Raw genomic sequence first — 72,089 nt, 5'->3', positions numbered from 1 at the left:
AATAAAATTGTAGCAACCGATAAGTTTTCCCACTGGAAAATGTTGTTCCCTGAAATTTGTACTATCCGCCAAAAAAATTATGCTAAGCGACATACTTAAAAATATTATTGTCGTAACCAACAGAACGTTTTTTCAAGTCTCTATTTTTTGTGACCATGTCAATGTTTTAAGCGCCATTTAACATTGTATCAAGCGCCAATGTCGTGACCGCAAAAATGTACTAAGCGACTAAAACTTCTTATCTGGTTAAAATTTCGTTTTTGTAATGATGTCAAGTTTTTATTCTAAAAATCCCTTTCGAAATCTGTTCCTTCCAATAAAATACACGAAAAAATAAATAAATGAGACGTTTTTTTCGTTTCCTGAACAATTTTAAAAATGTCGCTTAATACCATCAGGTCGAAATCAAAAACAAAGCAAATCTAAGATTTCGGGTATCTGAAAAACAAAAAACATAAGAGTTTAGTTTCATATTTTTTCAAAAATCAGGAACAATATTGGATCAATTTAATGAAAAACTGCATGTGCAGTTTTTTTCCATGTCGAACGTTTCCAGCAAATTTCTTCCAACTTTTGCAATAAAGCACCATACATAGCTTTCTTGTCGTCTCAAGTCTTAATAGAATTTCTTCTAATATTATGAATTATGAATTTCGCATTGTAGTTGTCGCTTAAAATTATTTGTGGAACTTCTACAAATTCATTCGGGATAGTTGATAGATTTTTTCAAGTCCCACTTTATTGAGTTTCATTTAAAGTTTTTAGTAGCTTAAGTGTAATGCATTAGAAACTCATTTTTTGGGTTAAGAAAGTAATGTCGATTTAAGATTTCAACACTAGGTATAATTATTATCTTCTTTTATGTTCTCGCTTCTCGATTCTTTACAATATTTTCTCATTAAACTTATCGGTCATACATTTTTTTTCCAAACGATAGAATAACTGAGTAATAGTAAGCTCAGTTATACCATTAAAAAACGTTTGTTTACGTGTTCGTTTTGCCTTTCAAGTTTTAACCGTTTTTTTTTCTTTATTCTTCAAATGCTTCAAAGTTAAATTTGTTTACCACTAAATTTATATTTTTTGGAAAATTTCTCTGAAGTTGTGATTTTTTCTAAAAAAAAAAAAGAAAAACTAAAATGTAGCTCGTAAAATTAACCGTTTTTCATGAAAACTTATTCGTTTGGGAAAAAAACATCCATATCTACATGCTTTTAGGTTTTAGAATACCTCTATACTCAATTTTACCTAATTGACAAAATAATTGTATAAGGTTTTTTACTATCTAGAGTAGAGAGTTTTCTTTATCTAATCATCATATTTTCAGATTAATGATATTGACTACGTATTTATCTTCTTTTAACATAGACTTGGAGGTCAAAACATCATATTTTTTATTTTCCAAACTTTCCAAAAAATTTACAAAAATTGTGGCTGATTACCTTTAATTTCGATTTGTGTCAGGAGTCGTCGTCGTAGCCAAAAAATTCTCGACTTGCTTTTCTTTCTTCATTTTAATGGAGTAATAAAGATTTGTTAGCCGTAATCTCTATGCTTTATAACTTTCTTGCAAGTCTTTGATCTATAAATACTTTTGTAGTCCCTTATAAATGCCTTTAACTAGGTTTTGCTCTCTTTTCTTGAAAATAAATATAAGTCAGCTGTCGAGGCCTTGAACTTGAACCCCATTCTAAGTAAGATTTCTGTTGCTTTCTTCCTCCTCGGGCAGATTGCTTGAGATCATTAAATGCCTTTATTGAGTTTTCGGACTTTTTTTTTTCTTGTCCCAAAATTTGGAACCCTGGTAGTTGTACATGTAAATTTCTTCACTGAATTTCGTATTCAAATAAGCATTTTTAACATCAAAGCAGAGCACATGTAAACGTCTCAAATGTGCATCTACAAGAAGAATTATTGTTTTACCACTGGTGGTCTCATCATAATCTTCACTGTAAAACGTAGGTAAAACGAATTTCGCCTGCAAAGTAGTTTGAAATAGTAAGACAGACCAACCTTGAGCGTGTCACAATTCCTTGCTCTTTGGGAATAAAATTACAAAACTGCACAAGGTATGCGCTTTGGCCCCAAAATATTTGCATTTTATTAACGTTTTATCTTCATTTGAGTCAACTAGTAACCTAATAAAAATACAAATTTTGCTGCTATATTTCGGTACAAAAAAAAAAAATTAATAAGCCAACCACTTGAAGCAGAAGTGGTTTTCAAAGACATATTTCTTAAAACAGTTTGGCCATTTGCTACAAATTGAATTTTTATTTGAGAGAACTCAAAAATAAGTGCATCGTAGTACTTATCCAAAAATAGAAACCAATTCCCAATTTATTTTTTCTTTAAACTGAATAAGTGCTCAATATTTTAATTGAACAATCATGTACCTACAACATTCCATGGCTCGTGCCAAATATCTTGCATCTTATATAAGACCCTTCTCAATTGCCTTAAATTGACACATCACTAAAACGACATTCTCACTTTCAAAAACCCCCGAAAAAACAATTACATCTGAACCTAATCGCTCTTTAAATAAGACCCTCAACCGTCTCCTTCTAGAAACCAAAAGCCCCTCCATCATCAATTCGTTTTAGTTTTCATTCATTTCTAGAAATAAGAAAGTGAGATAGGGGTAAGAAAATCCGCTCCCTAGTCTGCTCCTTTTTTTCGAAAACACCCTTCTATCCAAAAAATTAACATCTGCTTACAGATAAAATCTAAATCAATGTCGTGATCCCACAAAGAATAGTTATAAAGCCTTTTGTAAATAAAATAGAAACTGAGAAAAAAAAGGATTCAAATCCACTCTCCCTTTTTTTCAATCTTAAAGGTTTTGATTTTTTTTTTATCAAGAGTAAGACACAAGTTCTTCGCACTTTCTTAAAGTAGATTCTTAAGAGGATTTAATATATTAGCACCCTTTCCTTCCTTTTTCGAAATCGTAATAACTCACTTCTTGAAGATGTCAATTTAGTCCTTTTTTTTTTGTTATTGACAAAATATTTACAATCCAATTCAACAACAAGGACAATTCAAGGGGGTAAAGAGAGTGTGCCAAGTCCATTATATCAAGTCCATATAAAGAAGAAATAGATGCATAACCCTCAAATTAGGTAATAAAAAATGAAAACATACCAAAAAGGATAACACCACACATGTGAATCCTTATGAATAAAAAAATAGGTAACAAAATATCTACATGTGATGTAGATATATTTGCATGGTGTTCTGGTCAGTCTATAAACATTCAAATATATGAAAAAAAGGACGATTTTGAGTGTGAATTTGAATTCTAGGATCATCACAGGATCATTCTCTCTGTGATTTTGGTCAATGCAGATATCGAAATTCTCCTTTTGAATGCGGAACATCTGTTTTTTTTTTTTTCTTATTCCTTTCCATATTCGACATTATACATTTTCCCATATGGAAATAGGACACGTTTCGTCCTTTTTTTTTTGGACAGAAGTACGTGATGATTCTTCAGCATCATATGCAGAATAACTGGCACCATTCAAATGACCATTTGAATATTCGATGAATGTGTGTATATTTTTTTTGAATTTCAAAGATTTTTGAATAAAAATTATTATTCATGTCCTTTTTTTGGGCAAAAGTATACAAAAAAAAAAAGGATAAGAATATTTGCAAACGTTAGTTTCACACCTTTTGAACATCATCCATTTGAATAAAACCAATCGAATGTATTCAGGGGTGGAATTGAAAATTTGTTTTTCATCTGCCAAATACATATATGATATCCTGAGAAAGGATAACAAACACTTTCTATGTATGTGTTTTTTTTTGAATTGCAAAAATTCAATATGATTATTTATGCATTCGTTTGGTGTGTCAAAATGAAAATAAATATCCTTTTCATCACCCCACACTCTAGCACAGTTCTTCAAGGACTCGTCATAGTCCATCGTCGTCAGCCGGTTTCAACCTCTTCTATACTCAATCAAAACATGAAAACTCACTTTTCCCTCTAAAGTGCTTGTTGGAGGTAAACGGAAACATATGCATACCAAGCACGCATATATATTCTAGTAGCAGCAGAGTCCTTTTGATGTATAAATACGAAATGTTTTCTTTGAATTTTTGTTTTCTTTTATTTTCGTCCTGAATTTTTTTTTCTGTTTGGTTATTCGATTGTGGTAACCATTGGACTATGAAATTGACCAATTTCCATTGCAATATCACGAATATTGAGAGGGTTTTTTTTTTTGCTATTTTATGAATAATGTCCATTAGGCAACAAGGATTTTTTTTTCAAGGAGTATTGAGGTGTATCCTTTTCCCACATTTTGCATAAAATTTTAATTTTACCATAAACCTTTTGAAAAAAAGGTTGAAAAATCGAAGCAATAATGTGATCTGCATAGGAAATAAATATTTGCACGTGTCCTTGATCCTTTTTTCACCCATTTTTCCCCCTCGAAACTACTTTTAACATCGATTTTTTTTTTCTTTTCTTTCAATTTCAGTTTCTGATGATGGAGATAGTGTTGGTAACACAAGTGACCGTTGCCGATCACCTTTAAGCCCACCAAGACACCATCATCCTGAAGATGATAATACCGAAGCTCTCAATCTTACCAGCGACAATTCTCGACACAGTGCAACTCCACCTCCATCAGCGATGACCATGACCACAACTCCCACATCATCCCTTCAGATTCCTAATCTTCAAGCAGGACTTGTACCAAATGCATTAGGTTCGCTCATGATGCAGAATCCTCTGCTGGCTGGAGCCGGTCTCAATACGATCTCTCCACAGGACTTTAGTGCTTTCCAGCAGGCTCTGCAAGCACAACAAGTTGCTCTCCAACAGCAATTCCAAAGTTACATGGAACTTATTCGTAGTGGTTCGGTGGGATTGCCTAAGGATGACCCAGCAGTTGCAACTCAAATTGCTGCCGCCCAGTTTCTCCTTCAGAATCGAGTTCAAGCTTTGACACAAGCCGCACAACAGTTGCAAGCTTTGCAGAAGCAACAACAACATCAAACTCAAACACAGCAACAACAACACAATGATATCCATCAACACATACAGCAAATTCCAAATATGCCAACGACAATCAAGTCTCACCACATAACATCCACCTCGACACCGACCCATCGCAGTCCTATGAATAGCCCAGCGAGTAGTCCTCTGCATCAGCAGAATACACCGATCGGTGTTGGAAGTGGAGGAGGTTATGTTGGAAGCAATCAAGTGACTCCACCGAACAGTGGGAGTTTGAAAGTTGGAGGTATCTTAACACCCAGCACACCAAGTGGCGCCCCACAAACCCCTCAAATGCCAAAACACATGACTGTCAATCAGCAGCGAGCAGCTGGTGAGCCCTCACCTGAAGAAACCACCGATTTGGAGGAGTTGGAACAATTCGCAAAGACATTTAAACAACGGCGGATAAAACTGGGATTCACACAGGGAGATGTAGGCTTGGCAATGGGCAAGTTGTATGGCAATGATTTCTCACAAACCACCATATCGCGTTTTGAGGCTTTGAATTTGAGCTTTAAGAATATGTGCAAGCTGAAGCCGTTGTTGCAGAAATGGCTTGAAGATGCCGATCGAACTATTTCAGCTACTGGAGGGTGAGTTTAGATTCTTAGAATTTATTTTTAACCTCGATTTTTGTGATTTTGATTTTTGATCGAACAGGTTTGATAACGGTTAATTATTTTTTCTTACAGAGTTTTTGATCCAGCAGCACTTCAAACGACAGTCACAACTCCCGAAATTATGGGTCGCCGTAGAAAGAAGCGAACTTCTATTGAAACCTCGATTCGAGGAGCTCTCGAAAAAGCTTTTGTCCTTAATCCTAAACCAACGAGTGAAGAGATTAGTCAGTTAGCTGATAGGCTTTGTATGGAGAAAGAAGTTGTTCGTGTGTGGTTTTGTAATCGTCGGCAGAAAGAGAAACGTATTAATCCAGCAATGGATAGTCCGACGGGGGCAAATGGTGGCAGTGAGTCACCTTATATGATGATGCACTAAAGACGAAAACTATTGATTAGTGAATGACTGTTGCAATCGAATGAAGAAAGGGGTTGTTGTACACCCTTCTTTGCCTATCTTTAAAAAAAAAAAAAAACATGTACAGGTGAGTTGAAGTATTTGTTTTATTTATGTATAAATTAAAAACATTAAAATAAAAATTAATAATTAAAATATTTTTTTTAAATTAAAATTAATAATTTTGTTTCTATTTTTTTTTCTTCCAGGTAACTAGACACACATCAAACCTAAAATAGAATTAAAACTTTAAAAAATAACAGTAAAAAAACCTACTAAAATTAATTAAGTCAGTGTAAAATGTATAATTAAGTAAGTAAATTACTATAAGAATTATTTAAAACAAAAAAATTAATACTATTAACTTTTATATGTTTATTTTTACTCATTTTCTGAGTTGAATAAAAAAAAGACAAACTGAAACCCAAGAAAAAAGAAAAAAAACAACTACTTAACATAATTAATAAATTTTAAACAAAGTTTAATAATTAAAAAAATTAATAAATAATTTCTTTATAATAATTTGTTTTCCTAAAAAAATTGGTGTACCTCTGAAACTGATCTACTTAAAGTTTAAAATTTATTTTTTCAATTCTTTTTGTTTTTGTAAATGATTTCTTGTTTAATGTAATAGCTGTTGTGTCCAAAATGTAAATGTTTAAACTGATTAATAATCCAGTCAAATAAGGGTTTAACCTCGGAATGAATGTTAGTAGAAATTTTTTTTGCTCAATATCTTCCTTTTGTCATTCTATAACATATCTCAAAAGTCTAGAAAAATCTCATGTCCGCTTGTCGCGATTTCAAGGTCAAATCGCGAAATGGAGATTTTCAAAATTAGCAAAAATAGGCTATGGTATTATATACACATATGATACATTATTTCAAGGTATTTTTTAATGCTGATTCCAAAAAATCTAAAATCAAGACAATCTGACGTCTCTGAAAAAAGTTATACCTGTTTTTCATCTGTCAACTCATATTATTATAACAGTTGCAAACTTACTGCCGAAAAACCCTTAAAAGTTATGGTAGATGAACCAAATTTTGCATGAAGATTTTAGAATCCATAATTATTAAAAATCAAAACTATCCATTACAAAAAATATATATACCTACGAAATAATGGTATTTTTTTATGAAGGGGCAAATTTTAGGATATGCACTAAAGAAGATTCTTGTTCATCTTAGGAATAAGTGCTAATAGGCTAATTTTTTCATTTTAATCTTTGTTTGGATATTCTTTAACTACCCTCAAAAATCTAAAAAAAATCTCATGTCCGCAAGTCCTAATTTTCTTGGTTGAAAATAAGGTGCAGATTTTAAAAATTTAATAAGAAAAGTTTAAATTTTTATATGTATACCCACATAAGCGACATGATTTAAAGGTATTTTTTAACACTTATTCCAACAAAACTCACAAACAAGTCAGTCTGACCATCCCTGAAAAGTAATGCACCTTATTCATGTTGATCTGACACAAATATCTGAAGTGCAGTTTTTCAATTTTTTAAAATCTGCACCTTATCTTTAAACCAAGAAAATTAGGACTTGCGGACATGAGATTTTTTTTAGATTTTTGAGGGTAGTTAAAGAATATCCAAACAAAGATTAAAATGAAAAAATTAGCCTATTAGCACTTATTCCTAAGATGAACAAGAATCTTCTTTAGTGCATATCCTAAAATTTGCCCCTTCATAAAAAAATACCATTATTTCGTAGGTATATATATTTTTTGTAATGGATAGTTTTGATTTTTAATAGTTATGGATTCTAAAATCTTCATGCAAAATTTGGTTCATCTACCATAACTTTTAAGGGTTTTTCGGCAGTAAGTTTGCAACTGTTATAATAATATGAGTTGACAGATGAAAAACAGGTATAACTTTTTTCAGAGACGTCAGATTGTCTTGATTTTAGATTTTTTGGAATCAGCATTAAAAAATACCTTGAAATAATGTATCATATGTGTATATAATACCATAGCCTATTTTTACTAATTTTGAAAATCTCCATTTCCCGATTTGACCTTGAAATCGCGACAAGCGGACATGAGATTTTTCTAGACTTTTGAGATATGTTATAGAATGGCAAAAGGAAAATATTGAGCAAAAAAAATTTCTACTAACATTCATTCCGAGATTTACCCCTTTTTTCTCCTTATTTGACTGTATTATAAGAATAATTAATTAGTTTTTATTTTATTGTATTTTTTTTTGTAAAAGTATTAAGATTAAGATATTATTGTATAGTAATGAATACTGTGATAATAAATAATGATTAATGAAAAAAAAAAAATAAATAAATAGTAATTGGAAAAATTAATAAAAAATAAAAAAAGTCAAAAATTGATAAAAAAAAAAGTTTGGGTTTTAATTTCGAGATATTCGAAAAATTGGATTTTATATGCAAATAAAGAATGATAAATGGTAAGTTAAATATTATATTTTGTTTTTTAAGGTTCATGTATTTTTTCAAGGGTTAATATACCCTTTAATATGATGAACACAGTACGAGCTTTAGGAAAATAGTCGAGGAATTGAAAGGAGATATGTACCGATGAATATTACTTATAAAATTATGAGCTTTAAAATGGGATAGAAAAACAAAAACCTGTTAAGTGTTATAAACAGAGAAAAAATAAGATGGTGTCCACTTTAAATCCCCCTCTCTTGATTTACATTTGATATCAAGTTTCATGATCTCGAGTGGTAGATCACATAAGTCGATATTGGGACAGTAACATCCTGTTGACAAAATTTCATGGAGACATTAAACGACACCAAAAATTCTAAAGCTTTTGGGAAAATTCAAATGCTATAATTTATTATCTAAATTATATTTTTTTAAGAAAATTGCCCTTCCCGCCTAACCGGAGGGAGATAGACACTCCCTCCTATAGTAAAAATTTATTGTATTTAACCCCTCTATAAAAAACCGATATTCATTCTTGGTTGCTAAGTTATCGTACTTTCCCCTCAAATGTTTCTTTTTTACTTGAGTAAAACTGAAAATGCGAAAAAAATATAGGTTCAAATGGCCATACTTCGGTTAGCTTTCAATGAAAAAAAAAAAATAATAAACACAGCATTTTGAAGGAAATTTAATCTCCTTTCTCTTATTAGAGCAATGTTAATGTCTATCTCAGCCCAAAAAAGGAACACAGCCAAAAATGTAAAATATTTTTTTTATGATTGTTTTGACTGTTTTGGTAAGGAATTTTTTTTTATCAATTTTTAAAAAACATAATTTGTATAGGAAATTTAATTCTCTACAAAAAGTGTTAAGGACAATGTCTCAAAATTTTGCTTCGTTTACGAGATATATTGAAAAAACCAAAAAGGGGGCTTTTGCACCCCTATCTTCAGTTTTCACTCTCTCATTTAATAGCACTCCGTGGTTTTATGTTCTTTTATGACCCATTGAACGATTGCTGCAATAAAACCCGTGAACGTCTTAGTTCCTTTCTAAAAGACATAATCAATAGCCTATAAGGAAAAAGGCAAAGCTTTTATACTATATTCTATATGTATCGCAACACCAATGTAGTTCGAATTGAAGAGAGTATAGCACAAAGTATGCGGGATTTTTTTCTACAGCGAACTTGCATTAAAAAAAAAACTCAAAATACGAGTTTCAAAAGGACACAACTTAAAAGGTTACAAGACATATTGGTGAAATGATGAAGCTGAAGCATTTGTAGGTACCTACTATATGGGTACAAAAAAAAAAAAAAATAATAAAATAAAATTCGTTTTTTTTTTAAATAAAATAAAATCTGAAATCAAATTACCCTCCAAAACAAGTATGCAGTTTTGATTGATATATTAACATGCATTTTTAGAAAAAAAAATTTCAAAATCGTTCAAGCCGTTTTTTAAAAAACTAATTTTTTATAAATAATTTTTTGGAAAAAAAGTTTTAAAATAAAATTGGTATGCCATTTTGTAGAAATTACTAATCAACATCTAAAAACAAAATTTCAAAAAAATTCAATGTCCCAAAAAAATTCAATGTCCCGTTTTCGAAAATTTGATTTTTCAAAAAAAAAATTTCAAATTTTTTTTTAAAAATCCAAAAATTATTTTTTTTGGAAATTTTATTTTTGGCTTAGACTAAAATCATATAAATGCTTCTTTACAAAAAGTTTCGTTGCAATCGAATAAGCACTTTCGGAGATAATCGGATTTGAAAAAAAAAACGGTTCTATGGCAGGTACCGTTAATAATGATTTTCAAAAAAAAAAATTTTTATTAGAAGATAGGCCTTATGGGGGAAAACTTACATTTGAATTTTTTAAACAAAATCGTTGGAGCCGTTTTTGAGCAATTTCAATTTTACTAAAATCGGTATATGACAAGTATTTTTGGTCCAAAAAAATTAATTCCAAAAACCCCTCTGTAGAGTCGCCAAATAATACCACATACCAAGTTTGACATCAATCGGTTCATCCGTTTAGGCTGTAGCTTCGTTTACAGACAGACAGACTGACAGACAGACAGACAGACAGACAGACGGACTTCCGGGACCCAATTTTTTGGCATTCTCTACCATCGTAATTTCATGGAAAAATGCTATCTCAACTTTTTTTTTTGTACAAATGCATAACTTGATATATAGAACCTACATATATCGCAAGTAAAAATTAAGCATGGGCAAGAATTATGGAAACACCTAAATGTCAAATATCCAAAGATTGAAATAAGATATCGACATAAATTAAATGCAGTTACAAAGGTTTGTGTTTTATATAAAAATTAAATTATTAGCGAGGTTTTTAAGTGTAGTATTAGAATTTAAATTTCTATTGAAATGGGTCAGGGGATGTCAAAGTAGCATTTTCTTAAATCCCCCATAAACGACGTCATTATTACAGAAAAGTTCTCAGTTTGAGTGCTGCATAGCTTTTAAGATTCAAATAGGTTCTAACAAATATAGCAAATATACAAACAAGTTGTAAAAGAAATTTGTTCTGGGCGGGATTTTGCACAATTTAAAAAAATCTGATTTTTTGCGAAAATGTGCATTTTTCGGAGCCTTCCCGATTTCCTTTTTTCCATTGACGACTCAAAAAAGGGGATCAGATCAGGTTCTAGAGACCAGTTATGAGCAGTTGGTAGTGAAATGAAAAAGATTAAGTCAATTTAGATGGGTTCTAACGCGTCATAAAATATCGATTTTCGTAAAAAACGAGCAATCTTCAGAGGCTTCCCGATTTTTATTTTTCCATTGTCGAATAAAAAAAAAGTATCAGAATATGTTCAGAAGACCATAAGGCATAAACCATGCGTTGCACGCAGTGATCTGAAAGAAAAGTTCAAAAATGCTCCACTCTATTATCCATCATCTTCTCAAGAACTGCAGCAATTTTTATTCCTTTTTCAGGATAGACTTTGGGCCCTTTTATAACTGTTGTCCATTTATTTAAATTATCACAGTTATAAAAAAAAATTAATGCACAGGTATTATATCATTGTTTATTTATTTTGCAATGTCTAAGCGTTGCGGTTGAACGAAATCCCACTGCTACCGAAATGTTTTATAGATTTTATAGTTTTAAAATTTATTGAAATTTGACAACCGCAATAAGTTGTATGTCGTGTTAAATATTTTTAGTCTTATGAGACTGTGGCGTATGAGTAACTTTTTCGTTAAAAATAAGGTTGGATTGTCAGAATGTCAAGGGAATCATAACCCTCCCATGTAACTGCTTCACACTTTTGATCCACCTGTGGGGTTCGCAGGGTTGACTTCAGAAATCGGGGGCAAGTCTCCCGGTTTTGTATTGTTCCATTTCTGAGGCCAACTGAGGCTGGTGTTTTTATATTTCCTTGTAGCGGGCATTTTTATAATGTAGTCTTCCTCGGATCTTCTTGCCTGAAATTTAAAGTCCTCATCGAAATTTAGAGCCCACTTAAAAAAACTATTCCTATTGTCAAAAAATACCTTGAACTTTTCGCAAACCTGATAATCAACCTGAAAATGAGTAATAGCTCCTATCAATTAATTCTGACTTAAAAAGATCCCAACATAATCTGCTTATTTACATAATCATGACGGATTGCAATTTCTTTTCTTATAGTTATCTTACCTCCAAACCGTATGCAAAAGAATAAGATATGAATTTACCTTTTGTTCTAACAAATTGAAGACTTGCATGTTGTCAAAACCATTTGATTAATTAGAAAAACTATTCAAAACGTTACAATGTATCATTTTTCTTTACAAAAACACAATACAAGATCAACCTGGCAAATGTTTCTGTTTTAAATGAATGCATTTTATGCAATTTTTATCGTGATCTTTTAAGTTCTTATTCTCTCCCCACTAACTTTATCACAACTTTTAAATCAATCCAACAAAAGATAGAATTACAAATGACATAAAAGGGAGCTTACTCCATATTCAGTGTGACCAGATTAATAGATTTTTCTTGTTCTCTTTTAAATTCGTTAAAGAATTTCTAACCTATTTTTTTTTTTTAAATAGTAAAATTCATTTTGTCAAAGCTGGTCACACTACCACCACATAACCTTCAAAAAGAAATGGCGCCTTCATTTGTTTATAGCTCGTCTCCGTCTTGGGAGAGCCTCGCCGTCGTCGTCGCGCTGCGCGTCAACATAATTAATCCGCCTTCACTTAGAACGCGCACTTTATAGACCTCCTTAGCATATACAGATACACTGATCTGATACTCTATGAATATGATAGCCATTAGCGGATGCATCTCTGAACTTGATAAGTGTGACGAATGAGACACAGAGGCTTAGCGCGCTTTCATCTGTAGCCGAGGGTGGAAATTAACCCGAATCGAGTGAGTTTTTGCAAAAAGGCAGCCGCGCGAGTATAGTAGTTAAAACCCATAAAACAGCAATCCAACAACAACAACAACAAAAGTATAAAGAACAATCAGACAAAAAAGTTTTTAATATACTTCCATGGAAATTAAAGCGACACCGCAATTCAAATAAAATAAAGAATACAAAAAAAAGCAAAAAAAATTAATAACGAAACATGCAAAATTGAAATTAATTCATGGAATCTTTTATATGCGGGCGGGTAAGGAGCCAAGAAGAAACTACAAATACAAAGTCTAGAAATGGAAATATACAATACAACTGTGCGAGTTTGGATATGGAGCTGGGAGAGCCAAAGGGAACACAGTCAGTCTGGGCAATTAAAATCATCAGAGTGGATGATTTAAGAAGGAAAACGTGCAGATTGGCATCTAAACTTATGAATGTGTATAGCTATAGCTTTAAAACACACACAAGACTCGAATTCAAATTTATATTATTTATCATCTTATGCAGTGTGGAGCCGTCATGAAGATTCAGACCGATAGATGGCGGCAGTGGAGGTGAATTGACATTTCCTTAATGCATATTCAGCGCAGAGATAATAATATTTTTTTAATGCACTTATATGAATCGCTATCGCAATTGTTTTAAATTGTTTTCTTGTTTTTCTTCATTTTTGTCTGTTTTGTTTAAGAAATTGAGGAAAATAAATTATAGTAATAGAGTCTTGATGCGTTTACAACTTAATTTGTATGCTTCCTTTCAGAAACGGTAGGAGAGTCATTAATCTACACAGTTAGTCATATGCATTTTTAGAATGTTTTTTTTAAATCATTTAAAAAAAAAATAAAAATAAAAATAAAGAAAGTATACCTACATTTTTTTAGAAACTATTAATAAACACCTAAAACCAAAGTTTCAAAAAAATTCAATTTTTGATTTAAAAAAAAAATTACCTAGTTATTTTAAAAATCCCAAAAATTATTTTTTTCAAAATTTAGGTTTTGATTTATGGTAAGACAATAAAAACGCTTTTCCATACTAAAAATCGTTAAAATTGAATCAGTTATTTCAGATTTACTTAGAAATAAAAAAACGGTTCTATGGAAGCACGGGTAACTACCTGATAATGATTTTGAAAAAAAAAAATTCATTTAAAGATACGTATTGTCTATAAACTAATACCTACTTGAATTTTGTATTCAAGTCGTCGGAGCCGTTTTTGAGAAAATTAAGCTCTTCCTAAATTGATAAATGAAAGGTATCGTTATTTTTGGTCCAACAAAATTAGGTAAATAAAAAAACTGCTCTATCCAGTCTTCCAAAACTGCTGCCTACCAAGTTTGAAGTGGATCGGACCATCCGTTTACACTTTAGCTCCTTAAAGAGACTAACAGACTTCTTGACAGAATGTTATAAAGAGGCTCCCACAAACAATGGTGATGTTCGTAGTATCTTCTCAAACAAGTGCATCAACAACAGCTACTTTCCGCTGATATGGAAAACTGCAAAAATCGTGGCGATTTTTAAGAAAGGTGCTGGAAATATGATCTCCAATTACAGGCCAATCTCTCTTCTCATCAATCTTGGTGAGCTTGAATGCTGTGACACTACAGAAGCTAAAGAAGTTTTGCAGTGATAATAACATTATCCCTGGTATGCTGCCTTGAAATTTACTTTAACGAACTCCTGCGATTCCAAAATCTCTCTCCTTTGGTCTTAAGACAAGCCTATGCCTTTCATTGCGTCTAACCCTTATTGAAAAGAAAAACCGGATTACGGCAACCAAAAAAACTCTTGACTTGATCTAAAAGCAGCTTCTGTGACCAGTTATTGCCCACAGATTTCCGGTTTGGTGCACCATTTCCAAGACAGCCATAAATGGATTTCAAGTGTTTGAGAGAAAAATACTGAGAAAGTGTACCGGACATTTCTTCTGACGTCTTCCAAAAAAGAGGCTCTAAATTTGTCTTAATTTTTTTTTTTCGATTGGTTAAACCGATTTTGATTATTAATTTGTATTTAAAAGCTGATACTTCCAAAGTGGTCCTATTTAAATTTGGTCCAGTTTTGTTTAAGGCGTCCAGTGGAAAAAAGTCAAAAAATATGATCTTCTAAAACGGGTTTTGAAAAATGCAAAAATATAGCCAGACTGCTTACTAGATGAACTGTAATTTTTTTTTTTTGTAAAATGCACCTACAGCAAGCTATACAGGGTGATTCAGAAGTAATGTGCCAAAAAGCTAGAGGCCCTTACAGCTAGAATCCTTAGGCGGCGGGCGCCCCAGACATATGTAGTTAAAAAAATTCTCAGCTAAGTTTTCAAGTGTTATCAATGCAGAAGTTGATCAATTCAGGGTAAATCCAATACTGTGTCACTTTGTTGTATCCTCATTTAAGACTGAATGTTTAAAAAAATAATAGACGAATGGTTAATGATTTATAAATTAATTTATCTACAAGTCCAGCCACGTAAAAACCAAAAATAAAGGGGTTTCTTAGAAAAAAGTAGTTTTGGTTTTTTTGTTAATTTCTCGAAAATGACAAGATATTTTTGGATCCAGTTTTCTGTTTTTATTTAAAAACAAATAAGAGCATCGAATTTTAAAAACTTAATTAGTACTTAATTATATAAAATTTTGAAAAAAAAATTGGTTTGAAATTTTTTTTTTCAATTTTTTTTTTTCAAAATTTTAACTTTGAAAATTAATTTTTCAAAAACTATGCAATAAAATGGCTTGATTTAAAATTTTTGTAAAAGACTAGGTTTTTGGATTTACAAAAAGGTATAACACCATATTGTAGGTATAGTTGATGATTTTTTATAATTTTTTTTTCCAAATTAGGTCAATTTTTTTTTTTTAATTGCCCCTCCCTGTTAAACGAGGGGGAATAGATCCCCCATACAATTTTTTTCTTGTCTCGACCCAACCTGCACGCTCTAGCTTTTTGGCACATTACTCCTGAATCACCTCTTAAAGGTAACATGTCAAAAGTAGGCCATTTAGTGATGATCTACGAAGCGCTGCACCACGGAGTTAAATTGCTCCAAATAAACCGGTTTTTAATTGGATACTCTTTAGAAGAGTAAGCTTAATATATTTTATTGGTATTTTTTGCACTCGAAAGCCTTCGATCGTTTTAATAATTGGTTAAGTAAGTAACGGTTTATTTCTCCCAAAAACAGCTTATTTTCAAACTTTAGCATCATTTTTGATTCACGTGCATTCATCAAAAAAAGTTAGGTTATAAAGTGGGAAATACGACCTTTCCAAAAAGGTATCATTCATCGGCGTCCACCCGCGTCCCTGCTGGCTATCACTGTTTGTTTCAAGCCTTATAACAAACAATTTGTATGAAAAACGCACTTTGTGACAAAAACTTATAACCGAAATAAAAAATGTTTTTATACACTATTTACTTGCCATGAGACTAAAAAATAATGCTAAAAGAAAAGATCATAAAAATCAGGCTGTTTTGAATTGTTTTCCATGCTTTGCACTTATTCAACGCACTGTGCGTCGTCCATGAGAAAATTACAATATTATAGGTTTGGATCTATAGAAATTGGTTTCTTTTTGTTTGATAAAAATGATTATTTACAATAATTTGGAATTAAAATTCACCACAAATACGAATTATTAGTAAAATTTTCTAGTAATTTTGAATTTTTTATTTTCTGAATGCCATAGTATAGATGGAGGGTATCGATTTTAGGTTCTAAATCTTTTTCTATTACAAAAAAAAAAAACACTTTTGTATAATTTCAAATTTATGTTTCATAATTTCTGCAAGAAACAACAAAATTGTAAATAAACAATACATTTATCTTACTCATGCTACCGATATATTATTTTCCAATCCAAAACGAAAACGAATATTCCTTTTATGTCGCCAAAAGTTTTTCTTTGATTTTTCTTAAAATCACATTTTAGTAGGTAGGCCCTCTCTGGCTTTCCACCACTCGTTCCTATAATATAACTTTGACCATAATTTCTCAAATGACAGAATCCAATTCCAAAATTCATGTAAATAACCCTCCTATAATCCCATTTCTGTTTGCGTATTGAAAGCCATTATTTAGAGACTAATACAAAAACTAGCTTTAGCCATTGGATTAGGTTGCAAAATTGGTTTCCATGTATTTGTTAGAGGTATATGGTGATAGAGTTGATGGGTTTGGGTGGTATAGATACACTTACTCTCTTTCTCTTATATTCCTTTTACACAAAAAATATCTCTGCACCTCTTGGGATAAGCAAATTGCACAAGGACACACAACACCGAGCATTTTCTATAAAAGATATATACGCAAAATCACAATCCATAAATATTCATAGTCACATTATTCTAAAAATGCCATTTCCGGACTATCCTGATATACATACATATATATGTGAATATCCTTTCCAAGTCCAACAGCAGGTAGAATTCCCATTCTTTTGTGGGGGTGGGATTGAATCCGAAAAGAAAGTCCGTCGAATGGACATAAATTTACATGGCATTATGCTGGACTAAATTGCGGATGTTGGGCCAAAGGATATATCCAAGGATCTGAACTGACCAACTGTGCGGAGGGGTTCTCCGAAACCAAAAAATTTTATTCACTGAACAAAAATAATAATATCAAGGACTCTGATGCTGAGCGTGTGGATCTTTGTGCTCCTTCTTCTGTCCACCAAATGGGTAATGAGAAGGAAAATTACCCTCTTGCCGAGGAAGCCGTTGAAAAATCTAAGGAAACACAAACATAAATGTAAATGTGGGTGAACACTATAAGGACAAAAAATAAGGACACTTTCTATGATGCTCTGAAATAGTATAATTGTTTTCCATTTCCATATCCATCCACCCTCGCATTCTGATTGTCAATTTAGCTAGTTTGGATTTCCATGGATTTTTTGTAGGACTTCACCATCATCACCAGGTGTTCCACACAGGACGATTGGACCTACCATAGAGCATAGAGGTATGATGGTGCATCACCAGGACATCGGCAGTTGTTTCGTCTATGATGGTTGCTGTTGAATTCATCTGCACATTTTTGTGTATTTCGAATATTTTTTGTTTTGAACATTTTTGAAAAAGTGTTTTTGTTGGGCATCCTTTGAGTCCTTTGAGCGCATTACAATGAAAATAGTTGAGAGTGACCAAGTGATTTATTGTCTTTTGGTCGTCGGTCGTCCAACGGTAGTGTCTGCAGGGTGTAGGCGTCGACTAATGGCCGATGTGCTATATTATATTATAGCTATGTGTCGAGTTCAGTGTTTTGAGTATAGAACTATTGTTTTTGTGTATATCCTCTGGCATATAGTCTATTGAGATGACAATTGTTATAATATCATCCGCACTTTTGGCACACTCTTGACCCGAAGTCAAACCGCGCTCTTTTAGACAATAGGAAATGGAATATTATTGAGAGCGGACATTTAAATTTATTGCAAAAGCAATAGATACAGGAAGAGGGGGCGAGAGTATATGATTTTAAAGGGCAATCCAGATGAGTTTTTACTTTTATTTTGTGAGTTGAAAAAGACAGACGGCACGAGCCTTGATAGTGTTAATAGAGACGCATAACAAAATTGATGCAATAAATTTATATTCTTTGAAAGAAAAAAAAAGTGAGAACAAAGCGAAAAACCGATTGGGTAGATTGATTTTTGTTTGAAAGGAGAGCAAGATAATGCATATGTTTGGTGTTTGGCTTGTGGCGCTCAATTTTGTGTCCTTTTTCAATATAATTTTAAAATTAATGTGAATTGAAAATCAATGGTGTGTGCAAATTGTGTTTTTACTGTATGAATGGTGCTGACAAAGACTCATTCTATTTCAGAAACTGCCACTATTCAGCCCATCTTCTTGAAAAACTCAATTAAATTTAAATTTCTAACAGTTTTTTGAATCGAGCACATTCTTTAAAGATTGGTAGGTTTGTTTATTGTTTATCCGTTCAAAGCTACAAAGTATGTAATTTACCTGAATAAAAATCATAAATGTCGAACCGGGTTGAACAGAGAATCCTTAAGGTAGGAAAACAAGATTAAAAAGCTTTCAACAGACACCAATTTTCATTCATGTAAATTTTTTTTAAATAAAACTGGTAGGCAGCTTGGCGTCCACATACAAAATTCGCATACAAATTCTTGTTTTTTTTTGTAACGAAAAAAGACAAAATAAAAAAAGTAAATTTTCAATAAAATTTATTATACAATTTTAAAACTGTGTCATTGATCAAAAAGTCTTTGACTATTGAAATTGCTATTTGAACTTTATCAATCAAAATTGCAGAAAAACATTAAAAAATTGAATTCCGGTTACAGCCTGGTACGCAGTTTGAGCTAAATTTTAGCCAAGATAAAATTCCCATACAAGTTATCGATAACACTGGTCTGCAAGGAAATCCTCCTATAAATAAAACTATACTTTTCTAAAGGATTTTTGTATGCTGATTCCGAATCCAAAGTCAGAATTGATCTAGCACGTCACGTTTTTTAGATATTCCTGTAAGAAAATCTCAAAAACCAATTTTTTTGCTGTTTTCGAAGAAATATTTTGGCATAATGTAATATTTTTCAACTAAAACTGTTACGGTTTATGAAAGAACTTTTTTTTTTCTTTCAAATTCAGTTTCAATCTTCTCAATATCTCTTTTCTTCTCCGAGATATCTTAATTTAAGTAAGTTTAGTAGGTTTGGCATATCTTATCATAAAAAAAAAAATGATATCTAAAAATTAATATATCTTTCTCCCTAGAACAAAAATATACTTTTCTAATGGACTTTAGAGTGCTGATTTTGAATCCGAACTCAAAAAATTTCGGTCAGCTCTGGTTTGTGAGAAATAGTAGTTTTTTTTTGAGATTTTCTAAGAAAAAACTTGATTTTGTGATACTTTAATGCGAATATCTTAAAATCCTCACGTGATAGAATTTTTTTGACTTTGGATTCTAACTCAACACATCAAAAACTATAAGAAAAGTATACTATTGTTTCTATTAGAAACAAACCTGAAGCTTTACAAGGCAGTTTATCGAATGGTTTATTACAAATAAGATATTTCTAAATAGATAAATAGTATATAAAATTACAAAACACGTAAAAATTTTGTTTTATGTATTTTATTATGGTTTTCCTTACATATTTGACTTTTTAAATATAATGGGCGTTGATATTTTACATTTTCCATAATTAAGGTGTTTTTGTTCATGTTGGATTTACTAAAAAGTAAAGGATTTCGATATTTCTGCTTTTTTTATAAATCAGTATTTTAAAATATGAGAAAACATTAATTTAAAAGGACATATTTGGTGTCAATCGATAGGCCATATTACGAGGAATAAGTCCTCCAAATTTGAGCTCAATGCTACAAATAGTTTTAATTTTGCACGAATTCAAATAAATCTAAAAGGTTGATTTTTTAGAAACTACCCACATTTTTCAAAAATCATTTTTACAAAAATGGTACCTGATAGAATTTTTCTGAAACCAGATTTAGATTCAAGAAAGTCTAATCTTTCATAATATCAAAAAATTATTTGAAGGAGAAAAAAAAAGTTAAATTTTGCAGATCAGTGTAATTTGTATGGGATCCATTTTAGCTCGGCTAAAATTTTTCGATAATTTGTATGGGAGCTAAAATTTATCTCGAACAGCGTACCAGGCTTAAGTGTGGGCAAAAATTTGAGAGCAAATGGGTCGCTTGCAAAAGCATTCAATTTAAGTGCAAACATAATGTTGTCACACTGTGTTTGCATAAAATACTTACCTAAACTAAAATTGTAGCGATTTGAATGGGTCAAAATAATAAGAAAATCGTGTCGTAGTGGAGTATTATTTACCCGTTTCTTTTAATTATTCAATACTTTTATTAATTTGAGTCATAAAGGAGAATGGGCAAATTGATATGGAACGTGGACGTTACGCGGCCATTAATGAATTTGTTATTTTTTGATGTAATTAAGTCCTACATACATTTTGCAAAAGTTTTATCCTTGTGCCGTACTTCAGAAACTGATAAAATGCATTTTTGCATTTAACACTTTATGTAGATTGTCTCAATGTTGTAACTTTAATATGTATTTTAAGTGCAAAATATGATGCTCTGTCATTTTTCCTGAGTCTGAAGACCTTAATCATGAATATCCAACCCCTAGAACCCAAACCATAAGCTTTTTAAAATAACAATTTCAAGCCTATTTTGAGAATTGTATTGCTTAATTTTTCGTTTGTTTGAATAATTTGAAAACTCTCGAACAAAATCTTCAAGTGGTTGGCTTAAAAATCTAATATTATGAGTTCTATTGGTCGGATTTTAAAGATTAATGTCTTCAGGCTCAAGGAAAATGACGGAGCATAATTTTTTGTATTAAAAATAAAAATATAATTCAATTTGTCCTTCACACATTGAACGATGCATTAACAATACTAATACTGCAATATCTTTCATTCATAACGCAATACAACCAAACTTCCATAGTCAAAGTTTTTCCTAAGTTATAGTTCTTTCATTTGATACTAATTTTATTAATGGCCGCTCAACGTCCAAAATGCCCATTCTCCTTTAAGAAAACTAGTTCTTACCGGGTAAAAACTTTGCCGTTTTTAAAACAACCTTTGGAAGTAGGCTTTTAAATACAAATTTCGAAATTTCGAAAAAATCAAAAAAAGGGTTTACCAATTTTTTCAACAAAATTAGGCATTTTTTTCGTTTCGTGAAAATCCCCGAACCATACACAAGAGTTGCCGTGTATGTAGTAGCTTTTTCGACATCAAAGTCTTTGACATTGGAGAACAAAGTAAGACTTTTCATGGTTATCCTTAGCAAATGAATGTTTTTCACCTTAAATTCGAGATAACTAATTATGGACATAGGCAGAGAGGTGTTTTGCCGAGTTTAAATTTAGTTTGCCTCTCTTCTTTTTCTATTCTAATTTCGGAGGATTAATAATATCGGATTTAAGTTAGAAATGAATTTAAGCAAGACTTTAGGATATAAGAATATTTTGTTAAATAAAATTTTTCTAAAAAGTGGGTACATTAAAATGAAAAAAAAAAACTGAAATTTAATTCACAAAACAAAACAAAAAACTGCTCCAGCTTTAATTTATTAATCAGGTCTTCAGAATTGCTATTTAAAGTACTTTTTTAACCAAATGTATTTCAAGTATTACTGTCATCCATTATTTAAACCTAGATAAAAAAAAAAATAATTAAAAGGACGAAGAAATGAAGAATCTGAATCAATAACTACTTACAAAAATCTTTTGTTTTGGAATCTACCTTATTTCGTCTGATAAATAAAGTTTAGGCGGGACATTATCTCATTCTTCGGCTTAACCAAAACCTTCAAAATGCGATCAAGTCATTATTTCACCTGATCCCAGAAAAAGAAAAGTTCATTTATCCTAATAAATATGTATGAAATATGTATGAAATATGTATCTAATAAAATAATTCTAAATTCGTCATCTTAACGACAAGACTCTGTACTTACTACCTTCAATTGGAAATTACTTGTTACTTATTCTAATTTCTTCTATACAGGTAATTCAATATGGCATTTAAGTATACAAATACATAAGTAAACGAGATTCTGTCAATTTATGAATTTTCACTAATGAGCATAACGTTAACTAACTGTAACCAAGTAGTAGCTGACGGGGCTCACACATTACCCAATAGGGTGGGTCAAAAAAATCAAATTTTTTTTTTAATTTGGTACACCGAAAAATCGATTGCTAGACACCTCTAGAATATACACACCAAATATCAGCTCTTACATCAAGCTTCTACTAAACAAAAATCATTTTTTTAACAATCGACTTTTTATCAAATTTCTTTACATATTCTTGTATGAAATTGAACGCTCTACAAAAAGGGCCTTGTACACTTTTTTCGTTTATCTAACCGTTTAATAGATATTTGAGGTCCAAAACTCGAGAAAATCCTTAAATATTCGTTTTTTGTTCTTAATTTTGTAACAAATTTTGTAACAATTTTGCAATCAATTTGATTCCAAGGAATTTTTTATAGAACTAAACGTTTAAGCCCCTACAAGAATATATCTTGTTAATTTGGAAATAATGAATTTTCAGTGATTTAGAAAATTTTGAAAATTAAAAAAAATGTTTTTATAATTTTTTTTTAAATTTGACCCCGAATATCTTTAGAATTGTTAGATTAATGAAAAAAGTTAATAAGACCTTTTTTGTGGAACAATCTATTTCCTACAAGAATATGTATTGCTTGTTTGATTATTATAATTTTTCAATTTGTTACAAAATTAAGAACAAAAAAACGAATTTTTAAAGATTTTCTCGATTTTTGGACCTCAAATATCTATTAAACAGTTAGATAAACGAAAAAATTGTACAAGACCTTTTTTGTAGAGCGTTCAATTTCAAACAAGAATATGTAAAGAAATTTGCTAAAAAGTCGATTTTTAAAAAAATTAATTTTTTTTAGTAGAAGCTTGATGTAGAAATGGAAAATTGGGAAGCGGACGACCTTCCCATTAATATAAAGAGCTGGTATTTGGTGTGTATATTCTAGAGGTGTCAAGCAATCGATTTTCCAGAGTACCAAATAAAAAAAAAAAGAATTTCGATTTTTTTGACCCACCTTATTACCCAGTAATGTAATACCACTTCATATAAATAATAAGAGCACCCAATTTAACTCTCTTAATTAATTGAATTTAACGGTTATGAGAGTCAAATTTTGTCAAAAACATAGTTTCAGAAATTTTGTGGTTTGCGCATGCCCGCACACGAAAGATCTACAACTTAGACTTGTCTACTTCGACATTTTCTAATAGTAAATTTGATTTAAATTTGGTAACTATAACCACACTTTCCTTACGAAATCCAAGGCGCACGCTTTTACTTTATAATATAAGTAGATATTCTAGTACCCTGCCTTTCTACAAGAATTTCCACTTGGCTGAATTTCCATAATAAACAAAGTTCACTGCGTTGAGTTTTCCTGTTAGCAGTAGCAGCCCACGACGATATACCTTACCAACTCATAATAAGGTAAAATGTTAATTTTTCTCATTAAAACTATATAATGCACACACTAACATTAGGAGCATAACTACAACGGTGGTGAAAATGTAATTAATTTTTTTTTGTTTGCCTTCGCGCTTCCTTAGATGAAAAATAAGAAAACATACCGCAGAGGATTGTTTACAAATTGTTTGTTATGTTAAAAAAAAAGGTATGTTAGGAGCAAGTTGCTTGAAAGTGTGTTAGGTCTTAGGTGCGCAAACCGCATTCCTGGTTTTGAGCTTCTATGCGTTTTTGATAAAATCTTATCTTAATTGTTTCTATTTTCCAGAATAGGAGTAGTTAACTATTTATATAAGTGTGGTGGTTTAGTAAATTTGTTTAGATTTTATGGATTAGCTTTTGTGGTAAGATGAGCGTCAATTAAGATCTTATTCGTAAGCAATGATTACATATAATGAAACAGTAAACTGAACAAGAAAAATGGGTTTGGCTCTAATAAGTTTTTATTTGCAAACCGCAAGATCAAAATTCTTAAAAATTCGGCCAACAATATGAGCGTCCCTTAAAGCATCCTTGGTTTCAAAAAATTGCGCTGAACTTGCTTTTTTAATTGGTATGTTGTTAGAATATCTAAATATCAGAAGTATATGCATAAAACCAATTTTTCAGCTTCGAAAAAAGTGTGCGAACTGTGTGGTACGCGAAAAAACTATGACTTTTTCAGACTTTTCTCAGTTCTTGCCCTATAAATATAAAGTAACTTGAAATCAGTTAAAAAAGATACCTACAAATTTCTAAAATTTAGGAACAACTGCTCAAGTAGCACACTGGTGTATAAATTGGTGTAAATTCATTAATTTTGGTGTAAAATTGAGGAAACTGAAAAAATATGGTGTATTTCTCAAAATTATTGGTATAAAAATTATACCACTGTCTTTTCTGTAAAAAATTTAAAAATTTTTTTAAGATTCAGTGCAAAAATTACACTTATATTCAGTTGTTGTTATAATATACCATTAATGGTGCATAAAATTATACGATTCTGAAATCAACCAAAACGGTATATTTTGTACACTCTCTTTGGTGTAGGAAGTACACCCTGTAGACATGAAATTCACCAGAATGCAAAAGTGGGAGACGACATATTTTTCAATGGCCGCCATTTAAAAAAAGAAGACAGTGATTAATTATTTTACTATAATAGTATATTTATCGACCTTATTATCCCGCATTCTTGGTTTTTTCGATTCGGTATATTATACTATAAAAGAACTCTTCTAAAAAATGTAAAAACAAAAAAAAAATTATAATTTTTGAAAAACTGATCTTTAAAATCGAAAAAAAAAATCAATTCACTGACATTTTTGAGGCGCTCGATTTTTAGAGGGGGTAGTATCTAAAATTAGTAGACAGAATGTGTTTCGTTTTAAAATTTGGCAAACAAATTCATATTTAACCATTTTTTTCTTATGGCAATATTATGAAAGTGAATAAAAATTCATTTTCATTTATTTCATAAGAAATGGTGTGAATTAGAATGGGATCGGATCAAAATTCTGGCTTCAAAATTCTGCTTTTCAAAATTCTGCTTTTTAAAATTCTGCTTTTCAAAATTCTGCCAGCATTATAATTGAACAAAAAAATTATGCCAATTCTTTTTTTTTTATAGCATATGCGCTGACTAAAGAAAAATACACCTCATGTAATTCAACATTGGTACTTTCCTAAATTTTTTTGTTTAAGTGTCGCAAATATTTTTTAAAATGCATAGACTGACTTTCTTTCAAATATAATCTATGTTTAACTTATTGGAACCGATGTTGTTTGATACAAAATATTCCTTTTTTATTCAAATTTTTGAATATTCATCTTTATTTGATAAATTAAAAAAATTTTAATTATTTTCGGAAACCTTTTCTTAATATTTTCAAATTTATTTATTTATAAAACAAAAATGAATTTGCTTTCAAAGAATGACAAATTATGAAGGTAAGTAATCAAATAAGCAGAAAATTTTTCAAGAAGATGATTTTACAAATTTTTGCAAAAAATTAAATTTTTTGCAGAATTTTGAAAAACAGAATTTTGAAAAGCAGAATTTTGAAAAACAGAATTTCGAAAAACAGAATTTTGAAAAGCAGAATTTTGAAAGCAGAATTTTGACAAAAGAATTTTGACCCCGGCAGAATTTTGACCCCAACCCAATTAGAATTCATCAAACTGTTTGAGGTAAAAAATAAACTTTGGCTCAAATTTTAAATCAGAATATTTTAAATGGTGTGTTTTATCCATAGATTTATTGTGTATTTTTCAATTTCAAAAGGATAATTTTCACCAAAAACCAGATCATTTAATATACCACTAGCGCCATTTATACACCAAAAATCGGTATATTTTTTTAACCACCGGAGTTTATTATATACGAGTAAATGGTGTATTTTTTATATTAAAAATGTATATCACGAAAGTGCAACAAATACACCAAATATTTTGGTGTATTTTAGACTTTTGTGCTACTTGAGTGCAGCTCTGCTGTTCATAAATTCCCTGAAATAAATCATTCTAAATATTGAAAATTTTTTCCACAGGTGTTGTACAGCCATAACACTGGGGTGTCAAATCACATCTAACTAGTTATAAAGATATTAGAGTGTAAAGTTCATATAAATAATGCATTTTTTCAAATTTTTATATGGTTTTGTGTACTGTCCAGGAGTCAGTGTATTCTACGACAGTTTTGCCAGAGAATTTTAGAGGCAAGGAGCCGAATTTTAGAAGTCTTATAGCCAAAAATCGCAAATTTCAAAAATTGTTCATAAAAACTCATAATATTGTATTTTGTACCATTTTTTGTTTGTTTTTTTTTTCATCATTTTTTTTCAACTTCAAATTAACTTATATATATGATAACATAATCAAAAAATTGACCCATTATAATTCTGAACGCCTCATATATGAATGAAAATGGAAGTAGGTACATTCACAATTGCGCTTTTGAGCAAGACGTCAGATTCTACTTCGAAGAAGTTTAGTTCTACTTCGAAGACTTTTAAGGCGTGATCAGAATAATCAAGTTCTTTTATAATAATAGTTTTTAATTTTGAAGGAGCCAAAAATCGCCAAATTAAAAACTTATGGAGCCAAATTTTGATAAAACGGAAATCAGAATTTGAAGGAGCCGGAGAAAACTTGAAGGAGCCGGTCCTGGCAACACTGTTCTACGAATGTTCTACGAATGTTCTTTAACTTAAATTTCTTGCTATAATCGCACTTAGCATTGCTCCACGACGCACAGTGTGCAATTTTGCCAATCTAGCGGAACTAAATTCGTGGTTCCAAGTAGGTACACTTAATTTTTGATATGAAAACCAGTTTAATTATATTGAATATGTATTTCTACAGGTGCCTTATTGATTTTTAGATATATATATCTAATTATAAGTCCGATATGAGGCATCGGAGTAGGTACATATTATGTATAAAATAGATGGGGAAGAGCCGACATCAAGCAATCGATTTTGGGAGTTGTTTATCAAAACTATCTATATCTCGAAAACGAAGCGGGATATCGAAAAATTTTATTTAATCTTTTTGTCTTATATTATCATGAGGAAAAGTAATTTGCGATTCACAAAAATCTGATTTACGATTTTTGGAAATATCGAAAATCAGTTTTTGGCCTATAAATCTGAACAAAAAAAAAAAATATTGTATGGGGGCCGCAGCTATTCACAAAAACCCTTAACGGATTCTGATAAATAGAATATTGAGCGAGGTCCTAAGCACCATTTTACGAAGGAAACATGCGGATACATTTTTAAAACGCTTGACAAAGTCAAAACAAATAATTGAAATAAAGGGCCTAAGGTCTTGAAACAAAATTAAATTTTCTTCCATTTTAAGACTTAACAACACATTTTTTTTTTGTGGTAACATCATAATAGAATACCAAAAAATAATAAAAAAAAAAATGTTTGTCCAGCTAGCTTTGATAAATAATAAAATACACAACTATGAGTTTCACTCAAAAAAATCATCTAACTTTATATATATTTTTGCTTATTTTAATCGTTTGCGAGAGAGTCTAAATGTAAGACCACAGTTCTAACAAAAAAATAACAAACTTGGACACTTCAAGATTCATTCAAAAATACTGATTTGTGTTATTAAAATCGCCAACTAATTTTCGTTTAAAACTGTTCAAAATCTTCGAAATTTAAAAAAAAAATTTTCAACTCCAATAAAATATTATAATATTTTAACGTACATTTTTCTTGTAATTAACAAAACTTCGATACTGTCGAAATAATAATTAAAAATAATTAACGGGTTGAAAATATTAGGTACTCAGTTTAAAATTCCATCTTTGACATATTAATATAGCAATGTTTTTACACTTAAAGAACATAAAATAGAATTAATAAAATCTAAAAAAATTCCTTATAGGTAGTTTTCTATATAAAATCATTTTTAAAATATAACCGAAAGCCAAAGCAAAAAATTTATAAATGGCGACTTTACTGCAACAAAACAAGTTAAGAACATACCCAAACCACCATTAACTCAAGAATTCCTATGTAAATCTGCCTTAAAATAACTTCATACACAACAAGCGAAACCGAGCATCAACCATCATCGCTTTGACAAGTGCAATCTGCAAAAAAATAAAAGTAAGCGAAGTAGCCGAGCAAACAAATGAAATGGATTCAATCAGATCCATTGATACTCGTATAGGTAAGATCGAGTACCCTCTGCCACCCTTTCGCAAAGCTAATCCCAAAGTCAAGGATGAGAGACTCCAACTCCACATCCAGGAGGCATGCATAAAGACGAAGCTCTCCTTCTTTATATATCCATCCAGAGGAGTGGGCAATCAAGTGGCCGGAGCGCGCAGGTTACGTTACATAGTTATGCGATCACATTATGCGAATCGGTGCGTCTTCAAAGTGGACGGCACCTTTAGATGTTTTTGACTTGATGATGACGACTCCGTGTCGTCCGCTCCGCTGTCCATCGTTCATCGTTCGTCAACATCGATGACAACAACTATACTTACACACACACACACAAACAAACAGAGCATCATCAAGCTCTCAAAAAACTTTATAAAGAAAAACTCTTCAAAGTCAAATCAAGACCCAGCGAGCCTTTGGATCAAATCAGAGATTCTTTTCTGATCTCTGCGAGATCTGGCCTTTTTCTTCTGGCTACGATGCGATGGAGGCTTTTTAAACTGTATCTGAGCTGTGCTGACTGCTGCGTGTTGAGGACATTGTTTTGTGCTACTGGAATTCATTGTTGTTGTTTGCTATCACTGTTTTGTTATTCGCGGTTAAAAAAAAGTTTTTTTCTTTTTTTTTCTGTGGATTTTTTGACGAAAGGGGGTTGCTACGCGCCACCGCAGATGAGGGGGGGGGGGGCGAGGCAACTATACATTTTATCGTTGTTGTTCATTGATGCGCGCGATGAGATGATGTGATCGAAAAGTGCGGCTTTAATGCTGGTTTCTATTTCTGTTAATGTTCCAACTGGACACTCTGTTGCGGACTTCGTCAAGAATGCGTGGCAATGAAAATCGTTGCACGGGATGTAAAGAGGACACCATTCTGCTGGATTATTTGTTGGGGTTTAATTGTTGATTAATTGTTTTTTCATAGCGTCTCTTCGTCTTTGGTTGGATGGTTAAATATTTTTAGAGCGCATTACATTGTATAAAATAAAACTTGACTGACCGCACAAGATTGATTCCAAAAATGGTAAAAGGATTAAGTGAAATGTTATTAAATTGGCTTAGTAATAGATTGGATAGATTTTCTGTTGTAACATGGTACAAAGAATTTGTTAAGAAGAGTTGAAGGCCTTGAAGGAAGTGGTTTCTTTCACAATGTTGCAGAAATTTCATGCAAATTCTTTGACTGTTTGAAAAAAAAAAACTGTTCGGTCACATTTTGCAAACTTGCTTCAGTTTTTATAGGAAAAAGAACTAACAAGGAATTGTTGGGCTTCTATTACAGGGCTTTTGAATCCAAATACATAGTATAAATTAGTTTTTTTTTTCTATAATTTGTCCTTGTCAAGATTAAAGCTGACCTTATCAAATTCTAACACTTTTTCGAGTGGCATTCAGAAAGTTCCCACCTTTTTTGAACACCTGAATTCAATTCCACTTAAATCGCGTCTAGAAAGCAAATTTTTTTCCTTGAATCAAATTAATATTTCAAAATTATTGAAGGTCTACAATTTCACCCATAACAAATCGATTAGAATTCTTGTTTTTTTTTTTTTGTGTTTATGGAAACTTGTGGTTTTGCGTGACTCTGTCAAAATTGTCGATAATTTTGTTCAGGATTCATATACTTATACCATTCTGCCTTTTCATAAGTCAACACTTGCATAAGTAAGAACCAATGAATGATAATGGTTGCATTTTCCCTCGTGTAATATCTATGTTCTTCAAGAAATAAAAAAAATAAACTAATAAAAGGATAAGAATAATTAATTTCAATTATTGGTATAATTTTGAGTGAATTATTCAGTGTGTGTGTTGAAGCATGATTTCTTGTGGTTGGAATATTGACTGTTAATTGTAACCAAACATGCGATAATATTATTTGCTTGTTTAGATGTCGTAAAGATATTTTTGAAAATTTATATTTTGCAATTACCTTATCGAAGATTTTAAAGCTGCTAAAAATTATTCACCTTTTTTTTTTGGAAAAAACTCATCGGATCTTCAAATGTTTATATTTCGAGACGCCTTAGATTCTGTAAATTCAAAAATGGTGCGTTCCGTTAGTAATAAATTTACTTTGCTTTCAGAATATAAACCAAAACTTTTTTGTAATGTAGAAAAATTAATTTTTTTTATGTTTGTTACCTCATAACTTTGGACTGAGTGAAGCAATTTTGATAATTCTTTTTGTATTGGAAAGCTGGTGTCCGCAGTGGGGTCCCATTTCAATTTCGTCCGGTTTTGGCTATAAGTATAAACTATGAGAAAAACCATAAAATCCAGTTTAGATCCATGAAAATCGGTTTTGTTTTTTTGCTAAAAATGATTATGTTGGATTCAAATTGTAATATATTTTTCGATCTAACTTCAACTTTGGAAACTTTTATACCTTTTCGAAAACTTCGATATTGGGATAAATTTTTAAAATACAAATCACACATACAAATTTTTTTCGGCGTGTTGCTCTGAAATAAAAGTAATAAATTGAGTTTTTAAAAAATTTGGAACTGTTAATTAATTTCCAGCAAAATAGAGTATGAAAAAAAAAAAAATTGTTCAATTAATTGTCACTTATTATTGGACAATGTTTTAGTTAATTATGGGCGGAGGAAGCAAAATACTGTTGCAAAAAAGGGATTTTTCGAAAACTCACAAGAACTGCATTTAATCGAAAACCGCAAGGATTTAGGATGAACAAGTTACCAAATTTTGAGAGCACTTTAGTTGGCATATCAGCATATTTCGTTTGATCCATTACTTTTGGAACACCCTGTATATGTAGATTCACTACTTTTGACTTCAAGAATGCTTGCCTGTTAATGGATATTGTCTCACACAGAATATTCAGGGTATGAACTTTCAACCTCACTGACTTCATTATTTGACCCAATGTTCCCAAAATATCAGAAAAAACAATCTAATCCGAATACATATCCGAATATCTGATGAACTTATAAAAAGTCATAAGAAGAATGAGTCCTGAAAAAGAGTGTAACCATACTCTTGAAACATCGATTGAAAATTAATAGTAATATGTAACCAAGAACAAGATACAACTATTTTATTTAACCACGATCATTATAAAAGAATAATTTATAAAATAATTTAAAATGATTAATATTCATTGAAAAAAAAAGAAAAAAAAAAATAGTAAGTTTACGCCCAAGTGAACACTATGATATTTACCTAATAATAAGTAATTCGAGGAATATTAAAAGGAATGCACACATTTGCATTAATTTTTTTTTTCAAAGCAGACAATTTTTTATCGTAAAAAATTTTAATCCAAAAAGTAATAATACCTACCTATACTCTTTACAGAAGGCCACAGATAAGATGAAAAGTAGAAAAAATAACATATTTAAATAAAAAATTTTTTAGTATGCCTACCGCTTCCACATGGCTAATTCTCTAAAATGTTCAGCATGTTAGCGCACTACTATTAAATGATTTAACTAAAATGCTTCCTAGTAAAAACAGTAATAAGAACCCCTAATAAAAGCCGGCATAATCCACCTCAATTAGCTCGATTCATATTCATTTTTATTTCCTCTTCACTTCTCTCTTTTATTTGACCATGTGTTTGTGTGTTTTCATCAAAGAACCGCTTCTCATATATGCCTCCCAGTAAATTACCATACTCAATTTAAAAAAGATTGCGCACAGAATTTAACAGATATAAGTAATTTGAATTGCAAACCCCCCAGCCCGCCCTCATCCTTGATTATCTTAGAATGATCGTCATCATATCACAATCGCATATCACAAAATGCCTCAAATAAAGAGCAGTCTCTGAAAGTCTCTGCCTCAATTCTTAACGCATGGAAATTTTCACATCACCACCACCGCACTGGAGAAAGAGAGTGATTATAATTTTTGCGCATACGAAATGTTGCCAATTTAGCTGCCGCCTGCCCACCCTGATGCCTTGTCCCGTCATCATCTTAAGATGCAGCAGCTCAACCGGACGGACGGATGATAGCACTAATGGCGATCTCCAAGATAAAATTCGATTTTAATTGCCTTCATGTTCGCCGCGATCCGAACACAAACCGAACAAGTTGCCCGCTTTAAAAATAGCGGGGGAGGTTGCATAAGCAAATTAGATGCGGGAACGGATTGTGGGGGGCTGTTAACTAGTCCGGCCGAGGCCGACTAGCTGATGCTAATAGAAAATCTAGTTACCACCAGAGAAGCACAAGTCAAGGCACGCCACCCAGCGGGCTCAATGGATCAACTACATTCTGTGTTGGAATCAGCGCGAATGTGGGGAAAAAAGCGCGAACACATGTTGCGTGCCTCAAAGAAATTGTTAATCCGCGTGCGCAGAGCACCATGCGATAAGCATCTCGTGACGACGACGTTGTTGGTGATATTCATCTATAACTTTTCCATTTTTTTTTCGTTTTTAGCTGAAGAGGGCCATTGCCAGGAAACTAAAGTAACCAAAATCTGCAGACACCAGGCCAGACTGTTCTTATTCAACTTTTTGTTGTGTGTGAATGTGTTTTTGGACTTGGTAGCAAGCACAGAACGATCTGTTTTTTATGGCCTGTGAGCAGTGACCATGGAAAATATTTTGCGACGATGATGATGACGATGACTATACGCGGATGCGGAATTGCGGATGCACAGAGGAGAGCTTTAGAGTCTTTTAAATACAAAACCTACGAGCAACAACTATCCATATGGAGGATAATTATATCCACGAAAAATAAAAGAAATGAGTATATCATTGGAATTGTGGGGAGTAATTAACATACACCTTCATGTTGCTGGTAAGAGAAAAAGGCAAAACTATGGAGACTTCTTCATCAATGCGGTCTGGTGAAAATGATGCGCTCCAATTAGAATGTGCATTTGGAAGTTGGAATGGAAGTCTTAGGTGGTTTTGAAGTTCTTATCTTTATAATGGAATACGGTTCGAATGGAATTCATTTGAATCAATTAGAAAATCAAATCTTTTTCACCAGACAGTCATTCCTGTCTGTGAACAGTTAGATGATAGGAAAGACATATCTAAATAATCTATGACTTTAAGAATACCCTATCAACTGCTACTGAAGCTTATAAGACTTAAGGAAATTTAATGGGTTCTAAGCCTACAACCCGATAAGCTTATATGTATACCAGTTACTTGTAGGCTTGTGAGTAGTTTAAATTAACAGTACGTTTTTTCGCACTCCGTTGCTAAATATAAAGAACAGGGATGAAAAGAATTTTTGATAGCCCAAGATTTTAAAAATTTTGAATAGCTATTTTTTTACTTTAAATTTTTCCACCAAAAGACAAATTGTTTTTAACAATTTCCTATCTTATATATATAATTCTCCTGTGCGTTTGTTTGTGACCCTACTCCTTCTAAACGACTTGATAGATTTTTCTGAAATTTGGTGGGTGTGATAAGGTCCATCCGAGACAGGTTTTGTTTTATAATTGGACCCAGTAGGTGGCGCTATTGTCAAGTTATACATATGCAAATTCCGTATTTGGGGTCGAATGACTGAACAGATTTTTGTGAAATTTTGTGTGTGCGATAAGATCTATCCGAGACAGGTTTTGTGTTATAATTGGACCCGGTAGGTGGCGCTGTTGTCAAGTTATGTATATGCAAATTCCGTATTTGGGGTCGAAAGACTGAATAGATTTTTGTGAAATTTTGTGTGTGCGATAAGGTCCATCTGAGACAGGAATTGTGTTATAATTGGACCCGGTAGGTGGCGCTGTTGTCAAGTTTAATTCAAAATCCGTATTTGGGGTCGAATGACTGGATATTTTTTGTGAAATTTTGTGTGTGTGATAAGGTTTGCCCCAGACAGATTTTGTGTTATAATTGGACCCTGTAGGTTGCGCTGTAGTCAAGTTATTTGTGCTTCACATATCAACCGAACCAAGTGAACCGGAAAAAGTTTAACACATTACAGGGATACAAATTTGAAAACAAATACTTGGAAAGGCGGAACGAAGTCCGCCGGGTCAGCTAGTTATTACTATAAAAAACAAAGTCTGTTCAATGTGTTTGAACTTTTTCACTTTTTCGAGCAGACATTTTTTCTATAGGTAATAAACATTTTCGAACATAATATATTAGAAAGTTGGTCCATTTGGACAAAAGTAGTAAAAGTATTGCCTTTAATTGTAAGTTTTTCATATGAACTCGTTTTTATCCATATTTGGAATAAACCAGTAATTTGTCTGAAAATTATTTGAAAATAACAAGCGCATTGGAACTGTTTCGTTAAATTTTTGAAAAGAAGACCCAGTTAACTAGACTCTCATATAGTTCATTATTGAGAGTAGTCTGTGTAAAATGTTGGTAGGTAGTTCACTAGGTTGGTAATTTCACTCTACACTGTCTAGTGTATTTGTTTTAGTCTAGAATCTAGATTTATGACGACTTTTAGTTCTCTTTGCTTTAACTGATTTCATGTTTTTGAAATTTGCAAACAAACTTTTTCCTACACTAGCCCAGGCAAAATAGTACCTATATCAAATCGCATTTTTCGCGGGACAAATTTTTTTTCATGGAATGTGTTTGGTGGTGTATGTCGTCATCATAAAAGTCAGTTTGTTGGGATGATAGGACTTCCGGAGCAGCCGCCGTCTTGGAAAAGAGGTTGGTACCGTTTTTATTTAAAAGCTCCATTTTTACCTATTTTAACCAAAATTGACCAACGACAGACTTATTCACAATAAAATGATCTAACAAATGATACCTATGCAAACGAATTCCGAGAGTTAATTGGATTAAATTTTGTAGTTGGTCAAAGTCCGGGATTGTCTCAAGAGGTGAGGGCAAAATGACATTTTTTCAAATATCTGAAGAACTTTTGATTCGTTTGGGTAATTCTTCAAGAATGAATTATAGCACTTTTATCTATCTGTAAAATGAGTCATTATCGTTATCATTATATTGTAGGAGCTACCTAATGTCGAAGTCTAGATATACACAAATAAATTATTTTATTTAAAATTTGAACCGATTTGAACTTATCTACACCATTTCTTATAAAATAAATTAAAATTAATTTTTATTTACAAAATAATGAAGAAATATGAATTTGAGTGCCTTATTTAAGAACGAAGCACATTATTTCTACTGATTTTAGGTTCTATCTAAAAATTGAGAGTCTCGAAAATTTATGATTTTTTTCGATATACCTAATTAAAAATCATTTTTTTCAAAAATTAAAATATTTTTTGTTGTTTTAACATTTTTTACAAGCTGTTTCTAATAAACGAATCGAAAAAACTAAGAATGCGAGATAATTAAGTCGATATACATAAGTAAAATTATTAATCGCTGTCTTAATTTTTTTTAATGGTGGCCAGCCGAATCTCATTTCTTCCTGGTTTTTCCTGAAAAATATGGCGTCTGCCACTTATGAGGTCTGGGGAAGTTTATTTCCACAGGGTGTACTTCCTATACCAGAGTATATAGTGTACAAAATATATACCATTTTGGTTGCTTTTTGAATCTAATAATTTTATGCACCATTAATGGTACCTATATTATAAAAACAACTGAATATAGATGTACTTTTGGCACGGAATCTGAAAAGAAATGTTGAAATTTTGCACAAAAAAAAACAGGTATCATCTTTTTTGAGAAATCAGAGAATTACACCATTTTTTCTTTTATTTTCTCAATTTTACACCAAAATAAATGAATCTACACCAACTTATACACCATTGTGCTACTTGAGAATAAGACGAAAAAAGGGATAAGCCTAGGAGTGAATGCTAATAGAAATTTTTTTGATCGATTTTCAAGGTCAAACCGCGAAAGTAGATTTTCAAAATTAGCAATAATAGACACTAGTATCTATTATATTCACAAATGATACATGATTTCAAGGCATTTTTTAATGCTGATCCCAAAAAATCTAAAATCTTCAGAAGTCAGATTGCATTTATTTTATTTGCTTTGGAATCAGCATAACATAACAATATTATTTTTGACGTGATAACGTCTTATAAATCGATGAACCATATGGCAGCCACCACAAAAACGTGACGCCATTTTCTAACATTCCACTCTCGCACTTTCGCAGTGCGGCAAAAATTTCAATTAAAAATTAAAAATAAACTATTAAAGATAAAAAAATCTTCTATAGCTTTTTTGAAAGATAATAACCTACATTTAAATACATTTGAAGGATTTTAAAAAATTCCATCTTTTAATAGGGTAAATAGGGGTAAAACAAAATTTAAAAAAATTGGCTATTTTCTAAACTCGACAATGTAAAGAGTTGAATTTTTTTTAATCAATAGATAAATTTATTACAAGACTGACAATGGTATTGAAAAAATTCTAAAAAATTCCAAAACCAAGCTATTAATGGTTTTCTAAAGCTAAAACATGAGGTAGACCTTTGACAAAATAGTGATTATAGGTAGGGGAATTTTTTTTTGACAATTTGAAAAAAGTCATTCGAAAGATAATAAAAAAAAAAAATTAGGGGTCTGATACGGATTTTTTTTTAAGTCTCTGCGTTTCGAAATATGAATTTTTGCAAAACACCTACTTATTTTGGGGTATTTTCGGGTGAGTTTTTATTTTTTAAATTTTTTGTAGCATTCAAAAAATCTCAAGCTTATAAAACATGTATTCTATGACTGTGCGCATACATGTACAAAAAATTGGTATTACAAAATGGTTATTGACCGAACAACGGGAAAAACAAGTTTTTTTGTCCCAAGTTTTTTGACCTTTTTTAACCGTTTTATATTTTTATCTTTTTTTTCTTCAACAGATAAATAAATGAAACTTATATTGTATATTGATAATAGACGGGACTATATCTGTGCAAAATTTCAATCTATTTTGTAGTCACAATTTTGAGATAACGGTAAAATAAAGTTTTATTACTCAACAGGTTCTATCTTTTGATCTAAAGCAAATACAAATTTGATTTAACTTTATTGAGCATCCTTTTAACTTTTACATGAAATTTTTTTTCTCTCGAATTAAATCATCTATTTTTAAAATGTGTGTTGATTCTGGTTGGAAAATAGTTCCTTTAAAAGATTACATTCAAAATTTCCCGTTAAAAATTGTTTTTATATTTTATTTCGGTTTTTAAAATTATTAGCTATTTTCGTAGTTTTTGCTTTCACCTATCACACAATTTTAAACGCAGTTTTATTGGTTTTTTAAATTTTTTTAAATTTGTTTTTGAAATTTTTGCCGTTTTTATACGTTTACATTTATTTTTCTCGAACTTTGTTTAAAAATTACTCACCTAAAAAATGACATCAAAAAAGTTGCAAACGAGAAAGGATAAAGTATTTAATAATATTAATTTATTATAAAAACGGCAATTTCCCCTATCGTTTTTATATTTAGAAAGCCCATTAAGGACTATTAATTATAAGCATATCGTTGATCCGTGGGCGCAAAATAAATATCATTCCCGTAGGTACTTCATGGTGTTTTTTTGTTCATATTTTATTTTACTATTTTACCATTGTTAAAAGGTACTTCCTCTTTTATTTCTCCAAAACAATAATGATATTTTTGAATGTTTGTAGAAAAATATTTTTTTTTAACAAAAACCAATACACCCATTAAAAAAACTATTATTAACAATTCATTCACAACCCTCGTGTTGGCTATACAAAAACGGCACAACAAAAAATTGATAAATTTCTTAATCAATTTGAATTCCAAGAAATATCCATTAAAATTATATATGCACGAATATAAGAAGATTTAAGGTCTTTCCTGTTATTGTATACCTTCTCATTCATGAAAAATGAAAAAATATGATTAATCGCTCGAAGGAATGTCCATCGAATTTCTTTATTTTTGCCCAAAAGGCATAAGATTCAGCTATGTCATTGGGGAATTAATATTAAATTTCATAATTATACACTTTATGCAACAAAGATCCTTTCATCTGCTGACAAAATGGTCGTTTGGAAAAAATTTAAAATGCATTTACATTTTCTGAAGTTGCTAATTCATGCGCAACTCAGATTCACAATATATTTTATATTGCAAAATCCTTGTCGATTGTTGTAGTTAGCCAACTTTGGTCCAAGAAAAATAAAAAATAAAACAAGGAAATCTGAAAAAGAAGTCTCGACTTGCAAAGATATACCAATTGTTGATTTATTATTGGCCAATTGGCAACCATCAATTAGTGGACTCAATGACAAAATGAAATACGATCAATGGCACGATCGCACGGTTCGAAATTCGAAACCGTATTATTATGATGTGCGGAGAGAGAGAGATCTCAGTGGATGGCGGCGAGTTGTGGGACGAAAAATCCAACGCTGCCATTAGACAGTGGGAGAAATTGAAAAAATATTCAAAAAATGTTTTTATTTTATTCCAAAATCTTCTTTGAACGTTTTTAAGTAACTGAGATTTTAAATTTTGTAGGTAATAGTTTTATAAAAAAATCGTAATAGAGATCCAATTCATTGCTGTTTCCTATAACCAATCTTCTTTTGCATGGATGTATGCTTTTCGATCGATTTTTTCCATTTCATAATAATTTTGTTGCCACTGTTCGCCTTCGGGAAGGATTATTCATCAACTGTATATTAGTTTGCTTATATACATACATTCAATCGATGGAAGGAAAGATTTAATTGTTGCTTTTGCTAATTTTTTGTTATTGTTGTTTCCTTTCTGTTATTTTTATTTAACGTTATGCTGAGCGGGGATTTGATGTTTTTTTTTTCTGCGCGATTCACATGAATCCTTAAGTGGCGCTTCATTTAAAAGGTAGCTTGCAATTTACATTTTTGTTTTATTTTGTATTTTTGTTTCTTTCACTATGGTAATCGGTTGAAATAGTTGCTGAAATATATATAATTATAGGTATATTGGTTACATTTTAAGATTTTTATAAAAAAAGAATAATTGGATTTGAAAAAGCAAATTTATCGAAATTTAAAGTCTGTAAACCTCTGCTGTAAGTATTCTTTTTATAAGCATTTATTTTTATAATTTAAACAATTTCTTCTTCTGAAAAGGATCTTAGGCCTGAAAAAAATCAACTATGTGGGTGATTTCACAGAAAAAAAACGAGCAAAATAAAATAAATTTTAGTTTAAAGTTGATTAAATTTTAATAACAAAAAAAAAAAAAAAATTATCACTATATATAAAATTCTCGCTTTCTTTAGCGTGTAACACACGCCTTAAATTTTCCCAAAATGACCCACATAAACAAAACAAAATGTAGATTACACTTAACGAGTAAAAACAAACTTAATTTAATGGAAATTCAATATCCTCATTATCCTTTCACTTCTATGGTTTCTTCTAAGCGCAAAGCCGTTCCCACTAAACGCTTCCTAAACGTTCTCATTTCGTATGACAATTAATTTGAAACGCGGCCATCATCCATCGTTATCATCGTCCTAACTTCCTCCTTATTCGAATTGTCATCATCATCGCGTTATCATTTCAGCAATCATTATCAAATTGCCGCAAGGCACGCGTATAACCCTCTAACTTACCCCTATCGTTCTATGACTTTCAAATACACATAAAAAATGAAACTAAAACCAGAAATCTATCTTCGATAAAAAAAACTGAGCCACCCCTTGAGGGATGCGCACCCAACTATTAGATTAGCGACAATGATACAAAGTTGACGGTGCGGTGGTTGTCGTTTGAATCGTCCGTCGTCATGTTGATATTGAGGTAACATAGAGGCAGCACGCACACGCGTTCCTTGAGTTCCAACCATCTCTCTACCCATTTACCGGGCCACAAGTTTTTTATTCGTTATTTTTTTTTTTTTTTCTTTTTATCAATTTACGAGAATGACGACGACGGGAACCGCCTTTCAGTGATTATTTTCTTTACGAATGAATTGCAAATGGCATCTCTAACGAGGACATTATTTCCCTTTTTTGTTTGGAATCATAATAATCATCGCGTATCTAGAATGATATATCCTGAATTGTAGTATGGAGAAATTGGAGAAGCGGGTGTTGTCCTTTCGTGTGACATCCGATTTCTAATTGCGGTCGGCTTTTATTATACTAGGCAGCTTTTTTTATATATAGTTGCTGGTAAGTTCTATTTGGAGGGTGATTTATTTCTGTTAGGGGCGATTATACTAAATAATATCAATTTACAAGCTAAAAAGATTCTCACTGATGATTTCTATGGAACTAACTTTTGCAATTTTTTAATATTTCTTAAGTGAGAGTACGGATTCAGGAATTGTCGCTTCTTACTTTAGATCTATTGTCTGCTAGACGAATAAATATAAATAAAAAATTCATAAAATTGGCTTAGAGCCACTAAATATAAATTGAAATAGATTTTTTTAGAACCAAAATTAACAATTGCCGTCATATGACTAAAACGGAAACCGTTTTTTTTTTTTTCTTAAAAACGATTCTAAAAATTTTAACGAAAAAAAATAAATGTATATGTAGGTACCTATACTGTGGAAAGCTGAAAAGTAATGTTTTACTTTTGATACAAGAAAATGATTTGTTGGACCGAAATTTCAACGAAATTTTTTGTACAAAAACTTTTTACTAACATTTAGAAAATTAAGAGAAAAAAAGAGGTTGTCTGTAAATGTTTACGGACGATGATTTTACGTGATAACGTCTTGAGAAAACAGCTAAAAAAAATACCTTTTTTATTTTCTCATTATATTAATTTTTTTATTTTAAAAGCTTACAAAAAAAATTATGCAATTTAAAAGCCAAGTATTTCTTCTTAAGAATAAAACCATTTTTAAATTTTTACAATGCGCAAAAAGGATAAAAATAATTTATTGAAAACAATTTTATACCATCTGAAAGCTTATCGTCTTAGCTCAAAATATATATATCGATCACGTCTATGAGAAATATACAAAAAGACCTAGAATTTTTTGAACTCGATCAAATTTCATTAAAAAAAGCAAAAAAAAACATTTATTTTTATGTTCTCACGCTATGGAATCAATTTTTTTGTTTGACAACCTATAAAAAATATATACCATGTGAAAGCTTATTATTTCACCTTTCATAGAGAAGTTAGAATTTTTAAAAGTCAACCATGTCGAATTTCCAGACTGAGATTACGGTACTTCCAACACTGGTGGCTGTTCGGGGGGCAACAGATCTCCACTGGTGTTTTTAGGGTTTTCGCAAGTTTCTTGATTTAACATTGTGTAGCTTGTAGTTAGTTTACCGTTATGTGTGATATACCAAATGAGAGGTAATTGTATCAGGATGCTCATAAAAGTTTAATAAAATTTCTATCTGCTCTTGGTCAAAAGTTATAACCTGTTGAATTCTAAAATTTTATTTAACCGTTATCTTAAAATTGTGTTCACGAAAATGATTGAAACTTCGCACACATTTAGTCGTTGTCATAGTCTATCATTACTTTATATACTTTGTTCCTGTATCTATCAAAGAAAAAAAGACAAAAATAAAAAACGATGAAAATCGATTAAAAACGGTCAAAAAACGTGTTTTTTAAAAATTTGTTTCTTCCGTTATTCAGTCAAAACTCACTAAACGACATGCGAATGTATGCATAAGGCCAAAACCTACATGTCCTATAAGTTTGAGATTTTTTTAAAGCTCCAAAAAAAAAAACTTAAAATCAAAAACTACCCAAAAATACCCCTAAAAACAAGGTGTTTTTTAAAAATTCATATTTCGATACGCAGAGTGTTGGAAAAAAATCCGTATCAGACGCAGAGGCGTACGTTGAGTTGCCGGGGCCCCGGGACAATATTAATTTTAAGGGGCCAATTTGATATTAAGGTGCCATTTTGATGTAGAGAGTTTTTTAAAAAGGATATGTATACGCCTTTCTATTTTATTCGGGACCCCAGAAGTATTATTTGTTGGTCGCTAAGATTATTACAGTAGCATTTTTTGAGGCCCCTGAGGTAATATTTTTTCTACTTTATTTATAATAACAGTTTCCTTCTCTGCATTGTCTCCAGTCGGGGCCCTAGCGTCAGTTGGGGCCCCGGGGCACCGCCCCGGTTGCCCTAATGGTGTGTACGCCCCTGATCAGACGCCTAATTTTTTTTTTTCCTATCTTTCATCTGGCACCTTTAGAATTGTCAAAAAAAATTTCCGTACCCAAAATCATCATTTTGTCATAGCCCCAACACGTATAGATACAACGTTGAAACAAAACGTTATAGCTTAGTTTCAAAATTTTTTAGAATTTTTTCTTAAATGCAGTTATACTTAAATTAGTCTCATCTATCTACACCAAAAAAAAAACCAATTCTCTACAACTTCGCGTTTTGATTTTAGCCCAAATTTCATCTTTCCGTTTTACCCCTGTTTACCCTTTTAAAAATCCTTCATTTAGATTAAGCTTTACGTTATTATATTTCAAATAAGCTATAGAAGATTTTTGTATCTCTAATAGTTTATTTTTAATTTTTATAATTGAAATTTTTGCCGCGAGAGTGTAACGTTAGAAAATGGCGTCACTTTTTTGTGGTGGCTGCCATGGTTCATCGATTTATAAGACGTTATCACCTCAAAAATTTAAGAAAATAATTTGTTGATAACGGATAAATGAAGTTCTTTATCAATTTGTTTACTATTAGATATATACATAATTACCTAAAATTTTTTTGGAATCCAAAAATTATTTAGTTCCAAATAAAATCAAAGCTTGAACGAAACATAACAGAGAAAAAATAAAATACAAACAGTAATTTAAATATGCATAGTTTTTTTTTCTAAACAAAATTTAAAAAAAATTTCATCTTAAGAATATTATTGACATAATGAAACAAAATTTCAAAAAATGTAGTAAATTTTTCGAAAATTAAAATATTTTAAAAACTTGAAATCAGTGTTTTGTTATTTTATATAAAATTCGTGCCTTCCAAATATTAAGGTGCATATTTTTTAAAAGTACTTTTATTTCATTTAAATAACATCATTAAACTGTATTATACTAACCACATATTTCCAAGAAGAAGCAAGAATAAAATCTTTGGTTACATTATTTCTAACCAGTATTAGCCATAAAATTACATATTTTGCAACAAAATCAAAGCCAAAACGATGTTTTTTTTTTCAAATTGAATACAGTGAAACAAATTACACTGAGTTTCATTTTCGTATGTTTCCATACTTGCAGTTAGGCTGCTATTTATTCCGTCAATTATATTATAATCTTTGAACAACAACAACATCTTGAAGGTGCTACCACCAAGTGTTTATGGCTAGAGTTATACAGTACTGTTTCACGGATGCCAATCCGATCATCAGACTCCTTTATTCCATTTCTGTGTGGTGCTTAGTCTAGTAATTTTTCATTTAATTTGAAAAACTTTCTCCGTCACACTATAAAGGAGTCTGACTAATTTCAATAGTTTTCTTATGACCCGTATGCATTGCGATTTGGATACGAATATCTTCTAAACGGTTAAAGCAATCAATTTGATGCTAAGGAATTTTTTGTAGAACGTTAAAGCCCCTACAAGAATACATCTTGTTAATTTGAAAATAAAAAAGTTTTAGTGAATTGAATTTTAAAAGTAAAAATTGTTTTTAAAATTTTTTTTTTAACTTTGACCTCGAATATCTTTAGAATGGTTAGCTTTATGAAAAAAGTTAATAGGACCTTTTTTGTGGAGCAATCTGTTTCCTACAAGAATATTTGATTATTATAATTTTTCAATTTGTTACAAAATTAAGAACAAAAAACGAATTTTTAAAGATTTTCTCGATTTTTTGACTTCAAATATCTACTAAACGGTTAGATAATTGAAAAAAGTGTATGTAACCTTTTTTGTAGAGCGTTCAATTTTCTACAAGAATATGTAAAAAAAAATGTGCTAAAAAGTCAATTAATAAAAAAAATTATTTTTTTTTTCTAGAAGCTTGATGTAAAAATGGAAAATTGCGAAGCGGACGACCTTCCCATTAATATGAAGAGCTCATATTTGGTGTGTATATTTTATAGGTGTCTAGCAATCGATTTTTCTGAGTACAAAATCGAAAAAAACGAACTTCGATTTTTTTGACCCACCCTATTGTACAATGTACATATGCGCCCGGCTGTATGCTTCATCAAACAACGAGTGTCTTTTGAACCAGGCATTAATGGATTGGTTGAGAAAATTTTCCTCATGGTGCCTGGGGGATCCTTCTAAGTATTGATCCACGGAAGGATCTCCATCTCCAGGTACCAAGTACCTAGATATTAATAGAATGGTGTAAATTCTCCAATCGCTTGGCGTGGATTAAGGCGATGTTTTGTATATTATCGTAAATGTTGGCATCCTTCAAACATTACTGTTATTGTTTTTTTTTTAAACAAAATAAAACAGACATTTATGGAAAACGCTGGAAAATTTGCCCTTTTTGGCTACAAACTTTCCTCTGAATCCTTGTCATAATTTAAACTCAGCCGACAAAATAATACAAATATTTTGTTGTCTTCAAATTATACCAACTTATTGCTTATATGCAAAAAAAAAAAACACCATTCCAGTAGCCAATAAACAGTTAAGCAAAAAAAAATCAAATATGATTTGACATTCACATCACATCATCCACAAAACAGCCAGTCAGCCAAAGACACCGCACAAAATTATAGAATTCGCATTTAAAAATTCAAATATATACAAACGAAGTCGTAAAATAAATATCCAAAAAGGCATTCTCGCACAGAAAAAAACTTGGTCCAAAAGCATTAAAACACCAACTCCAGTCCAGCTATTCTTATATATACAAAACTTAGCCATTTATGCGAAACTATTTTCCAAAAAGCCAAAAATCGTTTGCATTTTTAACTTTTTTTTGCTACTTGACCAGTCGAGAATTTAAAATTCAACTTCGTCAAATGGGTCAAGTGCGAGTGTAAAAACACAAAAATCTGTGATTCCTCTCTTTTATCTCCTGGAACTTCCCTGAACCTCTTCAAACTCCCTCAATCTTTTTCATATAGAATATAGCAGTTGTTTGGCGATATGATGCTGCTGATGATGACGATACGGTGTGGACCACGACAAAACAAATTCCATCCTTGAGAATGCTATTCAAATTTATTTTTGGCCTTCTCGCCAGATCAAAGAGTTTGCTTCGGTTATACTTGCGGGATTGCCTCCGCACACACAGTAACAAAACAGAAGCTCCTGACGAAATGAATGATTGACGAAAAAGCCGCCGAAGTTTCAAAGAGTGGCAAAAGGGAATAAAACCGCAGTATAAAGAAGGACTTTGACTCGATTCGATCATCATCATCATCAACATCATCTCATCCCGATCTCGTCACAATTTGATGGATGGATAGCAATTTTTTGTTGTTGCTTCTTCTTTTGATTTTGTTCATTTTTTTGTTTCAATGTCTGTCCCTCAGGCCACAACCTGTTGCAAAGTTTAAAAAGCGGCAGCCTCTTTTAGAGGTCGACAATATAAAATGAAGAATTTTAAGAAGATGCTCCCTGAGACGCGCAAAGGTCGCCAAACAGAGTTTTTGCACCCGTGTCATTTTGATTATTATTGCAAATTTGAATTGGTATGAGTGTGTGTTGGCGACAGGACGACTGATTTTAGGGAAACAAAATCTGCGGCAAATATTTCTACTTTTCGGTAGACAAGTTTTTTTTTTTCAAATCGTTTAAAATGACGATAGAAGAGGAATAGGAATGTCAAATATTTGATACAGTTATATCAAGGAAGCTGGGAACTATAATTTTAGAGCTAAAACAGAAAGACGATGATGGAATCCTAAGGACCAGAAAAAATGATTTTTGGCATAAATATTATTTCTTAATTGTTCCAATTTGGAAAAGAAAGATCATTTAAAGATCAAGGTAAGTTAATTAACCAACCGAACGACAGATCGTATTGAGGAGATGGTTTATGGGGCTTAAACCCCCAAATTTTGCTTTTCAGACACAAAAGCTGTAAATAAGGTTTATGTAAAGAAAAATGAAAAACCCTTCTCACCTGACATTAGTCGCTATGCAGTTAAGGTATGTTCGTTTGGGAAACGTTCGGGTCACATTCGGGACTTTTCAGAATACTTCGGAACACATAAAGGACACGTTTGGGACACATTCTGGACACGTTCCGGCAACGTTCGGGGCACATTACAATGAAACGGAACTGAGTCAAATCTGCCACTAATGGCTTCGTAAGTTTTCATCAAAACTTTCAATTAAAAATAGACATTTACATAACTAACTAGCATGATAGTACATTCAAGTAAAATAGTATACATTAGGGTGGGTCAAAAAAAAAAAATCGAAATTCATTTTTTTGATTTGGTACCTCGAAAACTTGAGGCCAATTTGAGGCCAAGGACTTTTTTGTAGAACATTTAAGCCCTTACAATAATCCATCTTACTAATTTAATAATAATGACATTTCAGTGAAGTAGAAAATTTTGAAAATTTTGAAAAGTAAAAAAAGTTTTTATATTTTTGTTTAACTTTGACCTCGCATATCTTTCAAATGGTTAGATTAATAAAAAAAGTTAATAAGACTTTTTTTGTGGAGCAATCTGTTTCCTACAAGAATATTTATTGCGCGTTTGATTAATATAATTTTTCAATTTGTTACAAAATTAAGAACAAAAAACGAATTTTTAAAGATTTTCTCGATTTTTGGACCTCAAATATCTACTAAACGGTTAGATAATTCAAAAAAGTGTATTTAACCTTTTTTGTAGAGCGTTCAATTTTCTACAAGAATATGTAAAAAAAATGGCTAAAAATTCAATTAATAAAAAAAAATTTTTTTTTGTGGAAGCTTGATGTAAAAATGGAAAATTGCGAAGCGGAGGACCTTCCCATTAAGATAAAGAGCTCATATTTGGTGAGTATATTCTAGAGGTGTCAAGCAATCGATTTTTCGGAGTACCAAATCAAAAAAAAAGAATTTCCATTTTTTTGACCCACCCTAGTATACATATAAAATCAACAAATAAAATAAATTGTTACACTCATGAAACTTGGCAAATTTTTTTTTTCTTTTGGGATAGAAAGCAAGAATAAAGAGTTTTCGAAGTAAAATCTGTACTTGGTCGCAAAAAGCCAAAATTCATTTTATTTTTGAGTTTGTTGACAATTTAAACGTTCATACTTAAGTTTTTAGACGTTTTACACAAATCGTTGGCTTTATGGGACTAATTACAGACTTTACTGTCTCTTCGAAAAAACACCCTTTCCCCTAAATTTTTTGTATGAAAACTCTTTATTCTCTGTTTCTATCCCAAAATCAATGTTTTTACCAAATGTCATTAGCGTGATCCATTATTTTTGTTTTCATTTAAAAAAAAAACACCCTTTTAACCATGATATTCTTATACCTACACACTTTAGATTCTTCTTTCTAATCTTAAAAGTAACATAGTTGCTGAATTTCAATAGGGTACCACTACTATTACTCTAGTATTAATCACTTTTTCAAATATACCCATATTTTCTCTACACCTAAAAAAACACCCTTTCACATGAAAAAAATGTATACACTTGTTTTATTCGTAATTCTTATGGGAAAGACAACATTTTTAATAAATTTCTTAATGGTACCATTTATAATTGATCATATTATTGCGGATTTTCCCTATTTCCAAAACAAAAAAAAAAACACCCTTTAACCAACAATATTTATATAGACAGCTTAGATTCTTGGTTTCTGTTATAAATGAAACTTTTTAACAATTTTCATTGGTGTACACATTTTTTCCCAGTTTTTGTAGTCATATTTCCGAATTTCATTATTTCTTAAAAAAAAAAACACCCTTTCACTAAAGATAATTTTGTACACTTTGCAGATTCTTAATTTTCATACCAATCAAAACTTTCTTACCAAGTTTAAAAATTTAAGTCAGCTGTTATGATACAGTGCGGTTCACATGGTTAGACGCACCAATTTTCGTTTACATAAATTTCATTTTTTTTTGTGTGTGTGCAAGAATAACCAAAAAAATTGTATTTATTAGAATGGTTATTTAGTTCTTAATAGAAAAACAAAAAGAAATAGTGGGTGAGTGGAAGTTAACGGTACTTTTTAGTCCTTCTTGTCCGTGATGTAAGAAAAAGGGCAGCTTTTTTCGGTTCACATGATTAGGCGCACACCTTAAATTAGTTAGTTTAGTTCAAAGGAGGAGTTTAGTTTCAAAGGAGGAACAATAGAAGCTTTAACACCCCAGGAAAAATGAAGATTTATGAAAAAAGCGTCGAAAACAGCTCTATCCCCGAGCAAAATTAAAGAAAAAGCTAGGCTTACGGGAAGAACATCAACTTTTCGGTGAATTTTTTTGAATGCTGAACATCCTAGATTAAAATTAAACTTAAAAATAGTCTTTTAAAAACGCCGTTTGAAAAAAAGAGCGGTTGGAAACGAAAACTAAATCGAATGTAATATTAAATGGCTCCCAAAACCATTACTCCTCCTTTTCTTGAATGTTAAAGTGTCAAAAACTTTTCCTCCTTGTGAAAATCGTTAAAGTTGTGGAAGTACCCATGAGAACAATTCAAATTAAATTCTTTTTCATTAGAAAAAACACATTTCGCCAATTTAAAAAAACTTCAAAAACTTGTTTCCCACGTTATGTGAAGACGTGCGATCTCCATCCGCTGTTTCTTTCAAATTGTGCTTTTTAAAAACTATTCTTAAGTTTAATTTTAATCTAGGATGTTCAGCTTTCAAAAAAATTCACCGAAAAGTTGATGTTCTTCCCGTTAGCCTAGCTTTTTCTTTAATTTTGCTCGGGGATAGAGCTGTTTTCGACGCTTTTTTCATAAATCTTCATTTTTCCTGGGGTGTTAAAGCTTCTATTGTTCCTCCTTTGAAGTTTTTTTCGTAGGAGGCACTGTTTTTTAAATAATTTCTCTCGAAATAGTCACTTCATCCTATTTTTTTGGCAATGGGGCTAATGGAAAGACCTTTGGAATCCAACGCGTCATTTATCCCTTATTCTTTCGCGCTCAGAAATTTTTTTAACAGATTTTGAATGAAAATCGCTTAAAATTAACTTCTTGATGTTTAATCTTCCAAATTTAATCAAATCAGTGCAATAGATCTCGCCAAACTAACTAATTTAAGGTGTGCGCCTAATCATGTGAACCGAAAAAAGCTGCCCTTTTTCTTACATCACGGACAAGAAGACTAAAAAGTACCGTTAACTTCCACTCACCCACTATTTCTTTTTGTTTTTCTATTAAGAACTAAATAACCATTCTAATAAATACAATTTTTTTGGTTATTCTTGCACACACACAAAAAAAATGAAATTTATGTAAACGAAAATTGGTGCGTCTAACAATGTGAACCGCACTGTACCTTTCTAACACATAATTCAACCCATCAAAAAAAAAAACCCTTTCAATAAAAATATTTTTAAGAACTTTATGAATCATATTGTCCCTGCTTTATATAAAACCTTCATTCCAAATTTCATCAGTGTAGCATATTTTTCAAATGGGTTTCGGTTATATTTTACCTGTTGAAGTAAAAAAAACAAGCAGTCTTCTTTTTAATCGGCTATAACTTTTTTTAGAGCAATCGTATTGACTTTATTTTTATATTATTAGATTCAGCATCAAAAAAATACCTTAAAAACATGTGCCATATGATGATATTCAACAAAAAATTTTGTTCACTATATTTTTGATCTTCACCTCCTCCCTCTTGACCGCTAAAAAAAACACCCTTCCACCTGACTTTTTTTTTATCCTTGGTTTTTATGCACAAAAGCAAACTTTTTGCCAAGTTTCATGAGTGTAACAATTCAGTATTTTGTTTCTTTAACAGTTAAATACAGCGGTGTTAGCTAGTTCTTAATTCATATCATAAATACGAAATACAAAGCCCAAATCTTCCTTTCTTTTTTTGTAATCTTAAAGGTTCGATGTTTGTTCTTTGGCAGAAAAAAGAAGTGCAATTGAAATTAAATTGCTTTTTCGCCTTAAACCCCTCCACAAGCAATTATCAATCTTTCTTAGCTTAATTCTGTATTTATATCCAAATGATTACTTCTGAAGAAACAAACAATAAATTTACCAAGCGTTGGTCATTCTCCATAGGCTAATTGAATTAAACAGCAAATTGTGCCCTTTTCCTTTTTTAATCAAATTGTCTTTAAAATTCAATTGAATGTGTAAATCTATATTGACCACGATACGATGCGGAGGAGTCATCCCCAACCATCACCATTGCCATCGATTGATCTAAATCGACAAAGAGTTCAATTGAATAATTAGACTTTGAATTATTATACCACCACATATCCAATATTGGCGTCTCCGCTTATACAATGAAATTATTTATAAAGATACTATTTCCGTTTTAATAATAAAATAAAAAAAAAGATACAAAGTTGTATAAGTTTGAAATGAATGGTGCGAGGGAGCTGTTTGACAGCAACCAGCGGCTGATCATTTGACTAACGTCCATATAATTGGTTCAATTAATTTCCATTTAGTGACAAATTCGATGGCAATACCAGTTTCATGTGTGAGAGAGCCTATTCGCCGTTTGTCGTAGGCGGTTATGGTAAAATAAGCCATATCTGGTTTGGGGGGTATAAAACATCTATAATAACCAACTTAATTGATTCGATCAAGCAGCATGGGATCTTTAAATGAAAAAGTTCAAACAGTTTTATTGTTTATACCAAAATGTAATGTAATAATGAGGGTTTAAGCCAATTCCAAGGTGTGTGTGTGGGAAGCGCTTGAAGAGATCCTGTCCCTCATCTTAATGACCATAAATTCATTACAATTTTATTAGTAAGATAGACTGTTATCAATGTGAATTCCATTTAAATTAATTCCAATTCCGCTAACACTCCTCATCATCATCATCTTGCTGAGGATTTTTTGTATTTGTTTATTTTGTAAATGTTTTATGGCAAAACTAGAGCACACAAGACTAGAGGACAACATTCCTGTAAGTGCGGTTTTTCCATTCCATTTGCAACTTTGTTGTCGTCAATCATTTAATGCATCCGGAGAGTGAAGATGACAACCATATTTGGAAAGTAAGCAGCAAATCGTAACAAATCTGTTAAGTGGAGTGACAACAATATTGTGGTGATACAAAATGCAAATACGGCCAAGTCCCGTTTTGTGTGATGCAGACACACACTCATCACACTGCAGACAATCTTGTGCATTTTTCAAAGAGTTGTAAGCTACTAGATATGCGTTGTGATGTTGTGGAAACGTCACCGTTTCTTTGTAGGATTTTACCGAGATATCGATTTTGATAAAAAAAAAAATACATACCTACTTGACTTTGCTGACCATAAATAAATAAACTAGTATGGTTTTGATATGAGGGGCTGCACGCTAAAGTCAGTTGTCGATTGTCGACGAAGCTTTACATCGTAGGTGATCTATCTTAAAGGATTGTTATAGGTATTGCTTGGAGGATTTTTTGTGTGTTTTTGTTTATGTGATAGTTGATTGAATACCAAAGATTAACCGAAACTGGTTTAAATAGAGATTGTCTTTTTGCGGACTTTATATTCATTTCAATGGGATACCTATGCAAAGAAACTTCCTGAACCTCGAAAATTAAACGTGTTTGGAGTTTTTTGGTTTTATTTTATAAAATTAAATAATAAAGGGTCAAAATCATGACGTTGGGAAATTTTGAGAATTATAAACAAATTTTACTTTGTTTTATGATAAAATATTGTTCGCAATAGCTATCATTTATCGGTTCATAAACAGGAAGAGCATAAAAAAGTGTAATATTCATTTTATTTTCAAACACCAAAAATAGTATACCTCCTGGACGAATGTTCCCCTAAAATAGTTGTGATATCTTCAAAACAACTAAAGCGGTCTACAAATAGTATCAATTTGAATGATTTATTAATACAATAACAAAGTTGGCTAAAATAAATCGAATATGACCAATTTAAAAAAAAATCAGTTTTGTGCCTAGACCATAGATGTTTTTTTTTTTTTTTTTTTGTTTTGTTTTTTTGTTAATACCTATCTAAATGACGTTCCCGAAAATGGCGTTTTAACCATATTGCTTCTTATTTTTTATATCACAGTTTAAAACGAAATGTTTTGAGATCTTGTTCCTATTTGAGATGGCGTTCCTTCTAGAAATCGGTAGATAAATGCGTTGACACTCTGACGTAAGAATTCAAAATCTTTTCCAACTGTGTCATCTCTTGTGATCGTCCACAAAAAATTCTGTCTAAGCGTTGACCGGTACAAAGACACTATCACTGACACAATAATTGTGGAATTTGACATTGGTGGCACGTTGACAGGGTGAACCAGATATATTTGGTTACGTCATAAAGTCAACGCGTTCCTTAAGTATTTTATTATCAAATAACGAGATAAAAAAAAATAAACAAAACATCTAGTAAAATGAAATGAAATTAAATCAAGAAAAGGTATTCCCGAGGGGAAAAAAAGGATTTAAAACGATGAGAATCAACAAGAACGAACATTTTAACTTAATATATTATAAAGAAAGAAATTTTATTGGGGTTCTAATGCTGGTGAAGGTGACCAAATTCGAAGATATTTATGAGCGGAAAAACTGAGCTATGCAACAAGGAAGGATAATATCAGCTCTAGCTACTATATCAGTACAAATTTGAATGTTTATGTGTTTCCAATAACTCGGCGCGGCGCACAGTGGTCGATTTTGAGTCACTAGGTGGACTTAATTCATTTGTATGTCTTATTGGGTTTGGATATTATTTTTAATGTGATAACGTCTTACGAATCGATGAACCCACGAAAAACGTGACTCATTCTCCTGTTCTACCCGTGCCTGTTACCAGTGTGGTATAGGTTACAATTTCATCTTAGCTGATTTATTCATTATCAATGTACAGATTAAACTATTATAATTACAAAATCTTTTAAACCTTATTTGAAAAATTAGAGCCTTTTTACAGAAACTTGAGTTACAATTAAAAGATAAAAAGCAAAAATTAGAGGTTAGATACGGATTTGTTTCCAAGGCACTAATTTGAAAAATATAAATTTTTAAAAAACAGCTACATATTTTGTTTGGGTTATTTTTGAGTGTTTTTTTTTTTTGTTTGTAGACATTTCTGAAAGCTCGCCAAAAATCTTAAATTTACAGAACTTTTACGTTCAATTGATCTAAGCACGTGTGCAAAAAATTGCAATTCTAAAATGATTTTTTAACCGAATAATGGGAAAAACCATTTTTTTCTCCAAATTTTTTGACCGTTTTCGACCTCTTTTGACCGTTTTTTATTTATATCTTTTTCATTTTGATAGATATATAAATAAAATTAATACGAAACATAGATAATAGGCAGGACTATATTTGTGCAAAATTTCAATAATTTTCATAGTCACATTTTTGAGATAACGGTAAAAAGATGGTCTTATTTTTGACACGTAATATCTTTTTACATAGAGCATTTGTAAATTCGATTTAATTTTATCTCGCAAAGAGATAATATAACCTTTCATTTCATATATCATACATAATAGTACATGCTCTACAAGCTACACAATCTTGAACAATGTCCTCACATGGAAAAAATGGTCACTTCAAAAAGAGCGGATTGGTACCTGAAAGAGACGAAAAAAATAGTTTGCGGCGGTTTTCGGCACTTAAATTTAGTATCAAATTAAATATAATAATCCAAACTACAAATTATAAAAGTTTCACGATGGCACTCTACGGCACTTTTTTTTAATTGTCCAAGAAGTAAAAAAAAAAAAAAACATCTTAAAACTATTAAAAAAATGCGTTACAATTTTAGTTAATAGTGACAGAATCCGACTGTTTTTTTACAAAAAAACAAATTGAATTTAAAAATACATATCAATAGCTTTTTCTGACACTTTTTGTTCAACTCAGTTACTCACTTTTATCAAAAATTATCAATTTGTAAGCACTTGTTAACTCGGTAACCTTAAAATAGAGGATCAGCAAATCATAAATGATTACATAGAGATGCTTCTCATGAATAACATAACGGAATACAACAATTTTTTTTGTTGTTTTTTGCTGTTTTAGTATATTTACATTCGGTATAACGGTATTTTTTTATGTTGACAACAACTTTATTTTTTTACTTTTGACCAGCTAGTGTGTACTGAATCGACCAGTGTACGGCGCCTGGGTGGATTGCGGAAAACTTCTTGCAAATACAGGACAATGCTAGACCACAAGTCACCGTTTGGTGCGTTTATGAGTATTTGCGTCATAGCTTGGCCTACGATAACCAAGGGAAATTGATATTAGAACAAAGTTGAAATATGCAAGAACTGACTTTTGAAATTTGTTTCGGCCTTTATATTTTTTGTGAGTCAATTAAAGGACTCGCAATTGAAACATGTAATTAAATTTGGATAGTGCCTGTTATTTTTTTTAATTTCTCCTTCAAATAAAAATTTTCAAATTTCTATATAAAAGTGAAATTTAGTCTTGATTGTAGGAAGTAAATGTATAAGATAATTATTAATGAAAGAAAGCTGACACTGTTTAATTTAACGAGTAACAAAAAAAAAAAAACAAGAATCAGGAAAAATATTTCCGGTGGAAACATGAAGAAAAAAAAAAATATAAGATCAAAAACAACAAGCCTATATGCATTCGGGTAAAAAAATTACAAATCTATTTTTTTTTGGTCTTTCAAGCAAAAATTCAAGGGGTGTAGGGGAAAGTGGGGCCTAAAGAAACAATTTTTACTAAAACTGATGGGCCTCCTACAAATTTTAAAATAATTCAAACAAAACTTTTTTAAATTAATGACCAATATTTTAGCCTCAAGATCCATTATAAATAAAGATCAGCAAAAAATAAATTTATCTTAACATTTAAAATGTTGCTATTAAAGGAAAAGTATTGATATATTATTAAATTTAAAAACTATTACAAATTTATAAAAGGCTTACTGTCTTATCAACATATAAACAAATTTTGAAGTTTTTCATCGTGCTATCTCACTGTTGGAAATGAATATGATAAACTGCAACTAAAGCTGAATTTAAAATTAAAAATTTAAAATTCAAATTAAATTTCAAATTGAAATTAGATGAAGTTCACATTAAATTTAAGTGAGTTTAAGTAGAATCACTTTATTTTAAGCGGATATCACCTGATTTTAAGTTGGTGAAATTTAATGTGCGCGTCATCTTATTTTAAGGTGACATTTTTTTCTCTGTGTAGCAGAAAAGTTCGCTTGGGTTTTGAAAACTAGACTTAGAATACACTCTTTAAATTCAAAATAACATAATTGGGAGGATAACACTAGCAAGCACTATCCCTTGACTTGATGAGAATCAACAAGAACAAACATTTTTGTGATTTCTACAACTAGCTTCTAGAACAGAAAAGGCATGCATTATGTTTTTTTTTCTTGTAAAAATACACTTAAAATGTTTATTATTCATCAATACCTACCAAATTATATTTCTAGAATAGCATGTTTGGAATGAAAAATAATTGCATTAAAATTATTTTTGAGCTGTACAATGTTCGTTGTTTTTTGTCAACTCGGGGACATACTTTTTTTTAGCCTACAGGCTACTGCCTACATTTTATCACAACAACGCGATTGATTGCTAGCCATCAACAGAGATTTAAATGGATCATCCCTTCTTGGTAGCCATCGTTCAAAGATCTACGACATTGTGCAGCAGCACAGCATCTATTCAGCAATTCCCATTCCATTTCGATCTCGATGCGGACTTGGGCTCTGGAATTGAATTGAATTAAACCAAAGAAACAGATTTGTAATGCTTCCATGCAATTGGATCCGACACACAGCGCCAATGGGACAAACTATCATTGGTTGTCGTTGCCGTGGTTGCATGTTAAAATTTAAATTGCTTGCCATATGCCAAGCCAAGCCGAGGAGGATGGATGGCAATGGCGATGGAGATGGAGTTGAGTGCTGAGCCATGGATAGAAAAGGACCCAAACGAGCTCAGAGGCTCAGCTCAGCAAACGAAGCAGAGTTATGCATGCATGCATCTTGTGGATTGTTATCTGTTTTTTTTTTTTTTTTGTCTCCATTCGTATTCGGGATTTACTAAGCCCACGGTTCAAGATGTGTGTGGATGTGGATGGGACTTTGATGGATGGCTGTGCACTGGTTGGAGCGAGAGATCCATAGGAGACGCCTTTTTTGCTCTGTGCGAGATGATGCTGGCTGCTGAGGGAATTGCCAGTTGACGTTGTTGTCGTTGTCGTCATCGTCAACCAGACCGCCAATCGTTTGTCGTGCTTCCAAGCTAGAGCCCAGAGTCCCTTTCGGAGATATGCGGGGCTCTATGCTGATGGGTTGCGCCTTGCGCCGCGCGTGAATAAGAAGCCCAAGGCAAATAAATAAGCAATGACGAGTGGACAGTGGACAACGACTTGGATGATGACGATGACGAAGACAAGGTGTGTTGTGTGCTGGATGGAACATAGAAGTGGGCAACCTAATCAGGATGCCATTTTGCGAGATCTTGTGGGACTGGTTTTTGTCACGATGTCCTGCTGTGTGGAAATCCTTTAGCAATCGGCAAAAACCAATTGGCGGTTTGCAGTTTGTCTGTTTTTATTTTTTGTTTGTTTTTTGCTGCTGGCCTGTTTGTTGTTATGCCGTCAGTTCGTTCCAACTGTTGGATATAAGTTTTGAGTGAATGGATTGATGATGGTGGATTGGAGGAATTTTGCGTCAAGTCTACTGGTCGTCGCGTTTTGTGGGCATTTTTCTGGCTTCGTTTGGTGGAACGTTTTTTTTTGTTTTGTGTCTTTGTTTGTTTTATTTTTAATTTGTTTGTTTTTTTGATTTTTTGCTATTTAACTAAGCTAATTATGTACGCACTGGTTTCAAAGCCTGATGGTTGGACACATATGGAAAAAAAAGAAGGCAAACAAATTCCACAAGGAGAGATGCTCGAATTCAAAGTTATGTATATTCTGTGTGTGTTTGTGCTTTGTGGGGAAGAAGAATTTGTGATGGTGGCAAATAATCGGTGGAATTTGGTTGTAAAAGTAAAAAGTCTTGACAGGAGGTTGTTGGAATTTCCTTCTTTCAATTCAAGGGTGTCAGGAAAATGTTGGACGAAGTTGGCAGTTATATTGTGGTGTAAGAAAACATTAAGAGGACGATTATTTTTTGGAGTGAAACCTAAAAGTAGGTAGGTACGTTGTTTGGTGTAGATACCTAATTGGATTTAAATAAAGATTAGGCCTTGAGACCTTTTTAAGATCAGTAGAAGGTGCCGATTTTAGCAATAGCAATTATACACTCCTGCTCAAAATTAACGCACACTTTTTTCTTCTTTAGTTTAACCCCTGTATTTTATTCAAAATGGCTTTGAAATTCTTTGTTGTATTTTTTTGTGTTTGCTTTTTTTTTAGTAAGTCAAAAAAATGCTAAACTGCAATAGTATTATCAATCAAAAAAAAGATGAACCAAATTTAGCAATTTTAGGTCAGAAAACTGATATTAAAATAATTTTTGTTTTTTAAGAAAAAAATTTTTTTTAAAGGAAGCAAGTGACAGTTCTTTCCAATAATTTTATGCAATACTTGGTATTGTCTCCTCTAACGTATTTGACAACCTGGAGCCGTCTGTTCATTCCACTAATTAACTTTTAAAGGTTTTGTTGTAACACTTCTTTCACTGTAGTTTTCAATTGATCAAGACTGCTTGGAGGTGGATTTCGGTCGCGAATGCATCTTTTCAATATTTCCAAGACATGTTCTATTGAATTCAAATCTAGATTTCTGTGTGGTCAATCCAAAGTCGGCATATTGAAATCTTGAAGATATTCTCAAAGCGCTCTAGCATGCATTATCATGCATCAGACTAAACTGTGAACCAAATCTAGGGGTGATTGGAACCGGATGCTGTTCGGGAATATCAGTCAAGTATCTTTTGGTACTTAACGTATGTCTAGGAGAGCTCGCTTACTCCGTACGTGTTGTTTAGCAGATTTTACTTCATGCAAATTCATTAAACTTCTCTAAAAGGTTCGCGGGTTGACAGAAGACTTCAGCGAATATCTCTCCAAATCTTCCCTAAAAACATTTTATTGCATACCTTCAATTTAAGATCACTCCTATCTCATTTGAGAAAATAACCATGATACTGTGACATTAAGTAATAACAAGACTTTTCTGTAAAACAAATACGATGTGCGTTAAATTTGAGCAGGAGTGTATATTGATTTTAAAAGCTTTTCCTCACATTAAGTAAAGATGTGTCTAGGATTAGGCTCAGAAATGTGAGAAAAATAAGAGGAAGACTAGAACTCATACGTATATAGCGGAACTTAGTTCATACACCAAAAAGAAAATAGGATAAAAAAACTGCTTCATTGGATAAAGACTATGAATGCATCGAGAACACAAGTGAAGTGGTGTGACTTCCGAAATTCGAAATTCCCCAAATTCTATCATGGTTAATATCGAGTTAGGAAATACATAAACTCTGGCTATACGAAGTCTGGGGCCCAATTTCGCTAGAATGAGTTTTTCTGTGCCTTGCTCGCAAGGCAATTTACACTTTTATTAGTGTACACGGAAAAACTCACTCTTGCGGCCCCTGATGACTCAGGTTATATAAACTAGACTTTTTAGAAATTTTACAATCAGTCCCAGAATAGGTTATCACAGAACAATAAATTTGTTCAAGCCCAAGTCATCAGCTGGACCATGGATGAGATTATTTCTGCTCTACAGAAAATCACTTCAGTCTCCAGAGCCCACATTCTATATAAACGAAACGAAAATGATCATTCGTTTTTAAAAAAAAACCAAAGAAAATGTGTGACAAATTCAGAACAAATTATTTCGTTTTTCAAGTTACATGAAGCAAACCGTTCGAACACACGAAAACGTTTGTTCGTTTACGCTATATAGAATTCCACCCCAGAGGACAGTCTTCAAAAGATGTGTCTAACTTAGCATTGATTTTTCAATCGTCAGTAAGACGTTTTTTCGTAGGAATAAGCCTTAACTGAGGTTTATCTGGGGTGACATTCTGTATCGCATAAGCGAACAAACGTTTTCGCGTGTGCGAAAGATTTCCTTCAGGCCATGAAGCAAATCTTTTCGCACACGCTAAAACGTTTGTTCGCTTATGCGATACAGAATGTCTCTAATGAAGAATAGGCTCATAGTAATGTTTCTATCAGCTGGTTAAATTTTAAAGTGGTCTTTATTCAAGTAGCTGGAAGACCGATATACTTGGAGAGAATAATTGACTTACATGTAAGGGAACGGAAAGGGTATAGCCCATCTCAGGACAAGCCCGATTCAACCCATAGCCCGACTCAAGAAAGCCCGACTCATCGCAACTCGACTCAGGTTAGAACTCGACCTTAGTCGAGTTGCGATGAGTCGGGCTATCTTGAGTCGGGCTATGGGTTGAATCGGGCTGTCGTGAGTCGGGGTGTACAAAGTCGTGTTGTCCTGAGTCGGGCTCTCTTAACACTGGTAAAGAGACTATCCTAAATAGGAATAACGAGGTCACAGAAGTTGACGCCATAAGCAAATTATTTCATATCTTTAAGTCTTTAAATCACTCTGCGATTCAAGGAACTAGGCTTTTGAAAGCACAGCACAATGGTCAAGGGTCTATCTTGCAAAGGTATGACACAATAGCTGTCACGACTTAGAAGATAAAGCACACCCCTCCTAATCTAAACTAAGGCTCCCTACATTCATTATTGGATGTGCCAATCAACTGCTCACCAAGATTGCAAGAGATAGCTTGAATAATAAGTTGGGAATCAAGCCTCCTTTTTGCCGGGAAATTGACAAGCATTCCATTTTTAGGTGATAAACACGCTTTTTCAATATCCTGAAAGCTTAGTTGTTTGATCAATGCTTAATACATTTGTACCTTCATGATAAAATTCTGTGGGAATGCCCTAGATCGTATTTCATTTGTCACATGTTGATAATGAGAGGAATGATCAAGCGAATTGGGCAAACAGCTGTCCAAATTGGGCAGAAATCTGCGATTACAGTATGAAATATTATTACGCACTATCAAGCTAAACTATTAAAACCCATGATTCTCGAAAAATACGAACAATTAACATAACCGAATAGTATTAATCCGGTTGTGTGCAACAATCACTACATTTATTTATAAAATTATTCACATTCTAAATAATTTCCAATTTCCACACGTTATTATGTTATCGACCGTAAAATGCACCTGATAAAGTTTAACATAATTCAGAACTCTTTACTTGACATAACATACATTCAAATTTCCGATAACAAGACTGCACCTTTTTGTAAACAAATTTCTTAATCAGTTTAGTTTGAGTATGTAAATGTATGAAAAGAGGTTACCTGATAGCTGTATGAGCAGATATGATATGAACACTTATGTACTTTTAGTGTAATCTTAGCGCACTTTACACAAATTGTAATAATTTTGAATTTGAAGTAGGTATTGAACATTAAATAATAAATCGGAAATTCCATTCAAAGTAGGTTAGTGGGTATTTTCTGATTTGAGAACACAACGACAATGTGTCACCGAAAATAAGAAAAAAAAAAATGTTCAGATAAAAATTGTTGGTTCATTTAAAATTTATGCCAGTATCATTATAATTTCGATAAGGGGAAAGTACAATCTTTTAAATCTAAATTGATTGGAAAATTTTATGAAATCATTAAAAAACATTAAATAATAATAAATTTTATAATTAAACATAAGTGTTATGAGATTGCACTTCTTAACTTAATTAATGGACTTAAGATCAATTGGTTTTTTGGGCTAAGATACGGTACTTAGTGGAATTGTATAAAGTTCGGGCGGAGCATTCAATTACCTTTGGAAATGAAGGTTTAGTTGTGACGAAACTTTTTTAGCATATCAATTGTTATTCTTCAAATTCTTAGTGACAACCATACAATATATTGGTCTCATTGAACCGGACTTAAATTTGCTAAATTAATAATAAATAATAAATTTCTGGAATATTTGACAGTCCCTATCACTTCAAATCTCCATAGCACTATATCTTTGAAATGAAGCTAGGAATCATCCTAAAGCAACACGGAGAAAACAGACCATATAAAAACAAGCGGATTCTGTATTAAATTAAGCAGATTTCTGCATGGTTTTTCCATCGTAAAATAAGTTGACAAATTAAGCTTCTTAATTTTTGAATGTGCTAATTTAAAAGAAATCCACTTAATTTAAGGTTTCCTTTGTCCGCTAGTCCCATTATAAGGGGTCAAAAAGTCACAACATTTTTTATTTTAAAAACGGTAGGTTTTAGAAAAAAATTATATTCAACAAAATTGTAGCTGAGGCTATTTTACAAAAAAATTGTATTGCAAACTTTTCTTTTATCATGCACCGTTAGAAATTATGTCACTTCAAACTCGCATAATGTTTTTATTGATATTTTTATATTTGTTATTTTAATCAAATTACATTTGATAGTTTTAAATGTTGTAATATCTAAACGGTAATTGATGCAAAAGAAAACTTATATGACAATTTTTTGTAAAATAACCTCAGCTACAATTTTGTAGGACATAATTTTTTTGTAAAACCTACTGTTTTTAAAATAAAAAATGTTGTGACCTTTGACCCCTTATAATCAGACTAGCGGACAGAGGAAACTTCAGGACTTTTCACAGATTGTAAATTACCCTAACACCAAGATGTATACCAAAAATCAGCCTGTTACAATTTTTTTCCTTTTTTTGACAATTTTTCGTCTATTCTTACTGGGCTAAACAAGGACGATTGCCATATTAATTTTAAATGATTCACTTCTTAATCGAAATAGTACACCGTATTTCTAAAAAATGGCACCAATAGTTTTTAATTGGCAGTTAATGTTGAAAGTTTGGTTATTTTTTTTTTGGAAAATAAGCAAATTTGTGTAAAAATTACAAAATTCAGAAAATATATTTTTCCTGTATAAAGTGAAGTAAATGGTTTTTTATTTGCATTTTAGGAAAGTGCATAAAAATAAATGTTAGTTAGTTTTTTGTTTGAATTTTTGCATTTATATACAAAAAAGATTATTTATACTTATTTTTTTGGTCCGTAAATTTCGAAATAACTAAGTAAATAATGAAGATATTGAATTTAAAATAAAACACGTGTTTTACTATAGTTTCAAGGCAAGTCGATGGACATTATTAATTTTTAAATATTCGATCTTGGGTTACAAGTAGTTTCAAGAAAACTTTTTAAGAGGTATGCACATTAGGGTGGGTCAAAAAAATCGAATTTTTTTTTTATTTTATACTCCGAAAAATCGATTTCTAGACACCTCTAGAAACTAGAATATACTCACCAAACATGAGCTCTTTTTATTAATAGGAAGGTACTCCGCTTCGCAATTTTCCATTTTACATCAATCTTCTACTAAAAAAGAATCACTTTTTTATAAATCGACTTTTTAGCAAATTTCTTTACCTTATACACCTTTTTCGTTTATCTAACCGTTCAAAATTCGAGGTCAAAAAATCGAAAAAATCCTTCCAAATTTTTTTTCGTTCTTAATTTTGTAACAAATTGAAAAATTATAATAATCAAACGGGCAAGAAATATTCTTGAAGGAAACAGATTGCTCCATAAAAATACATTTTTTATTGATTTGAAAGGTATTCAAGGTCAAAGTTAAAAAAAATTTGTTTTCTTTTAAAAATTTTTCTTAATTCACTAAAAAGTCAATATTATCAAATAAGCAAGATGTATTCTTGTAGGGGCTTAAACGTTCTACAAAAAATGTCCTTGACATTAAATTGCTTGCTTTAACCGTTAAGAAGATATGTATATTTTAACTATTTCTTAATCCTTAACCCTCTGTAGGCACACCTCTTTTTTGCGAATTTGGTTTATACTTTTTCATGGCGCTAGAACTTTTTTGGGTTCACTATTTTATGGAGAATCATGTATGAAATTGATGTAGAATTTTCCGAGGAATTCGAATACTGTATTCACAATTCCCAAAAAATGTATTTTTACCCTTATAAAGACACTTTTCTGTGACCACTTTTCATGTTTGTCCTGCCAAATTCGCACCAGTGTGTCGACAGAGGGTTAAAATTCAATAGACAAATACAATACCCTTTCTAGTATTTTATGTTTATTAGACAATCCAACTCTTACTTCTAAAATATATCAGTATGGTTGGTCAAGCTATTTAAAAGTAATGAATAAATGAAGAAAATTCTTAGGAATCCCTTCTCTGAACTAATAATATAATATGAATTGACAAAAAAAAAAATGCGAAAATTATAACGAAAATCTCTTCTTTAATTAATATTTAACAACAACAAGGACATCACTCATGGTAGTAAAATCTTTAATAGTTTCAATAATGAATTTAACGATCTTAATGCCATGTTGACATGTACTTGTCATTAAAAATGAATTGTTTCTATACGTAAGTAACATTACAAGCAAAATTTAACATAAGGTTATCCCATAATAATGTTGTTGTTAAATTATTATTAATTCTGAGTTATCTATTTTATTGACCAAGGATAAGAAAAAAAAAGCTTGATACAAATATGATAAATTTTAGGGAACATTAATTAGTATACACATCGAAGTCTTATAGACCTTTTTCTTAGAAAAAGAATCTGAAGTGTTTTAGATAATATATAGAAATCTTAGTTTAATTTTAACGATGGTAAAGAAAAGATTGACCGAGATTAAACTTCGACTTTTGCAATTCCAAGAACTTAGAACGCAACTTATTCCCTAAGTTTTTTGCAAATTTTCATGAGAAAACCAATTAAATCTTCACAAAAAATCCTAAATCATAATTCTACTCAATTCATTCTTATCAAAATTTCAAGAAATTTAGAGAAACCATAACAATTTTTTTCTATCTGCGTTAAATGATAAGCATGTGAATATATTGGAGTCATAATGAGTCTCGAAAAAAAAAAAAATTTATACAATGTCACGTCTTAGCATTTCAAAAAATACATCATCAACAATTATTATTAATTAATTTTAACAATTTTACCAGTAAATCACTTAAATTGCAAAATCATCATCAAAAATTTGAAAATAAAAGAATAAAAAAAAAAACAATGAAATGATGAAGGAAATATCAAAAAAGCGATAAGTTATTAGTTAAAACTTTAGTAATTTCAACTCTTTCGAAATAGACTCTGTCATTGACAGCCTTGCAGATATTTATCTCATTTCCTCAAGTTTTGAGTTTTATTTTCATTGCAAGTTTCATTATAATGGTGTTGGTAAGCTGCTAAAACGAGATATCGAAGAAGCTATCTTATAGGATAGAAGCAAAAGGATTGACAAAGTTACAAAATGTGTCAATGAAAATTCCAAACTCAGACCAAATTAATAATTTGATAACTAAAAAGAAGAAAAAAAGCAAACCCTCAAATGGTTTGCAATATTGCATTGCAGAGTTTCCCTATAGGAACAACGATATGAGGAGACAACAACGACGTTAATCGATTTTCCTTACCATCATCAGAGCGCACCTTCGTCGAGGAGAAGAACCATATGGAGGAAATGCCAACAATGGCAATATTAGTAGCCCAGGCCATCATCAGAACCAACAGCACAGCTTGGGTAGATTGGAAGGAAAAGATGAGGGAGGAAAAGTACCCACAGCAAATGTGTGATCGCGCGATGACGTCCTCTCTATCGCAAGTGTACGCTCTCTTCGGATGGCAAAGATTATTATCGGGTATCGCGAAATTGAAGTAGCAAATCTTATCGCTCAATGATCTCGTTGACTGCAAAACTGCTCCATCGGATAATAGCAGTTGGAATTTTAAATTGCGGATATACTATAACCATATCGCACTTTCATAGGAGTTAACCTCAATGGGAAAAAAAGGGAAGTTAGTCTACATGGTAGCTTAACTTTATTTATTTGATGATGCACACGAAACTTTTTTAATCCTCAACTAACAGGGTCCAGCTTCTCTGACTAAGACAAGAGGTGGCTGGGTAAAGTACACAGACTTTCCCATGTTGTTTCCAGTTGTCCAAAACAAATTCTGTTTACATTTTTAATAAATTTTGAACATCATTGTTGCCTCGAACCTGAAAAATTATGTTGTAAATTATCTAATTTGGATCAGTTTTTAGACATTTTGATGATATGGACGATCTTCTACAATTGAAGTCAATTTTTGTCTCCCTTATGCATCTATTTTTATAAAGTTCCACCCAGAAAGTTTGACTATCAATATCAGTGGTAGTAAAGTTGATAACACTATGTAGCTTCTTCCAAAGGAAAAAGGTCTGTGTGAGAAAAAAAAGCCCTTATTTACACAAAAACCAACAAGTCTGCTTATTATAAATTAATTAAGTAGAACTTGGCCTTGATTCCATAAAATTAATATACCATCGGATTAGATAAACTTCAAATTCGTTGGATAGTTCGGTGGAGGGTCATAAGTATACGGGCCAGAAGTCCCTAATGGACTATTAACTCTCTTGGGTGGATTATAAGTCCACAAATCAATTATGGACATATATATTAGGGTGGATCAAAAAAATCGAAATTTTTTTTTTTGATTTGGTACTCCGAAAAATCGATTGCTAGACACCTCTAGAATATACACACCAAATATGAGCTCTTTATATTAATGGGAAGGTCCTCCGGTTTTAAATTTTCCATTTTTGCATCAAGCTTCTACAAAAAAAATTATTTTTTTTTATAAATCGACTTTTTTGCAAATTTCTTTGCTTATTCTTGTAGGAAACTGAACGCTCTACAAAAAAGACCTCACACTCTTTTTTCGTTTATCTAACCGTTTAATAGATATTTGAGGTCAAAAAATCGAAAAAATCTTTAAAAATTCGTTTTTTGTTCTTAATTTTGTAACAAATTGAAAAATTATAATAAACAAACCCGCAAGACTTATTCTTGTAGGAAACAGATTGGTCCACAAAAAAGGTCTTAATAATTTTTTTCAGTAATCTAACCATTCTAAAGATATTCGAGGTCAAAGTTAAAAAAAAAATATGAAAACATTTTTTACTTTTCAAAATTTTCACTGAAAATTCAATATTTTCAAATTAGCAAGATGTTTTCTTGTAGGGGCTCAAACGTTCTATAAAAAATTCCTTTGCAGCAAATTAATTGACCTTTTTTGTGGACCAGTCTGTTTCCTACAAGAATAAGTCTTGCGCGTTTGTTTATTATAATTTTTCAATTTGTTACAAAATTAAGAACAAAAAACAAATTTTTAAAGATTTTCTCGATTTTTGGACCTCAAATATCTATTAAAATGTTAGATAAACGAAAAAAGAGTATGAGGTCTTTTTTGTAGAGCGTTCAATTTCCTACAAGAATAAGCAAAGAAAAAAATAATTTTTTTTGTAGAAGCTTGATGCAAAAATGGAAAATTTAAAAGCGGAGGACCTTCCCATTAATATAAAGACCTCATATTTGGTGTGTATATTCCAGAGGTGTCTAGCAATCGATTTTTCGGAGTACCAAATCAAAAAAAAAAAAATTCGATTTTTTTGACCCACCCTAATATATATACAACCCAACTACGAGTGCCAAAAATCGACAAAAAGGTAAGCCAGAATTCCCTCATTTCAAAAAGGATGTGGATTAAGAACTATTTTTATTTAAACAATGTTATTATTATTTATTTATTATTATTAACTTCTTTATTTAACAATTTAAATTTCATTTACAAAAGTTTAACAAAAAGAAAAAAAGCATGGCTTGTTTTTGCCGTCTGCCGTTTGATTGATTTTAAAGATATAAAGAATTTTAAACAATAAATAAGTAATACAAATTAATAATAAATTAATTTAAAAACTAATACCTAACAAATAAAATCAGTGCATATACATATTTCAAAATTTCAAATAAAAATTAGAGAATCTAAATTAATTCCAAAAAACTATTACGATACTTATAGACATGAATACTATACTGAGACAATATCCTCCATCCGTATGAACCATTTAAGTAATCTGCAGCTTCCTGAATTGTGAGAAAGCTCTTGGAGAAATATAGTCTTCTAATTTCAAGTAGTATTGGACACTCTGCAAGGAAGTGGAAAATGCCTTCCGGTACATTCAAATTACAGAGAAATACAAATCACTGTTAGATCCTGTCTGTGTGGCATATAGTTTAAGTAAAGCGACTTAGTTCTCAATTTAAATATAGTATTGATTTCATAGTTAGTTAAGATGTTGTTGGAAATAATTATTTGAGCCCAAAGAGTGATTTAACGTTCTATAAAGACTTTATAGATTCAGATAGCTTTCATAAAAACTTTGATCTATCTGTGCGATTAAATTATAAAATTTAATTGGCCAATCATTTATGTTTTCAAGAGTTAGGTTAAGTACCACATCTTGCTCCGTAGCCAGATCTAGCCAGTCTTTGAAAGGCGATAAATTGCATCTAAAAGCTTAACAATTAAGTCCAAAAAGAAAAACAAAACCCACCAACCTTAAAATTTTTTTCAATTTTAGATGCAGACTATCGTGTTTTTTTTTGCAAATAATTTTTGGTAGAACTTCAAGATATTGCAATTCTTTTCTGAAGGTCTTAAAGTCAGTAATATTTAACTAGGCTCCGTTTTTGAAATAGATACACATATTACCGTTATAAAAAAATTTTTTTTTGCATTTTCTAATGGTAATATTTCAAAACCAAAAACAAATAAAATTTATAATTTACCCCTTTTTAATTAATTTATATATTTCAAATGAACTCATCCCCAAAGTTTTCCATAACTGTAGAAGCCCATAACTCCACTATAAGGCCTTTAAATTAAAAATCCTTCCAGATTTATTTTGAATTTTGAATCGATAGAGGAATACATATACCAAATATGAACACAATTTAGAGACCCACTACATTTTTCGTTGTCGGTTTCACGTGAAATGCCCCATATGTGGGGACTGAGGTAGGGAGTTTAAAAATACGTTTGAAGAAAAAGCATTGCAGGCGTTCAAATTTTTCCAAATTTGTATTACCAAAAATTTAAATCAAGTAAGAATTGTGTTTAGTTTTTGGAGTTTTGTGAATATGTGTATATTTTGCAATATGGCGCAGATGCAATAAGGGCATTATGGCGCTACATTATACCCGACTGCGCCATAATGCCCTTATGTAAAACTAATTTCAAAAGTAACTTACATTATGTCTCTGCATTTTTTTAAATTTGAAAATAACATCAATTTAACGTTAATTTTATGAAACTTATTTACAATCATATTTCTGAAATGCCGAATATACGTAAAAAAAGTAAAGGGATCCGAAGTAAATGGGGTTCGCCATATATAGGGCAATATAGTTTTTTTTGGACTATTTTTAATTTAATTTATTTTTTGTTAAAAACTTTGAATTTTTATTCTTCAATAATTTATTTATGTTACGTTTTTATGAAATTTAATTAAAAAAAATTATTGAAGTAAAAATTGTTGTCCGTAGTAAAGTTATTTGAGTTTGTGCTTAGGTATGCCATAATGCCCTAATTTACCCTAGATAGCATAGCAGAGGAAAGAGTTGATTGTTGCATTGAATACCTTAAATTTAGAAGCAGTGTAAACATTTTTGTTACAATATAACTTAGGCCACATAAGATTCATTGCAGTTTTTGCCTTACTGACTTTTTCTTCTATATGTGGTCGCAAATTAAGATTATAAGTTAACAGGAAACCTAGATATTTGAGTTTAAACAATGTAAAAACGCTCAATTCTTTTTAAAGAATATTTTTGTAAATAGATTTTAATTATTCTCTTTATAAATTTTTTTTTTGAAAATGCTTTAGAAAAAACTGTATTTGAAACAAAATAACCATTTATTTACTTTTAACACCGCTTTAAAATAAGCATACATTTACGTGGCTGGGGAAATATTTTTAAGTTTTGGATTCTTAATTGAATGGATTTTATTTTTCTGCTATTTATTCACACTGACAGAGAAGATGAAGACTGTGTTCAATTTTTGAGTCCAAGTTTTATCTAATTTTGATTTGGTCGTGTTCGCCCAGAGTTGAAATTTACATTATTTACACGTTGCCCATATAATTTACATGTATACGTGCTCTATTTTGTATTTATTTAGATATGACACATTTTTTTTTAAAGTGTTGTATAATGGTGAATAAAATGAGACCCGAAAACGAATAAAATGAGACCCAAAAACGACCACTCAAAAAAAAAATGTTTAATCCATTTTATGAAAAGATGAATATTATTTGAGAAAGCGGGATTAGAGTAAAACTTGATTTAGGTATAAAATCCAACTTTCCAATTCTAAAGAACACCCTTTTAATTTGGATAGTTCTAAGGTAGTCTAAGGTCTAAATATTTGAAAAACTGAATGCATTAAAATACTGTGTCAAAATTTTAAGTCGATTGGAAGGAAATTCACAAAGTTTGTTTTTTTACTTCAATTGGTATCCCTCAAAACTACAGCACAAATCTTTTTGAAATTTTGAACGTTATTTCTGGACTTGATTTAAAAGTTTTTAAAATTTGTTAATACATTATTTTTTATTTTACAATAACAAATAAGCCGTTTTATAAAGCTTAAAATCTCGTTTTTTCCTTTAAAGTGTTTCAAAAAATCGAGTAAATTTGTTTTTTTTTTTTTTTGATTTCACAAATCCAGCAACAAATTATAACAGGCAACGCAATTCTACTTTTTCCCGAGACATGTCCGCATTATTTCTTTTTTAAAAATGTAGCGACTGAGGTGGCTAGATCATGGGCAACAATGCTCCAGCCCGTAAAGTTTCCGACTCCAACCTAGAGGGATGGTGTATTGGACGAAGACATCGTCTTATATGGCTCACTCAAGTGGAAGGGAACCTCAATCAATTTGACGTGTGCAACTAGAAGCAGCTGGAAAAGCTTGTTGGTTGAGACCCAAATCCACATTGGATTGTAATTACTGCGCCTTAAAGCACTGATCACCCTAAATAAGTTATACAGGTACGAGTATATTAGATTCCTAGAAATTGCATGGCTCTACTTCCATCTATCTATTTCTATTAACGAGATTATTTTTTAAGTTGTGAACACTTGTAAGGTCCTTGGTCATTCTATAGACGGTTCTGACGTCTCACCTGTTATAGGCCTCTTCAGCTTCTAACCCAAATATTTGATGCACATCGCAATGAACCTTCGTCTTCTTTATTTTGTACTTAGATTCGAGCTTGGTTCTCCCTTGTCATTGTCCACTTCTATCCGAGCTTTTAGTAGTCTTCGTTCGGTTTCATTTTCCACAGCACTCTACGGTTTTCGAAGGATTTGGCTTAATTTTTTGAGAAAAGTGGTTCGTAGTTATTCGCGGGGGGCGAGATCCTTTAGCCTATCAATGTTATACTTGGGCATTCGTTTAGTTTAACTGGGTCTCCGAACCCCAGCTGTACGGAATGTTAAGGTAGAAATGGTAAATTTGTGTTGGCAAATCGGCCCCTCATCTGTTTCGAACATCCAAAAATTGCTTCTAAAACGTATAGACTGAATGACATCCAGCTTATTTTCTGGTCTATGTAGAGTGAGATAAATATTGAAAAAAAAGAAAAAATTAATGAACAAATTTTTAATACTATCGTATTATTTAATTGTTTTATTTTAATTCTGAAGTATTTTGACAAGTAAAACTCGAATTAGTTGTTTTGTGCAAGAATTTTTTTTTTTTTGTAATGTTTTCCCACTCGTTCCCTTATTTCATCACAAAAGCTGTTTTCTTCACATTTTTTTTTTTTTATTCTCATTTTTTTTGTTAAAATCTTCGTCGTATATACCTAAGCGATCATCGAAAAACGTGATATACTTGAGCATGCAAGAAATTGGATGATTTTCTGGTGGCTCTTTCAATGTGTTATCCCTGTACCTAAATTGTCTTGTTGTCGCGCACAGCACAACTCGTTGAAGCTTTATAATGTAACTCGAGTTAGCGCGAGCGCAAATGGCCGTACAAAAGAGCGTGTATTATGGCAGTTGCATGCTTTAGTTTTTTTTTTTTTTGGTTTTTTAACTTTGCACTTTTTTTTACGTATACTGGGCACCTACGTTCATTCAGATGGCCATATGGGCATAAAAGTCTACAAAGGTGCTATAAACTTGTTCGTAGTACAACAAACTATAAGGACACACCACATCATCACTATTCTATAAGCAAGATCTTTGTCCGTCCGTCGTTGTTGTCGTACTCGCCATTGTCATCATCATCGTCATAATCATCTTCGTCATCTCTATCATAGGGCATCATCAAGACGGTCATTATCTTCTGGACTTGAGTTTTTTTTTTTGCTATTTTTTCATTAGGCTATAATTTGAGATCTTAAAGCAGCACCTCTTTATCTTTAGAAGGAGGTTGAATCTATATTGTGGATTAATATTTGCTTCAAGTTTTTAATAGGATATTTTTTTTAACGAAACCTCTTATGTGGTTACTTAAACAAGGCTTTTGATGACACTTTACTTCGACGATGGCTTAAGGTAACACCGATTACATTGTATGTGTCATTAGTCTTGTAAGCCCATTCCGTACTAGATGAACCTACAAAAACAAAAAAAATTATTTAAAAGATACGCTTTACCAAGGTAAAATAAGGACGATTTACATAGTTGAAAAATTAATTTATTTTTTA

General features: G+C 31.5%; 1 protein-coding gene and 1 long non-coding RNA gene across 3 annotated transcripts in view; one reads left to right on the top strand and one right to left on the bottom strand.

Annotated features, from left to right (window-relative positions):
- Positions 1-6,107, top strand: part of LOC129915083 (protein nubbin) — a 13,118-nt gene extending 7,011 nt beyond the window's left edge. The window contains exons 3-4 of the mRNA XM_055994546.1: positions 4,500-5,616; positions 5,716-6,107. Of these exons, the coding sequence (XP_055850521.1) occupies positions 4,500-5,616; positions 5,716-6,019 (1,421 nt within the window). The 3' untranslated portion in view covers positions 6,020-6,107. The remainder of the gene's footprint in view (positions 1-4,499; positions 5,617-5,715) is intronic.
- Positions 6,108-38,943: 32,836 nt separating this feature from the next.
- Positions 38,944-63,017, bottom strand: LOC129905686 (uncharacterized). Of its 2 annotated transcripts, none has more exons than XR_008770632.1 (3): positions 62,925-63,017; positions 62,803-62,873; positions 38,944-39,393 (listed from the first exon to the last, which is right to left on the bottom strand). It is a non-coding gene; the product is annotated as an uncharacterized LOC129905686 (long non-coding RNA). The 2 variants fall into 2 exon arrangements; XR_008770633.1 differs by having other exon boundaries at positions 62,803-62,870; positions 62,925-63,016.
- Between the last annotated feature and the right edge of the window lie 9,072 nt (positions 63,018-72,089).

The sequence above is a fragment of the Episyrphus balteatus genome, chromosome 1, assembly GCF_945859705.1.
Source record: "Episyrphus balteatus chromosome 1, idEpiBalt1.1, whole genome shotgun sequence".
NCBI classification, from domain to species: domain Eukaryota; kingdom Metazoa; phylum Arthropoda; class Insecta; order Diptera; family Syrphidae; genus Episyrphus; species Episyrphus balteatus.
The sequence above is the reverse complement of the archived record's forward strand: the minus strand, read 5'-3'. Positions and strand labels throughout refer to the sequence as shown.